This window comes from Cryptomeria japonica, chromosome 3 (genome assembly GCF_030272615.1).
Source record: "Cryptomeria japonica chromosome 3, Sugi_1.0, whole genome shotgun sequence".
NCBI lineage: Eukaryota > Viridiplantae > Streptophyta > Pinopsida > Cupressales > Cupressaceae > Cryptomeria > Cryptomeria japonica.
Genome location: NC_081407.1, coordinates 411,864,674 through 411,936,762, shown reverse-complemented (window position 1 = coordinate 411,936,762; position 72,089 = coordinate 411,864,674). Strand labels below are relative to the sequence as shown.

The 72,089-nt window shown below is 37.5% G+C and overlaps 1 protein-coding gene across 1 annotated transcript; it reads left to right on the top strand.

Moving 5' to 3' along the window:
- The first annotated feature begins 38,479 nt into the window (after window positions 1-38,479).
- Window positions 38,480-40,372, top strand: LOC131069492 (probable LRR receptor-like serine/threonine-protein kinase RKF3). Its single transcript, XM_058004951.2, has one exon. The coding sequence runs from the start codon at window positions 38,480-38,482 to the stop codon at window positions 40,370-40,372; it is 1,893 nt and encodes a 630-aa protein (XP_057860934.1).
- Window positions 40,373-72,089: the final 31,717 nt, after the last annotated feature.

Sequence of the window (72,089 nt, the reverse complement as noted above, 5' to 3'; positions counted from 1 at the left end):
TCTATGAGATCATATTCCTTACCCATAACTTGCGAAATATGGGGAGCTTGTGGAAGAATTGGTTGAGGATTAGGAAGAGAAACTGGAATAACAGGAGGAGGATTAGGCTGCCTATTATTTTTGGTGTGATAAGTATGGGCAACTGCATGATAACTCTCTCTAGTTATTTGCTTGGCATAACTATAAGGACTTATAGGTTTTCTTCCTTGCACGGTGATGATTGGTTTATTCAGAGTATGAAAGGAATCATGATCATACCCTCCTTGGACAATAAGGAGAGGTGACTTAGGAACTTGAAAGGTGGGAGAAGGATAAGCACCTTGGACTTCAAAGAGAGGCTTGTTATGCTCATTCAAGTTTATCATGTTAACCAATTTAGAAGTCTTGTTCTTGTTTAAAGATTTCGATAAAGCCACAAAGTCATCAAGAGCATCATCCAACAAAGCATGATCATATCGATTAAAAGGTTTATCTTTTGATTCAAAAGGAGACATCTCCTCATAGAGGGGATTATTGAAAACAACCATGTTACTAGATTTAGTGGAAGAGTTGATAGGAATGTACCCTTGAGAGGATCCATTCGACTTATCTTTCTCATCACACCTAAATGGCATAGTAACAAGGTTTATGAGTTTTTGGTAAAATGAAGGTTTGGCATCTTTAGGGTTCAAAAACTCATCTAAAGCTTCATCTAATTCATCTTGGCTATACTCATAATAATCATCATAAACATGAACATCTTGCAAATAAAAGTCTGACATTTTGAAATAAAGGTTGCATAAAATTTAAACACACAATGCACAGAAACACACTCTTTTTTTTAATTTTTTTTAATGAAAATGAAATGAAAACACACTAAATCTAGATCTAGATCTAACAAATGCAATGCAAGAGGAAGCAATGATAGATTCACATCGGGTTCACCAAAATGTGTAGGGGAAAAAGCGAGACTAGGTTAACATGCCCTAATCCTACCTTTTGACACACATTACAGAATACGAAAGAGCCTAGAGGTATCACACAATTGGCTACTTCTTTTTGTGAAAGAGAGAGCCACGGGCTACCTATTAGGATTTCTATTCCTTTGTTGTAATTGAAAGATAAAATGATGCAAGTTCAAGTCCTAATCCCAAAATGCATGTACAAATGAATAACAAGATTGCAGAATTGAGATTAAACAATGAACAACTGTAAATACAAGGACGAAATAAGAATGTAGATGCATACCTAGAGTCAAAATCTGATTGAAAATGTTTGGGACGGGGGCGCGGGTGCCACTGTCCTGATACAGTGCCGGAAACTGCTCCTGAAACTACTATCTTGCACTCTAGAAACTGTCAGAAATGCTGTCTGTCAGGAGGACCAGGGCACCCAGCGCCTCTGTCCCAGGGACTAGGGTGCCTAGCGCCCCTATCCTGGTAGGACTAGGGCACCCCATGCCCCTATCCAGGTCTTTTGCTCTGCAATTTGGTATGAAGTGTTGTCTTGACCTGCTTTTCCCAGATCTGTAACCTGCGCGTCGTCCGAGTCCCGAAACCTGCACTTATATCTGAAAAGGGTGTGGGTGGCTATATAGGGTTTTGCCTTAGTCAAACCCCCACTTCGATGATTTCCACCTCCACGAATAGCCAAGTTGTATTGTAAAATGTATTGTGTGTGCAGACCTTGTGTGTGTGCAAGATCCTAAAATGCAAGCAAGCAAACTAGAGCAACCTAGAAAGTAAACCCTAATTGCTTGTAAATGACGATGTAAATGCTCTAAATCAAGATGCAAAGTGATCTAAAGCATGAATAAGGATATATTGAATCTTATGCAAGGACATGAAAACAACATGAAATCATACCCAACCCCCAAGGGAGGGGTACAAGCCAATCTTCAGTTGGTAATCTCCTATTGTTCTTCAATGTCTTCCAAGCCCTAAATGGGTGAATGAAATTGATAAATGCTTGATAGAGGGATGTTGAATGTTGTTGAAGTCTTCAAATATCTACTCTTTCACTGCATATGAGGTTCCTCAAACAAAAATCGGATCCTTTCAAATGAAGAAAGAGAGCTCTTATGTATGAAACCCTAGGTCATAATTTCATCTTTTGGCCGACCTAGAGATTGAATTTCCCACCAATTTCTTGGGGTTAAGCTTTATTTTATGATTGGATTGTGCTCCTAAAATTTTGAGAAAAATGTCCAGGACCATGTGCACTCCGGGCGCCACGGTCCTGACAACTTTTCACCAAATTTCCAGGGCCATCGGATATGATGATTTTAGAGAGAATCCCAAAGTTACAGGTGATTTTGAGATGTTTTGACCCCTGAAACCAAGCCCCCAAGTTCAAAATAGGACTTAATTAGGGTTTTTGATTGAGTGATGTATAGGAGGAATAAAATGAAAAGGGCACACTTTAACGAAAGGGCCCAACTTTATGATGTAGAGGACGATGAAATAGGACCTTAGACCTAATTAATTTGATTAATTGAGTGCTAAAGGAGAAATGCAATGCAAAATGTAAAATGCACCAAGGCGGGTGCTAAACTAGGTGTGAAATTGTACCACCCTAGCAAGTGCATACAATTTACGACGCTACACCCGCGAAGAGTCGCCGCCCCCTAGCACCCAACCCAAGGTGGATCAGGTTGTCCTAGTAGAGCTGAAAGAGTCGATGGAGCCATAGACTCTTCATGTGGCCACACCGTTGACTGGTGCCATCATCCAGCATGGGACGTTGTTAGCACACTCTATTGTACTGGATGATGAGCCATTAGTTACTCCAGGTGGCGACAGAGAGCCCATCCAGCATATGTGTGTCATTTTCTTGGAGATATGCTCGGGGATAGATGATGTGGCTGGTGCAGATAGATCCACATCTCATCCATGCACGATTTGTGTGAGTAGATGTCAAGCCCGCACGACTGAGGATTTCATGCTGACAGATGAGTTGATGGAGATGGTGTTTTCCCATCAGTGACAGACACAGGTGTGTTGATTTGAATTCATAGCATTTTATTTATCAATCACTTTAAATTTGTAATTACATAAATGAATTTTCATTTATACATCAATTTAAATTGAGACAAATCTCCTCCCCTAGTTACTATAGCTGCAACTTTGATGCCTGAGGTATAAATTTTGTAACATGTTAAAATAGAATAGTACACTTCAAATTCAAAAAAAATACAAGATATACTAACTATCTTTAATGCTTGGTCCAATTTTTGGTTTGTAGGTGTTGACGAGGGACCAAATATCCCAGATTGATGACATCATGCTCTCAATGATCGATTTTGGCCTACAAGGCTATACTATATCATATTTTGTACAACCCTTTTTATGTATTCTTTTGATGGAATATGCTAGTCATTTCATTTTAGATTTTTAAAATTATGTTTAATATATTATCTGTACTAATATCTCATGTTAATTTATTTTTTTAGGGTACCCCCTCCACGTCTAGGGTTTGTCCTAAGAAAAAGAATTCCTCGAAGACACCAAAACATGGGAAGAATGTAATTGAGCACATTTTTAGTTGTACAATTGTTTGAAAATGTTAAAATCAAGTATTAGTTGGGGTTTGTAGATTGATTAGTGTTTTTTGTCTATTTTACATGTACAGTGGCCATTGAGCTATGTGGATTTGTTGAATGCACCTGATTTGCCCATGGATCAAGAGAGGGTGGAGGTATGTATCTCTACTTTATTTTCTTGATTTCATGATTATATGCATGCGTTCATGTGAACTTGTGATATATTATAATCTTATAATTTTTTCATACAGGAAATATCCATAACTGTTTCATCAATTGTGAACCCTCCTTCGTGCACTGGAGAAGCATCTTAAGATCCGGTACACTTTTGTTTGATATATTACATTAATTGTTTTTAACCTATAATACTTATCATTATATTAATTGTATTTAATCTTTGATCATTTTTTGTATAGGTAATAGCGACAGTTTCTCCATCGATGGTGAGCCATCCTCAGTCCATTGGAAAAGCATCTCAGGCACGGGTACGTCATTGTTCTCTATATTATAGCTTTTAAGTGTTTTTGATATATTTATGTTAGTACATTGTATTAATTATACATTTAATCTACAATAGACCCCTTTGTGGTACGGTCATAACGTGGATCCTTTTAAGTATGTCTTCAAGAAAATTCCTAAGAGTGATAAGGAGAGGAGAGTGAAGACATTAGCTCCTAAATTAGTCGATGAGGTAATCTACATTTCAATTGCAAATGAATTATAGTTAAATGTATAGTTATTTTGTTAATTGTGAACTATTTTCTACAAAAGAATTCTAACTTGGCTTTTGAATTGTGGTTTTGCAGCCATCTACAGAGCTACGTACTACATCGAAGAGGCTTGATTTTGATGATCCACCACAAGTTTATGATCATATAGTGTTAGTTTTGGTCATAGAATGACCAATACATGTATATATATTTTGCATTTTTATTGTATATCGTTTTGGACATGGCATATGCCACATTTTTGTAATACTTGTATTGACTTGGCAGACATGCCTTTTTTTGATATATATGAATGTTGATATTCGATCCAATAAATGTGTACTAAGTTCATTATTTTTTATTCATTGCATTTTGTGGTTGTCCTTTTATAAATTTAATTGATCATTTGCCTATATAATCAACAATATGAATATAAACAACAAAAATATATGATATAAAACATTGCAATTGTGGAATATGTTTTGATAAAATTTCTAAAATGTTGAATTAACCCTACAAAACTCCTTGTATTCAGTTCATTATTGTGTATTCATTGTATTTGGTGGCTGCCCTTTTATAAATTTAAATGAATATTTGCATATGTAATCAACAATATGAATATAAACAACAAAAATCGACAATATGAATATAAACAAGAATATGTGTTTGGTGAGAGAGCACCCTCATGCTCGCAATGGTCAAAATTTGGTTGTCGTGTGCACAAACCGATGTCACGAGCGTGTTTGGGTGGGCAGGTTTACACTAGGCATGCCCCTGTCGTGCATCCCAAAGCGTCAGAACGTCGAGAGTCATACCCTGTCGACGTGATCTCTCAAGTGCCCTGAGTCCAAAAAATTGTCAAACTTTGACAGACTGTTTCTTCCAATCCAGGACACATATGATCGATCTGTTTGAACCTGTGGGGTCGCATGAGGCTCCTGTACAATGGCCTATCTTGGTTTTTGACGACTTAGAGCCATTTTCAATTGGTAGCATTTTTTTGCCTGCTGCAAAAACCGTCAGTTGCATACAATGCAAAGTTGCAGGATTGGCTAGAATTGATTTGGTTCATCATGTGCACAAACCGACATCATGAGCGCGTTCGGGTGGGAAATTTTATGCTAGGCATGCCCCTCTCGTGCATCCCAAAAGCATCAGAACATCGAGAGTCATACCCTACCGGCACGATGTACAAGTTGCTTGACAACATTTTTGACAATGATGACAATTTTTGCTCAAATTGTATCTAGACTCAATCTATGAGCCCTTATGACCCGATAATAACTCAAATAATTATCCAGAATTATACAAGAATCAAGAATGCTCATGATTGACCTTATCACATCACATAAACTCAAAACATAGTCACAAAATATTGACACAAAAAATAGTCACAAAACATTGTCACATATTATTTAAAATTTTGCCTCTAAATATGGTCAAATCAATTCTTGCCTATTTGATTATAAAAAAAAATGTCTTACAAATCATCTCGTGAGCTTTTATACCAAATTTGGCATTACAATATGTGCGATTCAGCACATCGCCATTTTAATATATAAAATTTGGCATGTACATATGTACAAATCAACTCATTGCCATTTAAATATACAAAATTATGCCCCTAAACATGTAAAAATCAGCTCATGGGCATTTATATATACAAAAAATGAATATAGAATAATTTGTCGATGATTTATACAAAATTCTCAAAATCATTCTACTCTGAACCGTAGAATCAATCAAGTGAGCCTTTAGGATCGACTCTAACCCATATTGTGTCAAGTATTGCCTCATGGTCCGATTCACAAACTTTCCATAAAATCTTGTTGTGAGGTCTACCATGATACTTCATCAAATGAATATTTATTGCAACAACAAGGTTAGAGAAATGAAGAATATATCTGTGTGTTTCAAAGTCCTCGAACAACCAAACATCAGAATTCTTGATAGAGTATCTCCGAAGCCATGTTCCTGTCATGACAATAGACCCTATTGGGTACTCAATACCCTCTTCGTCAATGATTGTGGTTGTCAATTTTCTTTTTGGCTCAACACAACGACACAAATAGTAATCCGTTCCTTCTTCATTGTTCTCTTGTGCAACAATTGCATACACATGACTTGTATTTTATAAAGTGTTAATTAATACCAAAAATAAAGTATGATGTACAACAAAATGAACCAAAATGAATACTTGCAAAAAAATTAACTCAAAAAATCACCTAAATCCACTAGGTCGGATACATGGTCAAAATATACTGATGTCTCCATCTGGCTTAATTGTAGTGCTCTGGGAATTTGATATGTATCAATGGGAACCAACGGTCTACAAGACCATTTGTCAACCCACTCTTGTGATTCACATTCTTCCCACAAACAATACATGCATGAAGAGCAAAAACATACCATTTGTCTCGTATAAATTACCAGTGAACTTGAATTGGAACTCATAAATGACTGCATGTCACTCGATCCTGCAACTGTACAACAATCTAGAAAAATTTCAATGTTAGATTTAGTGATCAACCAAAAATATCTATGAACCATTGACATACCTATATTACCTGAACCCATCGTAGACTTACACCATCGCACAATTGTTTCTACATCTATCAACTCAACACCACCTTCGTACTTCAATTCTTCTCTAGCTAGGGCTCTTTTTACACATGCTCTTGCACCATCGTTCTCTCCCTTACCATGTCTAGCCTTAGTGAAATTCCAAAAAAATTGTACACCGCTTGTCATATGCATCCTTGTCAACCAATAAAACATCCTTGCATTCTTGAATTGTGTGGTGCAATTATCTGACCATATTAAGTGTTGGTTGTATTGTATGTTCCTTTCGCTTAAACTATCATAAAAAATTGTAAAGAATCCTTGTACAAACTCTTATGAATGAGTACGATCATCACTTATGTAGAAGTGATGCTCTCTTACAACCTTTCTATCCTCCTCTATGCTATCATCTGCATGCATGAATGCTATGTGTACAAAAATATAAACTTGTGTAGAATGATAATACATAGATTGCACTTCATTTTGAGGTTGTAGTGTATAATTTTTAGTGAAATCAATGATAGAGACAATGGTGCCAAGAGGAACTGTGTCCTTGCATAACTTGAATTGCTCATCTAACCATCGATCTCTATGTGTATGCATTATGTACTCATAAACTAGTTTCTCTTGAAACATTTTCAAATTTTCAGCTACACATATATCATTTTTCACTAGCTCACATCTCTTCAAACCTTTTCCATCTTTAACTCCATATGTTACTATCTTGTATTTTCTAAAAGAAAATAGTTTCGTACCAATTTCATGTGTGCTCTCCAAATGTACGCATCTTGGTAAACGTTGCAAACCACCACATATAGCACAAGAACCTTCCAAATAAGACATCTTATAATAAATGTAACCATCATGTCTATTACATAGCACACTTGAAATAAATTCTCTTACTGACTTAGGAGGTGCTTGTATATTGCATTTTTGTAAAACATCATTAGTGTGCAAAGTAGAACAAATATGACAAAAAATGTCATAGTGCATGGAAAATTCAATATGTATCATACAACAACATGTGGTGTGTACATGATTAATCTTAATATAAAAAAGGTTTTGTCATTTCAAAAAATCTTTGAAAAATTCTTATTTGAGGAAACTTTTGAAGGAATCTTTCATAAATTTAGTTTGAGTCATATCCAAATAGTGTTTGGCATGTGGCTCATGATTTGTAGACCCGATTTGCCTTCTAACAACATCTCTTTGGTTGGGCGAAACTCTTGTATTGTCATGCCAAAAATTTTCAATTAACGTTCTTAGTGCATCAACAACAACCTTGTATTTGCATGGTAGGCTATCCGAGAATGCCCAAAGAGAATTATTGTTAGGTTCCTCTATTTTTTCCCGCCTCTTTAATGCTTTACTTAATGTTGTTCTACTAACATTTAATGACTTACTTGTTTTTCTTATCAAATGATCTTTTTTATTTTCTTGCTCATTATGGTTGATGTAATGACACGTCGAGTAGCATTAGAAATTTAGTACGTGATTTTGAACCAATAGCTTGATATGCATCAAATAGATTTCTCACAATAGTTCTTTCACTGTTACTTTCAGATGATCTTAGGCCTAGAATTTTCATTCTCTCTAAAATTCAAATTTTTAATCATTTGAACAATTAATTGAAATCTTGCGGTTTGATTTAAGTTTTCAAAATAGTTTTTCCATATTCTTTTAACCATTCTCCTACAAGTTTGTTCATTCATTTTATTGGGCATTGGCTTCAATATATTCTCATCAATGTCAATTAGATACTTTGGTTTCCTACGAATGATTCTAGGAGGTGTTAACATTGGTGCATTATGTACATTCAATTCATCAAATAGAGAAGGTGTATGTTCATAATTTAATTGATTATTCAATGTGGTATCTTCTTCAATTGCATTAGGCTCATACGGTAAATCAAATGTGTCTCTTCAATTGCATTAGGTGCATTATGTTCATTTGGTAAATCAAATTGAGATGTTGAGGATGACATACCTTCTTCTCCCATTGTTCTTATGTCACGTAATTTCTTCATACACTACCTTTGTCTTTCCTTTTCAGCCTCTCGTTGTTTCATCATTCCTCGCTTGTTCTTTCCCATGGTTGATATCGATTGTCCTAAATAGAATCATATTACATATATATGTAAACAAAAGTTTATAAACAAACAAATAACCATAAATATGCATCTTATCATTATTTTTTTGAATCAAGATATTAAACAAGCATAATAATATTGACAAAACTAATAAGAACAACAATTCAATCATTTGAAATCATGCAAAAACAAAAAAACACTTACTTCTATGTGTAAAACAATGATAGAAGTGCAGACACAGTTGTAGTGGGGCGTTCAATGACCTCAAAACTTCTTTTGAGGCCGTTGAGGCTCTTAGGCAACTAAAACTATGTCTACATACCGCGTACATGCTATATTAATAATCACATGCGTGTTGTTAGTCCATAAACTGTTGGCAAGCCCAATGGTAATTTTTCCATTCTTTACTAATAAGTAGCACGTACGCACTCCTAAGCCTAAAAAAAGTTATGGCAGGGCAGTGAACTAATAGGCTCAGTACCCCGTACGCTCTTACAAGTAATAAGTACTATGTACGTGCTCCTACACCTTGAAAAAGTTATGGTAGGGCAATGAACTAATAGGTTCAGTACCTTGTACACGCTATTTATAGTAGAAAAAATGTGAATGAAAAGGGAGGGAGGGAGAGAGGAGGGGGGCGTAAGGGAGGGAGAGAGAGGGAGAGAGAGGGAGAGAGGGAGAGGGAGAGAGGAAGAGAGAGAGAGAGAGAGAGAGAGAGAGAGAGAGAGAGAGAGAGAGAGAGAGAGAGAGAGAGAGAGAGAGAGAGAGAGGGGGAGGGAGAGAAGGAGGGGGGGAGGGTAGGGGGAGGGAGAGAGAAGGAGGGAAGGAGGGAAGGAGGGAGAGGGAGAGAGGGAGAGAGAGAGGGGGGAGGGAGGGGGGAGAGGTAGAGAGGTAGAGAGAGAGAGAGAGAGAGGGGGGGGGAGGGAGAGGAGAGGAGGGAGGGAGGGAGAGAATAAGGGGTATGAAGGAAGGGAGAGGGAGAGAGAGGGGGGAGAGTATTGGGGAGGGATAGAGAAGGAGGGACGGAGGGAGAGGGGGAGAGGGAGAGAGAGGGAGAGAGAGAGAGAGAGGGGGGAGGGAAGGAAGGTAGAGAGAGAGAGGGGGGAGGGAGAGGAGAGGAGGGAGGGAGGGAGAGAATAAGGGGTATGAAGGAAGGGAGAGGGAGAGAGAGAGGGGGGGAGAGTACTAGGGAGGGATAGAGAAGGAGGGATGGAGGGAGAGGGGGGAGAGGGAGAGAGAGGGAGAGAGAGATAGAGGGGGGAGGGAAAGAGAGAGAGAGAGAGAGAGAGAGAGAGAGAGAGAGGAGAGAGAGAGAGAGAGAGAGAGAGAGAGAGAAGGGGTATGGAGGAAGGGAGAGGGAGATAGAGAGGGGAGAGTAGGGGGGAGGGAGAGATAAGGAGGGGGGAGAGAGAGAGGAGGGGGTGAAAGGGAGGGAGGGAGAGAGGGAGAGAAGATGGGGGAGGGAGGGAGAGAAGAAGGGGTATGGAGGAAGGGAGAGGGGAGAGAGAGACAGGGGGAGAGTAGGGGGAGGGAGAGAGGAGGGAAGGGGGAGAGAGAGAGAGAGAGAGAGAGAGAGAGAGAGAGAGAGAGAGAGAGAGAGAGATCCTAACACAATATGACCCTTAGAACACAATATGACCCCTAACAATATCTAAGGGGTCATAGGGTGTCCTAAGGGGTCACATGACACTATATTATCCCTGAGCACACCATAGGACCTATAAAGACACCAAATAGTGTCCTAAGGGGTCATCGAACACCATATGACCCTTTAGAACACCATATGGTGTTGTTATGGTCATATGGTGTTTTGAGGGGTCATATGGAATCCTTTGACCCCTTCGAAACACCATATGGTGGTGTTATGGGTCGTATGGTATCTTAAGGGGTCATATGGTGTCCTAAGGGGTCACAAGACACCATATGACCTCTTAGGAAACAATATGACCTCTAATGACACCTAAGAGGTCATATGGTGGGCTAATAAAATGATATATTATTTAAAGTTATGAATAGAACATCATACAATAGACATCAGTAGTTTAGTTTTGATATAGTTAAGTTAGACCATTGTTAGCATAAGAGAGACTCCAAGCGAACAAACAATGAGGCTTCACTAAAAAGAAATTGTAAGAGATTGACCGTAACCCTAAGAGTACTGCCTTTCTAAAACATTTGATGCTATTAAATTTGCAAGGTTATAGGACTGATCTCGATTGTGACTATAGGAATTACACACTTGATTTCTTTCATGGGTATGTATGCTTCCAAGCCTTTTGACAAGTGATGATCATCATATACTACCACTGCCATGCTTACAACAAACTTTAATTTCTTTAGGTTACAGGCATTGTGTAACAACAAGGGAACTGTCACATACCCCAACACTATCGTTCTCCAGGACATCATCTGTGTTACTCTCCCTCTTTCTCTTCCTACCAGTTATTTCCTTCTAAAAAACATATTGTAGGTACTTTGACTCATCATTTTTCTTTGTTGACACTATTTTCCACATCTACTATGCTCATTAAAAACATATTCGAGAAGAATATTGTTGCAGGTTTCCTTGTTTGTCACGGTAATGCACCCGTGGTTCAATTTTAGACCCTATTCCTTCTATTCGATATAAACACACAAATACATCAGTCAATTTTCTTAGGAGAGCATACATGATAAAAATCAAAGAGGAAGTTGTAGACAAGAAATAAATTCACTTACTTATATAGAAGTGCAGACACAGTTGCTAGTGGGGTATGGAGGGAGGGAGGGGAGAGAAGAAGAGAGAGAAGGATGGGGTATGGAGGAAGGGAGAAAGGGAGAGAGGAGAGAGAGAGGGATGGGTTATAGAGGAAGGGAGAAGGGGAGAGAGGGAGAGAGAGAGGGAGAGGGAGAGAGGGGGAGAAGAAGGAGGGGGGAGGGAGAGGAAGAGAGAGAGACCATAACACAATATGACCCTTAGAACACAATATGACCCCTAACAACATCTAAGGGGTTGTAGGGTTTCCTAAGGGGTCATATGACACTATTTTATCCCTTAGCATACCATAGGACCTATAACAATGCCAAATAGTGTCCTAAGGGGCCATAGAACACCATATGGTGTTGTTATGGGTCATATGATGTCTCAAGGGGTCATATGGCATCCTACAACCCCTTAGGACATCATATGGTATTTTTATGGTTTGTATGGTGTCTTAAGGGGTCATATGGTGTCCTAAGGGGTCACAAGACACCATATGACCTCTTAGGAAACAATATGACCTCTAATGACACCTAAGGGGTCATATGGTGGGCTAATAAAATGATATATTATTTAAAGTTATGAATAGAACATCATACAATAGAACATTAGTAGTTTAGTTTTGATATAGCTAAGTTAGACCATTGTCAGCATAAGAGAGACTCCAAGCGAACAAACAATGAGGCTTTGCTAAAAAGCAAGTGTAAGAGCTTGACCTAACCCTAAGAGTACTGCCTTTCTAAAACATATGATGCTATTAAATTTGCAAGGTTATAGGACTGATCTCTATTGTGACTATAGGAATTACACACTTGATTTCTTTCATGGGTATGTACCCTTCCAAGCCTTTTGACAATTGATGATCATCATATACTACCACTGCCATGCTTACAACAAACTTTAATTTCTTTAGGTGACATGAGTTATGTAACAATAAGGGAACTCTCGCATACCCACCACTATCGTTCTCCAAGACATCACTTGTGTTACTCTCCCTCTTTCTCTTCCTACCAGTTCTTTCCTTCTAAAAAACATATTGCAGGTACTCTAACCCATCATTTTTCTTTGTTGACACTATTTTCCACATCTTCTTTGCTCATTAAAAACACATTCGAGAAGAATATTGTTGCAGGTTTCCTTGTTTGTCATGGTAATACCCCTGTGGTTCAATTTCAAACCCTATTCCTCCTATTCAATATAAACACATAAATCCATCAGTCAATTTTCTTAGGAGAGCATACATGATAAAAATCAAAGAGGAAGTTGCAGATAAGAAATAAATTCACTTACTTATATAGAAGTGTAGACACAATTGCAGTGGGGTATGGAGGGAGGGAGGGAGAGAAGAAGAGAGAGAGGGATGGGGTATGGAGGAAGGGAGAAGGGGAGAGAGGGGGAGAGAGGACGAGAGAGAGGGATGGGGTATGGAGGAAGAGAGAAGGGGGGAGAGGGAGAGAGAAAGAGAGGCACCTTGTATGCGCTTGAGAGGGGGAGATAATGCACTTATATGTATATATATATACTTAATATATTAAAAATTATTATATACATATATATATATTATATATTATATGTATATATACATATTATATATACAATATCATATTATACACACACCCAAAATTTAAACAAACTTAGCACGTACACACTATTTATAGTAAATATAGCGCGTACGCATTGTTTATAGTAAAAATAGCGCATACGTGCTTCTTACACCATAAGTACCCTATACGCGCTTTTTATACCATAAGTACGCCATACGCGCTTTTGACTATTTAGGCTTGGAAATAGGCCTGGATGACAAAGCTATGGTTTGAAAGTTTGATTTCCCTCCATTTCTCTCATTTTTGACGTGTTTTATTTTATCAACTTGGTTTATCAAGTTTGTCATCATTAGGTTTACACTTCATCAAGTGGGTATTTCTAAAATTGCCACCATATTTTCACCCATCTTCTAAGCTTTCTAACCGTATAACTTTTTTTAAATTTGAACAACAATAACATATTATTATTGAATTTCTTTTACTGGTGTCTCCATAGTTCTCACAGACATAGGTGCACCATTTTTTTAATAACTTTTGATATACTTATCCAAATTTAAAAAACTTTATATATTATTGTAGTACACTTGATTATTTACAATTTTAAAAAAATAAATTGTATTTTTGATTTGTTTAGTGCAACTTATGCTTCGCGCATGAACATGTACCTAATTTTTAGGATGTGTTCGATTGGAAAAATCATTAAAAAAAATACTCAACAAAAAATTACAAAAAAATACACATCATCTAGTGCTCACTCTTAACTATCTTTCTGCCAAAGGATTTGTCAAAATAATAAATCTAACTATGACTTTTTTGATGCACACGTCATACACTATGTTATGTTTTTCAGAAAAAATCAGGGTCTTTTTTTTCGTGCGTGAAGGATTTGACCCCCTTAATCTTATCCAATTTTGAAAAAGTTTAGTAGTTTGGAAACTAGATTTAGAGTACTACAATATTTGTTCTTTGATTATCTTCATATCTTGAGTGGATGACTTTCAAATTTTGCCTCCAAGTTTAGGTTCACCTAATTTCAGAAAAAAAAAGTGTCCACTTATACCCCTTTCTGACCACCATCTTTGTGCACTTACCTTATTCTAGAGAGGAGGATTAGCAAAATCATATATCCAAAGTTAAACAAAAAAAGAGCTTTGAATAGAACTACCATTCTCCTTCCATTGATATTCAAAAACAAAAAATATTTTACACACAATTATTAGTTAAAAAAGAAGATTCTCACCTACATATACTCTCATTATATTGAGTTTAGGTATGCGAATTTTAATGCAATCTTTTGTAGATACATTCCATCCATTATTTTCATTACCAATTTTATTTTATATTATTTACACAAATGCTTTTTAATATAATACGTTCACACCTTCATGATGTGTAGATGATGACACATCAACAATTCTTCAATGTTACCCATATTATATTGTATTCACTTTATTTCCTTTGCTTAACACAGATTAAATTTGTATTGTCTACAATATATACCTTTTGACATAAGACAAGGCATATCTTTTCTTTTTTTTTTCAATAAAAGTGGATTATTCCACTAAACTTTTTTATTAATATTTTTTATTTTTTACACAGGATTCAAAGAGCATATCAGAGGAAAGAACCCTGGGAAGAAAACCTCTGGTCACAGCTCATAAAATAAACCTATAGTATCTGACAAATTAGTTTATGCACCCCACCCAAAACCACATACAAAATGCGGTCACAACTCATATAATATCAGTTTTGCCTAGAGCCCATATGACAATTTGCCAAAAAAATAAATAATTCATCGGATAATTTTCAAATGTAGACTCCACAGTTGCTACCAATGGAAGAAGACAAAATTTTCCAAAGCCCTGTGCCAAATCCCATGAGCCAAAAACCTTCCTGCCAAAAAAGAAAGTATCAAAAAACCTTTGGAAAAACACTATTGTATCAAATACCATGAGCTCAAATTCTCCTCTAGACAACGAATATGAATACTTGAAATGAAAGGGGAAAGCGGGAATAATTATCATCATAAAATTTTACATCAACATTACTCAAGAAAATCATATAACTATTGTTGCAAACCTTCCCATACCCTAGAAGGAATTTCCTCAAAACCCACCTCTCACTAATTAGCATTGCTATCAATGGCTAGATTTGCCAAATAATCTGCAATCTTATTAACTTCTCTGTAACAATGGGATACCAAGAAAGATTCAAACAATTCTAATTTTTGTAAAATGGGATCAAGTATATACTACAAATTCTAACAATTTGATTTCTTTTTCATAACACATTGAATAATCACCATAGAATCTCCTTCAATTATTAAGTCCTTAATTCCCAAAGAGATTGCCATATCCAATCCAAAAGACAAAGCATGAAATTCTGCATAATTATTAGTTTTAAAACCAATAGCATGACACTTAGCTCGAATAAAATTTGCATTGTGATCATAAATTACCATGCCTACCCCAGCCGGACCAGGGTTACCACGAGAGGCCCCATCAAAATTTAGTTTAAAGTGCCCCTGCGAAGGAGGTTTCCATCTAGCAGAGCATCTCTTACCTATTGCATCAATCTTTTTTAAAATTGAACCATGAGAGGGTAAAACTGACAGTAACTTCCAAACTCTAGTAACTCTACTATCCCAGTATGAAAAAGAAGTAAGATTTTCCAAATTCTCATAAATAAATGACAAAGCAACCTCAGAGATTGAAGACTCAATTTTTAATAGAACCTCAGACACAGGAGACCTTGCTTTTTTAAATATCCTGTTGTTTCTCTCTAGCCAAACATTTCAAATCACAATATATGGAGATATGATCCAAAGGCATGCATAAAAAGATGAGGCAAACATAAAGGGCCAAGATCTGAAATGAGAAATGAGATCCTTACCAATAACAAAGGATATATTTAACTTCTCAAACAACCACTGCCAACATTCATAAGCATAATCACAATGTAGGAACAGGTGTGAAGAAGATTCTAAATTTTTGTTACAAAGGACACAAGGGAAAACAGCTGTAATACCAAGCCTATCTAGTCTCATACCTGTAAGGACTCTGTCCTGAACTGCCAACCAAGCAAAGGCTCCAGCTTTAGGAAGACAAGCCGAATGCCAAAACAACTTATAAGGCCAAGATGATAAATCTTTAGCAACCATAAGAGAGTTGTAACCATCTTTAACAGTGTACTTACCAGAAATATTCTTTGTCCAAATAAGTTCATCCTCAGAATCAGAAAGAAAGACAATTCTATCCCCCAAAATCTTCTCAAAATCTAATTTCATGCTTTGATCAACATCTAAGAAATCAATTGATTTCCATCTAGCCAGCTTAAGGGGTCCACTAGTCACAATTTCAAAATAATCTGCTACAAAAACACCCCAAAGGGAGGAAAGAACAGTGATCAGAGGAGACCAATCCCTAATATTCACCAGAGGTGTGTGTCCATTCCATACTTCATCCCAAAATTTGACCTTTCTACCATTATGAACAATCCATGAGAGATGAGGCAAAATAACTGATCTACATTTACAAAGGAAATTCCAAATAGCAAAACTCGAAGGTAAATTTGAGACTTTAAAAATGTACTCTCTCGGTCCATTATTTAAATATTTGGCAAACATAATTTGTGCCCATAAGGAGCCAGGCTTGTCATGTAATTTCCAAACCAACTTAGCACCTAAGGCTAAATTTTGATTTGCCAGACTCTGAATTCCTATTCCCCCAAGTTCCTTAGGCAAACATACCTTATCCCATGCAACTAAAGGGAGTTTCTTCTTGCCATCTTTATTATTGTTCCAAAGAAAATCTCTAAGAGTATCCTGTAAACTAACAATAGCTACTTTTGGAGACTTCAAAATAGACATGAGATATATGGGAACAACATTCAAAACAGACTTGATGAGAACAATTTTACCCACCAAAGTTAACCATCTATGATTCCATGAGAGAATTATTTTAGAAATGACCAAAATAATCTTATCCCAAAAACCAATCTTATCCTATTTAACAAAGAAAGGAATCCCAAGGTAAGTACATGGAAGATTTCCAATCTCAAATCCCCAAAAATATTGCAACCTATGCTGAACCAGTTGTGATGTATTAAGGAAAAAAATCTTTGATTTATCACCATTCACTTTCTGACCAGAAAATGATGCATAATTTTGTATTATTCCTTTAATCACTTTTTCCTCTACCAACGAAGCATGGCCAAACAACAAAGTATCATCTGCAAAGAGACAATGAGAAATACTTTGGGGAATATTCTGAATCCTTATACCTTTCCAAAGCCCCCCCACTTTAGCAGCCCCAATAGCCCAACTAAAGGTTTCAGCTAGGAGAATAAACAAAAAGGGAGAAAGGGGATCTCCCTATCTCAAACCCCTAGAGGAAGTGAAAAAACCACAAGGACAACCATTAATTAAAACTGAGAATCTTGCAGAAGAAATACATGCACGAATCCATTTGACGCAGGCCTTGGAAAAACCTAACTTCTCAAGAACAGCACATAAATCCCCCCACTCTACTCTATCATAAGCCTTCATCATGTCTAGTTTAAGTATCATGGTCGGGGTTCTTTGGGTGGAAATAGAATGTAGCACCTCATGTGCTACAATTGCACCCTCTGTCATCTCCCTTCCGGGAACAAAACCACCTTTCTCCAATGAAAAGATCCTACGTAGAATTTTTGCCAACCTAAGGGAAATTGCCTTCGTAAATATCTTATACAAAGTGTTACATAAAGAAATGGGGCAGAAGTCAGCAAAAGTCTTAGTATCCTCTTTTTTAGGAATAATTACAATCATTGTAGTATTAAGTTCTTTTAAAATAGACCTATTTCTCCTAGCTTCCTCGAGAGCCAATAAAACATCATTTCCCACAAAATCCCAACATTTCTGAAAAAATTGAGTAAAACCATCTGGTCCCGGAGCTTTATCTAGATTCATGGCAAAGACAACACTCTTAACTTCTTCTAAGGAAAAGGGAGACATCAACATCTTATTGTCTTCCAAAGATACTAAAGGAGGAATATTAGATATAATATCATTGCTGAGATTTCCATTTTCCGAAGATAATAATGACTTAAAAAACCTAACTGCCTTTGAAGCAATGTCCTCGGGCTCTGTCAATAAATTTCCATTCTGACACTGAATACAAGATATTCTATTCTTACATCTTTTAATCTTAGTTGAAGAATGAAAAATTTTTGTGTTCTTGTCACCATCTAAAAGCCATAACTCTCTAGATTTCTGTCTCCAATAGATTTCCTCTCTAGCTAACACCTCCTCAAGTTGTGATTTTAGTGACTTCAATTCATCAAAAACTTGTGGCACCATACCGTGTTGAAGCACATGAGTATTAAGACACTCAATCATATCTTGAATCCTTTGTTTCTCCTAAAAAATGTTCTTAAAATGCGAGATATTCCATTCCCTAATATTCAATTTCAAATAACTTAACTTCTTGGCAATTTGAAACATAAGGGATCCAGAACAAAAAGGAGTAGAATTCCACCATTTCCTAAGCAGAGGCAAAAAGGAAGAATCCCTAAACCACATGGGCTCAAATTTAAATGGAGACTTAAAAGAAGTCTTATCCTCAATAACTGAAAGGGAAATTGGAAAATTATCAAAACCCGATACTGGTAGAATAGAGGAAAAGAATTCAAAATCTGAATCAATCCAATTCTCAGATAACAAAAACCAATCTAATCTCTTAGCAATTTGGGAAAAATCCCTTCTCATGTTTGTCCATGTGAAAACTCCATTTTGAGACTTACAATCAAAAAGGCACATATCAGAAATGAAATCCCCAAAGTCATCCATAATCCTTTTATTAGGGAAAACACCTCCTCTTTTCTCATCTAAATCAGTGATAGCATTAAAATCGCCCCCGAAGATAATACAGGAACCATGTTTTAAGGGAGAAGAAATCCTCTTTAATTCACCCCATAACTTACTCTTCCCTTGAATACTTGATGGAGCATAAATGTAAAAAAGCTAGAATTTAACCTTCGAAATCTTGCTTATAACTAAAGCCAACATCCAATTTGTAGTAGATGCCACTAACTGTACCTCAATATTATAATTATTCCAAAGTAGTGCCAAACCTCTTGAAGCACCACAAGCTAGAGAAGAAAGAAAATTCCACCTTCTCCAAGATGAAAAAACCAAATCAGCAGACTCCTTTGACAACTTTGTTTCTTACAACATAAAAATATCACACTTAATTAAGTCCATCTGGGACTTAATTAAGCGTCTCTTGTTAAGGGCATTTAAGCCCCTAACATTCCAAGAAATAATTCTCATTGTCCTCGAGGGGAGGCCAAAGCTCCCCTCTTCCCATTAATTGGAGAATTTTTGCTTTCCCCAAAGCAACCTTGCAAATTAGGTTTCACAACCCCTGATCTTGTCACAGGAGGACTAGTCACAAATCTTTTACTCTTTCTTTTTACACTTATTGGAGTTAGGCATGTTTTCTTAGGCCTACCAAGAGAGACCGAATGCCTCCCTTGCCCACCAGCAGGAGAAAGGGACAAAGTCTTTTGAATTCCAGCATCAATTTCCATTTGAGTCTTAAGATTATTTAGAGGCCTACCTCTCCTAGGAGAAACCACCGATGGTGAAAAAATTGGAGTTGTTTGGACAATTGGTAAACTCTTGCATGACTTTGGAGAAGCCAAGATAAATGGATTATCTTCAAAACCCAACTTTGTTGTAGCCAAAACCACAAAAGGATTAGCAGATGCAGAAATTGGAAGGGTCGAGTTTATACCCCCCAAATCATTCTCAATCGAACAAACAACTCTATCAGTAATACCCTCATCCATTTGATGTGCATGATTGTTAAAAATATCATTTACTTGCTGAACCAGATTCTCATTTGGCATAATAACAGGGACAACCTCTGATGGATTACTATTCCCCAAGGAAGATTCATTAGCCATATTAATTTCAACATTCAGAGGGGAATTATTAGACACCAAATTCTTAATTTCCTAAACTAAAGAAGCATCATTAGGAAAACTTATGGCAGGTATCTGTTTAATAGTTTCCCTATCAACCATTGCATTTTTATCTAAATTCACATTCTTTGAAGAATCGTAAACCTCCTTTTGAGTGCATGAAGACAAATTGTTGCCCTTACCCTTTGTGTGATTATTTGGCATCTTAGGGCAATCTATCATCAATGGATGATCTACTCCATTCATTGGGGGATTACCATCCACTATACCCCTGTTATTAGAAAATGTCTTCAGTAAAGACGAAAGTGAGACTGAACCCAAAGTGTGAACATTGGGTTTCCCGGAACTACGACACAATGAATTATTTTCAATATTAATGTGACCTGTTTCTACCAATTTATGCGAAGAGACATTTCTACATCCTTCAACCGAAGGTCCCACCGACAAACTATCTTTATTAAGGGATTTAGGGACAGAGCCAACAACCTGCTGGTTTTCCTTAAAATCCATAAGTGATGGAGCATCCAAAAGTAAAGGAGACTTAAGAAGCTCCGTATCTAATTTTTCAATTGACTGGTGCCAAATACCATCATGAGACTTGATATTACAAGTACGGGGGCAAACATTGTTAGGGTTAATAAGAACACAAATTTTTACCAGAACCTCCCCATCCACAAAGTCCATTTTAGATGTTAAAAAAGTTCCAATAGTATTTCCAATTTTCTCAAGAACATCTGGATCCATAAATTCAAAAGGAATTTTAGGTAAACCAAACCAGAAAGGAATAAGTTTCAAACTAGACCAAGAAGGAACAAAAAAGGTTTCCAAGCCGCAATTGAAATTAAATGTTTTCCAAACCAATGATGCGAAGTTCTTAATACCTCATCTCTGAAAGAAGGAGAGCCAAAGACAATAATAAAAGAATTCACAGACAATAATTGAAAATAATGCATATCCCCCCATCTTTTCTGCAATTTATGATAAAGCTTTAACAAACTAATTTGATCACCCCAAATTTCCCCAGAAATAGCATTCATATGCAAACAATTCGCTTTCTCATCGACATAGGAACCCAAAAGATGAATACAAGGGATAGGAGCCCAAACCTGTGATGAAGAAACCCCCAACAGAATAGGATCAGAAGGTATCTTACTTACCTTTTCCGGACTAGCTTCCTTGAGGTTCACATTTACCTTATTTCTCACCTTCTGTGAAGAAACGGAAACCCTAGCCGCAGTCTCCTTATTTGCCAAGCCAACAACCCTAGCAAAAGTTCGCTGATTGCCCAGATCCAAAGACCATTTCCTTGAAAAGCCTTTGAATTGCTTCTCAGAATTCCCTTGATTCACACCATTATTAAAACGCCCTTGAGTGAATCTCCTTCCATTGTCATTCTACCTCCATGCCACACTTCGTCTGTTCCCAAAGAAGCCTTGAAAGTATTTTGAAGCTGGCCGAAAAACTTTGTTATTTCTGCTCCGGTTTACCTATATCGCCATGTCCTTCCATATCTTTTCAATATAAGTCCAATAACATTTTTTTCTAATGTGTAGGAAATTGTTGTTTGCATTCTAAATAAAATTGAAATTGTTATATATAATTTCTTGACTTGATTATAAAGAAATATGTAATACTACCATATTTAAAATGTCATAGATAATACTAGTATAGATATCTTAAATACATCTATTTAAGATATCAATTGGAATTATTTTATTTACCTTAAAATTATTTTATTTAACTTTTAATTAGTTACTACAAACAAAAATATTTAAGTTATATTATATGTAAATTGTTTATTTTTTCTCTATAAAATTTTTTTATTGATAATTGACATCTAATTTTCTATATTAAATTTTTTAAACTTCTTATCACAGTTTAAAAATATAATTATAAATAAAAATATTAAATATATATTTTTTAAAAATATTGTAATTATGTAATGGTGGATTATTTTTAAATATCTTTGTTTATACATATACGTATACATATGTATATGCATATGCATATGCATATGCATATGCATATACATAAACATATACATATATATAACTTATAATTTTGATGAGGTTATATTTTTTATATGGTGTTTATTTTAAAATATTAAGTTTATAATTAATATTAATATTTTGACATATAAATGGTTGTCAAATTTAAGTTAAAAGATAAAAGTTTTTTATTAAGGAAAATCAGGTTTTAAGGGACCTGAAACCCGCTTACATAACGAGGAGATAGGCAAAAGAGAAACTAGAAAGAACAAAACAAAGAGAGAAAGGCTACAAAAGAACAACAGAAAGAACAACAACCAAGGAAAAGAACGGGACAAGGCTGGCGAGAAATTGGCAACCAAAAACCATATTACATATCAGATGAAAATCTTTATAGTCTCTTTCGTATCCTTGACCAACATCATCATCGCATTAGCTTCCTCTTTCAGGTCTTTGTTTTCCTCCATCTGTTGATTGTCTTTGGTCTTCAATCCAACTCACTAGTATTTTGCCTAGTTCTACATATGGAGGAGTGTAGAGCAGAACTAGAGGTCGGCTCATCATCAATGATCACCGTATCTTTATTCTACTTGTTCTTCTCTAGGAAAGCAACCAAATCATTCATGTTTTGAGAAGACACCTTCAACACCGCCAGACTATGCTCCATGAATTTCTTCAAAGCATTCTCAGTTTTTTGAATCCGATTGTTTATCAGACCATTATCAACCTCACCCTTTTCTTTGATAATTCTCACCACATCTTCAAGATGCTTCAAAACTCCCTTAATAATGTCTTTTTCCGGCTAGTCCGGAATTTCTTCTTCATCCTTTGCATCACTAGTATCCTCTGCATCATCCTCTTTACCTTTAATGTTGGTATCCTTAATCAAATTCTCAATTTTATAATCCAAGTCTCTCTGTTTATTCTGAATGCTAGAGATTTTATCAATCACCCATTTCTGAAAATTGAATATTTCCAAGGTAATATTTCTGGTAGCATTCAGAATGGAATCTGCATTCTCCATAACTGGAGCAGAGTCCATAGACCTAGGGTTTCCCTCCATATTGTATTTAACATCATCCCTGTTATCTGAGACATAGGGATTATCCTTCACCTCTAGCTCTTCAACATCCTCTTTTCTCTGCTCATCCCCTTCCTCGCCCTCAACCTCCTTCTCCTGCTCATTCTCCACCTCTTCTTCCACCTCCTTCCCCTATTCCTGCTTAGAACCAACATTCTCTTTCGTGTCTTCTTTAGCTTCATCACTAACCCTTAATTTCTTATGTAGAGGGAGATTAGAAGAATCTTCATCAAAATCAGAGCCATCATAACCCTCGAAAATGTGGGCATTCTCCACAAAGGGGTCATCCCTATTAGCCCTAGATTTTCCTTTTAGATGCTCATATATTAACAAAATAAGGCCTTGGTGAGCAATGGGGTAGGATTTATGTTTCTTGGCATGGTCGACCAGGCTATCGTTAAGGGAAGAGGCCAAATAGAAGGGCAATGAAATCTTCGATCCATGTTGAAAATGGTTAAGGATGACAAAGTGGTAATTGTAAACTTTTGAAAACCTTCCATCAACCGTAAGGTATTCCATTAAAACTTTCAACATTTTCTACCAGAAATATTTTACCTGGTTAGGGAGGTAGTAGGATGCATTGTCCTTCTTAGCGAGCCGAGCCTTTTCTTCTTCATTTTTAGGGAAATTCTTGGTAGCTTCCACCGAGAACTTATGGTCTCTACAGAATTTGATGCCTTCCTTCTGCAAGCTGGTAACCTCCACCACCAAATCTTCATCCAACTTCCATGTCTGGCCAAACATAGTAACATTATTATTGTTCCAGCCCTTGGCAAAACCATGTGAAACAGACTTCTTGCTCTCGTGCAGTTTCTCCATGTAATCAGTGAATCCATATTTGTGCAACCTTCGCCATATTTTCCTTTCACTTTTCTAGCTATCATAGCTGGAAGGCTCATTGCGATTAAGATTTCCCCCCATAATGTAATAGTTGTTCAAGTTGAAACCTTCAAGAAAGCACAAAATAACCAAATATTGTAGAAACAAGACGTTGGAATCAAAAAACAAGGTGATTTTCTTGTTGTTCGAAAAGTCTTTTAAGACATTCAATATAAACTAGCACTTAGTATGATTAGGCTCGTCACATCAGTGCTTATTATCACAATGCCTTAAACAGGTAATCAACTAACACTCCGCATCACTCCAATATCTATCATTGAGATCCGAACCCAGAAAGGTAATAATGAAATTAACATGTACCGTTGACTCTATCAAATAATAATTGCTCATGGACTCCACTCTTACATGATACTTCTTCGATATACTTAGCATCCTCTACTAAAATGACCCCCTCATTGGCTAATAAATTAGCTACCCTGTTACCTTCCCTAAAGGTATGGGTAATAATCACACTATCATAGGTATCTAACAATTTTTTAGCATTATCAATGATATTATGAATGTTCCAAGAAGGGGAACTAATACCTTTAATAGCTTGAATAATATTGAGAGAGTCCCCCTCTAGCCATATTCTTTTAAAATTAAAACTCCGAGCAAGCTGGAGACATTTTAACATTGCCAGAGCTTCTGCCACATGGTTGTTTTGAACTCCAAAGGGAGAGGCAATTGCATCAACACAAAAGCCATAAGAGTTTCTAATGACTCCTCCCCCTCCAACCTTCCCAGGATTAGCTTTAGTTGCACCATCAAAGTTCACCTTAACCCAATCATGAAGAGGAAACATCCACACAACATTATCTCTCCCGCTCTTCATATCAGATTTGCAGATCTTGTGTATCAACTTCCATTCAGTTAGGACGCTTTTCTCATTATCAGTCATGTTAATATAACTACACTGCCTATTATTTTTGTGAATGGTATTGATGTTTTCTTTAATAGCCCTACAAATCTTTTCAAAAACCACCTGAGAAGAAAACTTAGCCTCTCTGAAAATTCTATTGTTTCTCTCCTTCTAGATATGCCAACAGGTCATAGGAAGGACAAAGGACTAGAGGGTCTTAATCATAGGAAGCTTGGTAGGGAAAATCCATTGCCAGATGACTTCCTTAAAACTATTGTGCATTACCCAATCAACTTTCCATTGCATGCATACTTTACTCCAGATTTCCCAGGTAAAAGAACAATGAATAAACAAATGATCCACAGATTCAACCTCTTTCTGACATAAATCACACCTATTAGGAATCATGAATCCTCTTCGAGTCAGGTTATCAATGGTAAGAATCTTGTTGTGAGTTGCAAGCCAAAAAAACATGTTAACTTTAGGAATGAGGAATCTATTCCAAATTTTAGTTCATATTGGGTTGCAAGCCTAAGTAACAATTTTTTTATAAGAAGAGGCAACAATAAAATTAACCCTAGGATTAATCTTCGATAGGAACATGTCATTAGAATCTTTACTGATAGAAAATGATAACAAATCATGCTGGAGCAACGAGAATCCAGCATAAACTGCATCAAGTTTGACCCATTTATTCTCCTTCCAATAATTACAAACCATAGAACCATACCTCCTTTTACATTCTTCAATGAATTGGCTGCAATCTTGGTTAAAAAGAGGCTCATCTTTAATCCAGACATCCTCCCAAAATCTAGTTTTATCACCTTTGCCAAGGACCCAACCAACTCCAGCTTTAGCAACTTTTATAGATTTGATCATACTATTCCATATAAAAAGATCCAACGGCGATATCTTCATAATAGAGAAGAGAATGAATTGGCTGATTATGTATGTATTTATCAAACCACACCCTATTCCAATCTTTCTTAATACCATATGCCCTCCAAATTTGTTTAGTTAACAAGGCTTTATTGAAAGGTTTGAGAGCTTTAATACCTAACCCCCCATTGCTTTTAGGAGTATAGACTTTATCTTAAGAAACCAAAGCAATCCTTTTCTTATCTTCTACACCAGACCAAAGAAATCTTTTCTGAATTCTTTCTAAAGCTTCAACAAATTTGACCGGTATACTAAACAAGCTAAGAGCATAAACAGGCAGATTCTGAAGAGTAGCTTGAAGAAGATAAAGCTTACCAGCCTGAGATAGCATAGATCCTTTCCAACCTACCAATTTTTTGTTGAGTTTATTAATTAAAGAATTCCGGAAGGAGTTTGGAGGAGCCAAACCAATAGGGAGACCCAAATAAGTAGAGGGGAGCAGCTCCACCTTACAACCAATTATGTTAGCAATCCTCTGCTAACTAAATAATGGGGTATTGATGAAGTAAATAGCAGATTTATCCCAATTAACCTGTTGTCCTGTAGCAAGGGAATAAGATATAAGAGCACCTTTGAAGGCAACAACTTCACTAACAGAAGAATATCCCAACAAAATTGTATCATCAACAAATTGTTGATGTGTGCAAAAGACATTAGTAGAAGAGGGTTGCAACCCTTTGATATTTTTATTCATTTTCAACTTTTGAATCAGTCTGCTCAAATATTCCACCAAGATGGTGAAAAGAATAGGCAAAATAGGGTCTCCTTGCCTAAGACCCCTAGAAGATTTTAAAAATCTGGACGAAGATCCATTAATAAGAATAGAAAAATTTGGTGTAGATATCAATTCTCTAGTAATTTTAATAACCTTCTCATCAAATCCAAAGGCCTCGCTGACCTTGAAAAGAAACTGCCATTCCACTCTATCATAGGCTTTTACCAGATCCAACTGTATAAGAAATCCCTCTTTGTTTGCAGCATTAAGAGAGTGGATATTCTCATGCACAAGAATAATAGAATCCAAAATCTGCCTGCCTGGGACAAATCCTTTTTGCTCCTTAGAGATAACAAAGGGGAGAACAACTAGCAATATAGAAGTCAGAACTTTTGAAATAATCTTGTAAAAAGAATTACAAAGACTTATTGACCTAAACTTTCCCATAGAATCAACTCCAGCCACCTTAGGAATTAGAGCAATAAAAGTAGAGTTGATTTCTTTAAGAACTCTTCTGGGTCCAAAGAATTCTTTGACAACATTGGTTGTGTCTTCCCCAACAATATGCCAATATTCTTGAAAGAAAAACATAGGAAAACCATCCGGGCCTGGAGCCTCATCCCCTTGAAAGGAGAAAACAAATTTTTAATTTCATCAGCTGTAGGGATAGCATATAATATCTTATTCTGATGAGGTCCAATGATCTTAGGAATGTTATCAACCAGGTCTTGTTGCTTAACAATGTCAATTTCCTTACTACCTGTCAGAAGGTTAGAGAAGAACCTAACAGCTTCATCACCCATGTCATCATCTTTGAGAAGAATTTTGTCATCAACAATTAATCTGGAAATTCTGCTAGCATCTTTATGCTTCATAGATGTCATATGAAAGAATTTTGTGTTTCTATCACCTGTTTCTAACCAAATAGCCCTAGATCTCTGCCTCCAATAGATTTATTCTCTTGATTTTGTGTTGTGTAATTTGGTTAGAACCTCATCTTCTTTAGCCTTGGGGAACATCTTATAACCATCTTTGTGAATAAAGTTTTGAATTTATTCTAATTCCTCCTTCAACTTTCTCTTGGATTCAAAAATATCTCCAAAAACCTTTTTGTTCCAAATCTTAATGTTATCTTTGGTGTTTCTTAATTTTTTAGTAACTTTGAACATGGTAGATCCATCCACAGTAATATTCTACCATTTGGCAATGGAAGTTTCCAAGGATGGGTGTGAAATCCACATTTTTTCAAACCGGAATGGAAAACAATGTTTTTCCTTAATTGAATCAGCAACAAAAGAAATGGGATAATGATTTGATCCTATTCTGTTAATAATAGACAAAGAGAATCTATACTTAAGGACCTAGTCAAGAGTGATAAGGGATCTATCTAGCCTTACTTGAACAAGATCTCCTCCATCCCTTCGGTTAGACCAAGTGTAGGAAGCTCCAAAAAGATCAACATCAATAAGGGCATTGGCATTGATGAAGTCCATAAGATCAATCCTGCTATCCAGTTGAGCTTGAGTTCCTCCAAATTTGTCAATTTCTTGCAAAGGGGTGTTGAAATCTCCCATCAACAGCCAACTGTCTTGAGAAAAAAAACCCCTTTTCTGTTGGATTTGTTCCAAAACTTACTCCTAGTAGCTTTAGAATTTGGAGCATAAATGTTGGTAACTACCCATTCCTATCCTTCAGCAATGCATTTAACTCTTATAGAAATGACATTACCATCTTCATTAATCAGATCTCCATCAATAATTTTCTTACTCCAAAATATGGCCACCCCACCTGACGCCCCATTCGAACTACTACCACAAACACCCCCTTGTTTAAAGAAGTTTAATTTTTCAAATTTTTCCTTACTCATTTTAGTTTCTTGAACCAGGATGATGTTCGGCTTATGATCTCTGATAAAATTCCTTAATACATCCTATTTATGGAGACCATTTAGGCCTCATATGTTCCAGGAAATTACCTTCATTTGGAAACCAGGGAGCAGGATTCCTGAATGGTTCGTTGCCTTCCATCAGCTATGTTTTGTTTACTCTCCTAGTCTTTGTGCCACTTCATGGTTTTATGTCCCTGCGGGGATTTGGAAAGACCAATATCCGCCTTAGACCTGGTTCTAGTTTTAACCCCTTTAGAACAACCTGTCTTCTTGTTTTTCTTTTTTCCCTCTCCTATTATCTCTTCATCATCTCCATCTTTATATGCAGATTTCTTATTATTCCAAGGTTCTCCTATTCTCCAAGAAGAGGTGGGCGATTCAGTTCCAACACTTTGAAATAGAGAGTTAATGTTAACCTGAGGCGATTTGAACTTGGTCTTTTTTTCAAAGATAACATCTGGACCTTCAAAGTCCTTTGGACACACTTTATTACTTTCCTTTTCTGTATCTTTTAGAGCCTCATGTTGTGATTCATTTATGTCGCCAATCTCACCATCTTCAAGAATTTCTTCTATGCTTACATTCTCTTCCTCCTGAATCTGTAAAATTTCAAATCCATTGACTGTTTTGACTTCAAATACATTATCTTCATCCTTTCTAACTTCCTTCTGAAGAGTATCCTTGGAAGGACTAGCTTTCCTATCATCCTTTGTTATATCTTTTGGGTTACTAGGAAGTCCACTTCCTCCTTCCGCTCTACCCTCCTCATTTTTGTTAATCTTCTCTTTCCAGATCCGTTTAACATGATTGTTATGCTTCTGAGCATTCTTGGGGTTACTTGGGCAAGCCTTTGCCCAATGTCCATCTTTCTTACAAGAGAAACACACAAAAGGGAGGGACTCAAACTCTATAGCTTGTTCCCACTTCCCTAGTTTGGAATTTGTTTCAATAGAGCTAGGAAGTTCCATATTCTATGAAATATTAACACATATCCTTGCATACACCAACCTCTTTTGTGCTGCTGTCATATAATCTATAGCCACAAGCTCCCCGAAGGAGTTAGCAATGCTTGAGAAAACATCCTCCAGCCAGAATTCAAGCGGCAAACCAGGCAACCGCACCTAGACCATAGCAGATTCAAAAAAGGAGTCATTGAGCTCCATATTTGGAGACCATTTTCTTAAGGATAAAGAAGATTTCCCAAACATCCAGGGTCCTCCACCAAGAGCCATTTCCAAATCTTCCCCACAAGAGAAGGAAAAGACAAAGAAACCCCTTGACAAGGCTGAGACATCAACCTGTCCTTTCAACCTCCATTTTCTCTTAACAAAAGACCTAACGACTTCAATATTAGGTCTTGGTCCAACAAATTTTCCCACTAGAGAAAAAGCCATTAGAGAAATACTGTGGTCTATAACCACATCTAGTACTGTAATAGCTAATCTGCCTATTTTTCTATCAGAAATATCTTACATAGAGGGAATTTAGACGATTTACCAGTGGGTTTGTTTTCAAATAAGCTATTCCAGGGTTTGAGAACCTTCACCACATCCGTCTTTTCCAACTCAATGTTCAAGATCTCGGGACCCAACTTTGAAGAATCTTCATTATTTGTAAGGACAAGAGGAGGGTCCCGATGCCATGGGTCCCCATCCTTTCAACCATCTTCATCATCCACCGTAGATCCCAAAGAGACAAGTTGTCCTTGAGCTGCAGAGGCAACAAAACCAGAAGAGCCAGCCATGTTGTTCCCTCCATTCGTAGAATTCAAATTTCCCTCCAACTGCGCTATTCCCTCCATTCATCTAAAGTTGCCTCTTGTCTATGGAGACATTAGTTTCTAGTTAAAAGATAAAAGTTAATATTAACACACTCACATCATTTCACTCCACCCCTTGTTGCCATTGTAGAATGCCTCTCGACATTAATTGCATGAATTTCAATGTTGTATTTCAAAATTGTATAAAAATTCTTAAATTTAACTATATGCATATGCATATACATAAACATATACATAGACATAACTTATAATTTTGATGAGGTTATATTTTTTTTATATGGTGTTTATTTTAAAATATTAAGTTTTTAATTAATATTAATATTTTGACATATAAATGGTTGTCAAATTTAAGTTAAAAGATAAAAGTTAATATTAACACACTCACATCATTTCGCTCCACCCCTTGCTGCCATTGTAGAATGCCTCTCGACATTAATTGCATGAATTTCAATGTTGTATTTCAAAATTGCATAAAAAATGTTAAATTTAACTATATGCATATGCATATGCATAAACATATACATATACATAACTTATAATTTTGATGAGGTTATATTTTTTTTATATGGTGTTTATTTTAAAATATTAAATTTATAATTAATATTAATATTTTGACATATAAATGGTTGTCAAATTTAAGTTAAAAGATAAAAGTTAATATTAACACACTCACATCATTTCACTCCACCCCTTGCTGCCATTGTAGAATGCCTCTCGACATTAATTACATGAATTTCAATGTTGTATTTCAAAATTGTATAAAAAATGTTAAATTTAACTAATATATCTTCCACATACATCAAATTATATTCTATAATTTAGGGAGTCATCTATTCTTCATACAAAACAACCCCTGATTAAAACACAAAATCTACAAATCACAACAGATTTTTACACAATTTCTATTAGTTCAATCCTCTTAATTTGTCTTTTCAATGCTCTAAAAATAAAAAATCATTTAAAAACAATTATGTTATACGAATTTGTATTTTTGATCAAATACTGTTTAATATAAAAAATAATTGTTACCCTAATATGTTGACTTAAATATTATTTTTCTATATATTGACTTATCTATCATTTTTCTATGTACATACCCTTCCACCTCCTTTTTGATGCAAGAAAGCATTGTATAAAGTGAATAGGATATACATAAATGTTTTGTAAAATTTAATCGACAGTTCGAATCCATATTTAACCTGATGCTTTTTCTGATATGTGGATCGCCGCCATTATTAGGGTTTTCCCACTGCGCAGATGATCTCACGTTTGGGGGGTTGATGAGCTCATGCTTTCGTAACTATCCACCCACGCTGGCTTCTAAGAGATTGTTTGAATGGTGGCAGATTTGAACTTACAACACCCTTTTCATATCACCAGAAACGGCGATAAAGGTTATAACGTGGGCGAATTCAGGAAAGACTAGGGAGGTTCCCGGTACACACAGATTCCCAGTATTTTGGGACTCTGCCATTTAGATCAATATATAGCATGAGTGAAGAAGAAATTTAAATCCTCATGAGAGATTTCTACAATTCATGACATGATAATGTCGTTTTTAGATTAATTGTATTCAGTTTTTTGAATCAACGTTTCTGATCATATTCCGTGGTTCATCATTAGAATGATATAAAACCAAATCAAACGAAAAATTAATAAGTCTAAGCTTTTTGAACTCTAAGATAAATCTTAAAAAGATGTTTCAGAGTCTCCCATTGTCTATAGAATGGGTGATGATGATAGACAATTACTAAGATAATTTGGTACTAATAGGAAAGTCCTAGTAGACAATGTACAAGGCAAAGTGAGCTACTTTGGTTCAAGAATAGCTAACCAAATAGTCAAGAACTCACACTACCAAGAAGCCAATGAGAATCAAAGAGTACATATGTGATTCAATTTAAGTACCATGTAAAGATGTAGAGATAGTTGGGCATATCCATTGTAAGATATACAATTGTGAAATAGAGTGTCTAGGTACCATTTCCACCCTTTCACTAAGGTTTGATGCAATGAACGTCTAATATGCGTAGCATATTAGGTGGAACTAGATTAATAAAATTTTGCTAAGTCTCCAAATCTTAGTTAGAGAGTCTATATTTCAATTTAGCCTCAAGCCAATGGAGAAAATAACTAGTAGTTTTATAGAAATCCATGGAGCATTGGCAAGTGGTTGATCTTAATAAGAAATAATAAGATACCATCAAATGAATCTCTAATTGATAGACAACCCTTTACATTAAGTTTCATTTTCGTAACATAAGAGCCAAGTTTTGATAGCCTCCCAATATATCCATATACTTTTAATAATAAGAGTCCTGAAATTTGAATGGTTTCCTTGATTATAAGAATGCACTATGGATACCAAGACCCTTCCAAGACTAGTTCCTATTAGGTATTTCAATAAAAATGTGCACGTCTAATCAAAATCTTCTAGGCTTCATTTCCTTCAAGAGCTTTAATTATCAATTTAGTGCAACATTTATCCTGATCAAAACTAGCCTCCAAAATGATGAGGGAGACAACATAAATCCCAAGGTAGATGATGGAAACCTTTAGTAGTATTAATAGAGGCCCATAGAAAGTCATTTAAAGTTTTTCAACCTTCAGGTAGTAAGCTTTAGAAGGAACCCAATATAAAGAGCACTAAAAATGTATACCAACTAGAATTTTGGATCACAAAGTTAAAATTTCGCTACAAAGAAATGGTTCACCAATCTAAAAGGCTAATTTATTATCGATTATGGTAATAACCACTTTCCCACAAGGAGGAAGGAGATGCTTGGAAGAAAAAAGGAATTATAAGGAACCTAAAAGATTTCCTTGTATTTAGTCCATTTTAGCCATAAGAGTCTAGCCATGTTGATTTGTTTAGAATACAGTAACAACATTGAGTTTTTTTTTTATATCGAATACTCAACCTAGAAGCCTTACAAAAGACATAAATTGTAGGGCCTATCTTATATTATTTTTTTATTGTAGGAGAACTAACAAAGTGTCATTTGCAAAGTGACCATCAATAAGTTGTGTTATGGAATTGAGCAATAAAATGCCTTCAACCAAGTTATGTGACAAAACAATAGCCAAGAGATTGTAAAAGACTTCTATAGAAATCACATTGACAATCGGGGCCGAATAGAAACCTTGAAAACTAGACTAAAAAATTCCAAATGAAGATTATTGGCCATTAATAATTTAATGCATACAAAAGAATAAGAAAAGATACTTTTTACTAAACACACAAATAGGGGACCAAATACTAAAGATTGAGGCATAACACTAATAAATGACCTCTCAATTCAATTATAAGCTAAGTTAGCAAACTCAATCTTAATAAACATAGCTTGATATTGAGAATATCTAGCCCATTCTATTCCTTCATAAATTTTGATGATATTATCAAGAAAATACATAAATTTTATCGATCTAATTTGTTCAAGATGGACAATTAAAGGAAGAAGATGGCGAATATTTAGAGAAAGTGCTTTACCAATGATTTTGTGGGACATTAAGGAACCTAGTAATCAATATCTAGTTGCAAATGTTCTATGGGTTAGTAAAATTAAGTATGAACTTCATATTCTATTTAGTCATAAGGAATTAGAAAGAAAAACTTCAACATAAAATTTATGAAGATCTTCATCAACCAATTTATAGAGATATTTCATAAAATTCATAGGAGAAATCATCACAACCAAGGGCCTTAAGTATCATTCACAATAGAAAGGAAAACTTATCATAGTTCATATTTGGTGAAAAGTTGATCACTGAAGAATTTCTAAGATTAAGAGACTTGAAAAGGAACAACACTCAAGCACTTTCTTAAAGTAGTATTTTGTTTAAAAGTGGCTTGCTAATCTTTCAAGACCTATTCATAGTGATGAATGAGAGCATAAAGAAAATTAGGCAATTTTGTCACAAGATGTTGATCTTATCTAAGTTTTTATGGCTTGAGAAGTGTGATGGGAGAATAAAGCCTAGAAAAATGCCTTGGAAAAGTTTTCACTAATATTGTGCTAACTTGAAGCTTGCATTTAATTTGTGCTCCTTTAACTTAGTATGATTTTCATCAATGTTATTTTTACGTTGAAACTTAAAAACTCGTAGCTACAAGATAGGAGCAAAGCTTAGTAAGCCTCCAAAGTGGTTGTGGATTGGAGGAGGCCTCCAATGGTGGCCTCATATAAGAAAAAATGAAATCTAGCTAGCTAATGGCCATAAATATGGATGAATTTGGCTTGCATTGGATGACCCAATCCACCAATTTTCCAACATTATGATGTGAAGGTCATGGATCTAGCTTCTACACATGTTAGAAAATGAAAATGTGGGATGATGAGTTAATAGAGATGAGTTAAGGAAAGAATATTAATGTTTATCCTTATGAGTAATGCCATGTCCCTTTTTGAAGATTAGGAGTCAGGTTATCCCATGCTAGATAGTTGTTGGAGGCAAGGAATATGACCAACTAGTTGATGCATGCTAGAGGGTCATCAAAGGTTGGGGGATCAAATTTCTTTTTGATGCATTCTAGGGATTCATTGGAAGTCGGTGATTAGACATCCTACCTAATGCATGTTAAGGATTCATAATGAGTTGAGGATCAAACCTACTTCCTATTGCATGCCAAGGAGTCATTGGATGTTGAGATTAGATAGACTACTTGAAACATGCCAAAAATTTATTGCTGGTTAGGGATTGAAACTACTGCTAGATGCATACTGAGGTATTAGCAAAGATCAAGGGTTGAGAATATTACTCGAACAATGTTAGAATGAACTTAGCAACTTGACAAAATATGGATTGAGGATGAGAACTATCACCTCACCTATGCTAGAAGTAAAAATGTAAGAGAAACTTAAAACCTATGATAGAGAAGTTTGTAAGACCTATAAGGTGGATGTTTGATGCAACACATGGAAGTTCAAATTAAGGCCTTGGTTCCATTTTAGGACTTGGTCGACTAGTTCTAGGTATTTGTGTTTTAAGGAGTAAATAATATTAGGAATGTTTTTTATTTTTATCATCCATATTATGTTATTGTATCTTTTGGGCACTTGTATTCAATGATCTTTTATGGATAAAAACCCATAAGAGATTGTAATTAGTGAATGAAAACTGATTGTTTGCTAGGATTAGAGGAGAAAAACCCTTTGGTTCTTGAGAGAACTCTTGCTTAAGGAGTGCATTGGAAATTTTATAGGAAATCAATGAGTTATTGTCTATATTGTTAGTCAATGTGTTATGTTGTTGTGCAATGATTGTCATAGCAGTCCCTTCATGTAGAGATCATATCATAATAAATACAAGTTGCTATTGTATTTTGAATCATTATACAAGTTTATTTGTGTTGCTTGAGTGTAATTAATTATTATAATTTGAATATAATTTGGTGAGTACTATAGTTTTTGTTTCAAAGTTGTTATTGCATTAAAATACTAGAAAATGACATTATAGTAGTATTAGAGCACCTTTCCTATTAGACTATGATTGGGTGGTGTAGGTTCATGTGCTAATAAGTGACAGGGAAATCAGGTGCTTGCGAAAGGAGAAGAGAAAAATAAGTTATGGGCTCAATGACATTTAGAGAATTTTTTTAAAATGAGATAAGCTAGAATACTTTAATAAATAACTGGTGACATATCATGCCAAATTTATGAACTTGTTCCATCCATCTCTCAAGACATATGACTATTATTGAGTATTTTGAGTTTCAAAGAACCTACCCTACCAAGAGCTCAATGGTGATCAAAGAAAATATTTATACACACACATATGCATATATGGATATACTCTCTCTCTCTCTCTCTCTCTCTCTCTCACACACACACACACACACATTCTCAACAACATGATTTTTTTAAAAAAAACTGGACAAGGTCAACCAATAAACACACATGAACAAAGAGAACACATTATATTTCTAATAAAAAACATTTAGAGATGAAGACTAAAATCAATGACATAAATGCAAGTTGAAATGATAAGACTAGCTAGCATTTGCAATTGCACTACTCTTACTTCCTTATTTACATTCCATAATTAACATTTATTATTTCAATATTCTGATATCTATACCCACAAAGATCTTTTATTAATCTTTTATTAATTTATATTTGTGTTTGTATCTTATTAAATTAGCCTAAATTAAGAGTTTATTTTACTTTATACATATTTAACATCCACGCATGCTTAGTGTGAATAGGACGTACACCCGAGAGTTGGAATCCTTACTTTTTACAAAAGCAGCTGCCACCATCCATCTTTGACCTTCACCCTGTTTCTGATAATGTGGACCGCCGCCATTCTTGGGGTTTTCCCACCCGCGTGCAGATGATCTCACCTTTGTGGGGTTGATGACCTCATGCTTTCGTAACTATCCACCCACGCTCACTTGCGAAGATATTGTTTGATTTTAACTTAGAACGACCCTTTCATATCAGCGGACACGGATATAAAGGTTATAACGTGGGCGAATTCAGGAAAGAGTAGGAAGGTTCACAAAGATTCACACTATTTTGGGACTGCCATTTAAATCAATAAATAGAGAAGAAATTTAAATCTTAGAAAGAATTTTCAACTTAAATGCATGAATCCATATAACATTGACAAGTGTTGATTCTAACAAGAAAGAATAAGGTGCCACCAAATAGATCCTTAGTCGATAGAAACTCCCTTAGATTTAAGTCAGTTCTATTCCATAAGAGCCAAGTTTTGATGGCCTCCCAAGATATCCATAACAAGAGTGCCCTAAATTTGAAAGGTTTCCAGAATGTTATGGATACCTAGACCCTTCCAAGCTTGGTGCCTATTAGGTACCTTAGTAAAAATGTATTGTCTAATCAAAATATTCCATGCTTCATTTCTTAAAAGGTCTTTGATTATCCATTTGATACGATTTTAATCCTTAAAGTTGGATTTGAATGAAACCCAACCTTCAAAATTATGAGGGAGAAAACATAAATGCCAAGGTACATAATGTAAGTCATTAACTAAGATCCATTGAAAGCCCTTTAAAATATTTCAACCTTTGGATATTAAGCTTTAAAAGTAACCCAATACAAAGGACACTAAAAATGTGTAGCAACTTAAATTTTGGATCCAATCTGAAATTTCTGTACAAAAGAAAGGGGCTTACTAATCCAAAAGACTAATTTCTTATGAATTATGGTAATAACCACTTGCCACAAGGAGGAATGAGAGGTTTACTAATCCAAAAGACTTAGAATGTGTAAAGCACTTGGGAAATTATGAAATAACAACCATTAATGTGAATAACATACCATGTACCTAGACACCAAGGATAAGGTTTGAAACATGGTGGCAAGAACATCAATACGACAACTTAACCATCACACTATGCTAGTCACTCTTAATTAGAGAAGCTTTGATCAATTTAATTAGAATGAATCGAATTAGGACACATTTTTAACCTAAACCAACTTATGATTAGAAAAGTTCAAATTTAAAATATTGAAAATCTAGTCTAAAGAGACACAATTTTGAACTTTCGCCTTTCAACTTTTACCTTGAAGTCATTAAATCATTCAATGCACAACTTAAAATTAATAATGAGAATATAAATAATTCAAATGACATTTAATGCAATAAATTCATCATATTCATAGTTTATTTTTTACTTGGGATGTAGGTGTTCTAAAGATAGTATTCATCAAATAAAAGTCCTTTTAATATCAGAGGAAGTTGTTACGAATCTGACCCTTAACGTGAATGCAATCCAAGACTTTATTGTCATTATATTATTGTTTAGTATAAATTTATTAAGCAAAAAATATTTTAGGTCAGAGACAGAATTAACTATGTTCCGAATTGATTTTTTAATAATAAAATTTCAATTAAGTAAATTTAGATCAACTTCGTCCTTATCGAAAATCAATATTGTTATCGAAAATCAATATTGTCAACTAGGCTTTTGATTTTTTGACGTGGGAAGGAAGGAAGGAATCTCAGAATGCAACCAATCCCACCTGCTTTGTCATTTAGCCTAACTAACCGTGTTTGGCTTTATCATGTTCTTCATCTTACAGCTGTCATGTCTTAAACCCAGTCAACGGGCGTTTTCCCTACACATTACTTTTTTAATTGTCAAAAAAGTTTCCCAACAACTTATTGGTAAGAACTGTTCGATCGTTGAAGAATATAGTGTTTAGGTCGACTGATAAAAAGGAAGAAACATTCATTTCAGATCTGAAAAGACGATGGAGCGGACGGGGATGATTGTGAGAGCGCTAATTTTGTTTGCAGGTGTCCTGGGAGCTACGGCAGGAGTATGCCCGCTGAATATCACAGGGGAACTGGATGCATATCCAGGGATGTATCAGCGATGCTTTGTAGACGAATCTCATTGCTGTGAAGGCATCGCCGACCTGATCAAAAGCCTGCAATACTCCTGGATGCACAACACTCGTTCTTTCCTCTTACCCGACAACAAAACGGCCCAATCCTGCGTCGATGAATTCAGCGAGCAGCTCATAGGTCGCGGGATCGACTCCAAACTCCTCGCAACTTGCAGGCTTGGGGTCGATAGCTTCCCTAGCGACTCTTCCTCCTGCAACAATATTACGGATTTTCACAGCTTCGAGAAGACGATCAACGTGTCCGCCCTGCGGCAAAACTGTAACGCAGGGGGGTCGGGTAATTTCGAGTGCAGGGACTGTGTGAGAGCCATGGGCAAGGCGCTGTATTCGTTGAATCAAATCCCCCTGGAGGGCAAGTCCAAGTGCCCCGAATTTGTGCTAATTTACGTCGGCGGCGGCATCAACTGCTACGACGCCGTCGGCCCTGATGCCGCTTTTTGTATTCTTAGCGTTAGCAATTTGTCTGCAGTGGCAACCGGCTTGGGTCCTCTGCCTCAAATGCAGGACAGAGCGGCTGACAGCGCAGTTAACAAGACGCTTATCATGACGCTTGTTCCTTCCCTGGCAGTGCTCATCCTTATCTTGGCCGCCGTTTTTGGGTACCTGCGAAGGCTGCGCAGCGAGAAGGAAAGCCAACAGAGGAAGCTGATCCGGAGATATGAGATCCTCGGTGAGAGCACCGGTTTGATTTTCTTCAACATGCCGGAGATAAAAGAAGCCACGGGGAATTTCTCGGAGTCGAATCTGATCGGGGAGGGGAGCTTCGGTATGGTGTACAGAGGCACTCTGGCAGACGGAAGGCGAATAGCTGTGAAGAGATTTAAGGACTTGAGGCAGAGAGCGGAGGAGGAGTTCAGCCACGAGGTCCAGATCATCAGTAGCGCTAAGCACCGGAACTTGTTACCTCTGAAAGGCTACTGCGTTGGGATCATCGCCCAAGTGCCAGAGCAGGTTCTGGTCTACGACTTCATGGAGAACGGAAGCCTGGCGGATTATTTGTTTAGCTCTACCCGGCCGTGCCTGACGTGGCCGCAACGGTTCAAGATCTTGGTGGGAATAGCGAGGGGTCTGGCATACCTGCACGAAGATGCGAAGCCGGCGATTCTTCACAGGGATGTGAAGGCGGCGAACGTTCTGCTGGACGAGGAGCTCAGCCCTCTCGTGGCGGATTTCGGTATGGCCAAGTTCAAGACGGCGGGCAAGACGCACTACACCACGCGCACCGTGGGCACGATGGGCTACGTGGCTCCCGAGTACGCGCTCTACGGTTACCTTCACGACAAGAGTGACGTCTTTAGCTTTGGTATCATTGTGCTCGAGCTCTTGACGGGTCGTCGGGCTTTCGACCCGAGCGCTAATCGGCTTGAGCACGTCCTCGTTTCCGACTGGGTGGTGGACATGAGTCAGAATGGGAAATCGGCAGAAATAATAGACGGGAGGATTCGGCAGTCTTGTAACAAGCAGAGTATGGAGAAGGTGTTGTTGCTGGCACTGCAGTGCGCCCACCCGAGAGTTGGGTGCAGGCCTTCCATCGGGGAGGCGTTGTTGATTCTAGAAGGCATGGAGAGCCCTTCGCCAAACATGGTTTCTGCACTGCAGAGCATGGAGGTGGACCTCGTATCCTCGTTGAATAACAGAGGTGACTTTACGTGGCTCATGTCTTCTGACACTGCCCAAGGCCTCTTTTCGTCCAATTCTAGCTCTTCCTCAAGCTTCCGCGAGTTCTCAGTGTGAACAGTTCCGAGAAAGGCTCCACTGTATTGCTGGGGCAAAGGCTCGAGCCTGTAATCGTACGCGAGTGGGTTTGGAAGCTTTGAAACGACTCTGTTTCATCTGTAGATTTAAAATCAGGCACAAAACACAAATTCAATTTAATATACAATTTTTTTTCATTTATTCAATCTGTTCTATAAAGAAATTTCTAAAACCTCTAAAACATGAAAGTTGCTATCTATAAAAAGTTTAGAAGTTTAAAATTTTATTTTACTCGAAACGTTTGATTTTTCAATACTCAATTTGATAATAGATTATTCTATTCTTTCAACTATATTTTTATTGTTCACAAAACAAATCTTTTTTCATTATATGGTATCAGAGTATTTTAAGTGACTTCATTAACAACAATCGAAGTTCATCCTAATAATGTTGTTTCCACTTCCTTAGATCGTCTCAACTTGAAACTGCATTTTTGAGATTAAGAGAGTTTCACGTACAATTTGGAAGATAGTTCTTGAGTAGGAACCAATATTTAAGTTATTTGTCGAAGCTCTAACCAAGATGTCTACATTGATATGTTTGATGAGATTGATGACGAATGATTCAATTGAGAGTGCTACAACTGTTCATTCCTTTAGTTTGCAACACTTCTTTTTATAAAGGAAAGGGTCAACAATAATTTAACTCTTTGAATTGAATCGTTTAAAAGTAGCACATATGTTTAAATTTTGAAGTGATTTAAATTAATGTAATGAAGATTTTTTTTTAGTGTATTTATGTTTGTATTTTTTTAAATGAAAAATTATTTGAATATATATATATTTTAAATTTGATACAATAATTTAGTTGTAGGTAAAATGATTATGTCTGTGATTAAATGCATCTCTCTTTACTTTATAGTAAATTTCATATTTTCATATTATCTTTACAATGATATTTTAGTATATGCATTAATTTATTTCAATTTATTTCATTTTTTTCGTATTTTTTATTTTTTTGATAAAAATGAATATTTAGAGTGTTGTTTACAAAAAACACAAAACTATTTCCATGACCCTCGACTTTTTGTTTTAATTATTTATCTAAGATAAAAATTAATTATATATTATCTTGAAATGAAATCTCTCCTCTAATACATCATATCTTAAATTATTTTTCTAATAAATAGTATTTTATCTTAAAGAAAACAAATAACTTTCTATTTTTCTCTTAAATATCCACTTTTAGTGAAAATTACAATGAATATATATGAGAGTAATTAATTTATTTTTTCAAAAACTACACTTTTAAATTTAGATTAGGGTAACTTAATATTTTTAAGAGGAATATTGAGGCTTACATATGATATCAATTTTTTAAAAATAAATTCCGATGTAATCCTACATAATCATCTAGTAGGCACCTTTTTTTGTAAGGGCTAAACACTTTTAATTCGAAGCTATGAAATGGTGAGATCACAAATGGAGGACCTTATCCCTAATATAGACATTCAACATTCACACCCCAATGAGGTTTGAATCTTGTGACAAGAACAAAAACATCACAACTTAGCCATCACACTATGCCAATACCAGCTATTTGGCAAACACTTTTAACTAGAAAGACTTTGATCAATTTTATCTAGAATGAATCTAGTTAGAACACATTTTTTAACCTAAACTAACTTTTAGTTAGAAAAGCTTAAGTCTAATTTAAAGAGTAACACGATTTTGAACATTCACCTTTGAAATTTTACCATGAAGTCATTGAAGTATTCAATACACAACTTAAAATTAATATTGAAAATACAAATAATTTAAATACATTCACCTTTGAAATTTTACCATGAAGTCATTGAAGTATTCAATACACAACTTAAAATTAATATTGAAAATACAAATAATTTAAATAACATTTAATGCAATGAACTCATTGTATTCATTATTTTTTTTAACTTGCGATGTGGGTTCTCTAAAAATAGTGCTACAAATAAAGGTTCTTATTTATCACATAAAGATGTTACAAATCATGACTCTTAACATTAATTTAATCAAATAATTAATTATTATACTAGCACCTACACCAAAAGGGGTGCAAGGGTTATGTTGATAGTAATCCATATAGATGAACTATTTGAGATGAAGAGGTTGTTGTCACATTCACTATTAGAAATGTGAATATAGTTGGTTGATCGATTTTCTAACTCTTTCTCTCTAATTAAATTTTATTTTAAGAAAAAAATTCATAAAAATACGATTAATGTTTACACCCATTTTTTGTTTAATATTATATTAATATAATCAAAATGATTTTAACAGTCTTCTATATTTGCAAATTTAAGATCATATTTGTTTGTTCCTTCTAGCAAGCATATATTCTATAGAAATAATTAGGTTGTATTAGGTACACTATATTAAGAAATAAAAAAAAGAAGTAAAGTGATTTTACCGAATTCTCTTATGTTAGAATTTTCGAGTTTTCCTTACAAATATAAATAATCAACTTATCATTATTTTTTTCATTTATATGAATAATCTTATATTACTCTCCAATATTGAAGTAATCTATGGGAATCTATCAATGTCATTAGTGGATCCAAACACGACCTACAATATAATATCGATGTTGTTGAATCTATCCCTTCAATATATTTGAATCACATTTTGGAGAAATGGTGTTTGGCATGAGATTATTGATGATCTCCTTGTGTTGATTTTCTTCATTTGACATACATATATTGATCCAAATGCTCAATTATAGTGAACACTTATGAGAAATAATTTTATGTACAATTACCAATAATAATCATTTTTTTTTAAAAAAGGGCAAGCACATGGTGCAAGGAGACTGTGCGAGTAGGAGATCTCGAAGGGAAGACCTAAAGCAAAGTGGAGGAAGAAAAATTCCTGAGCAACAACCACAACAAGGAAGGAATAGAGACACAATCCACAGTGGATCTATGAAAATAGCAGGTGGGTGCATAAATGACTCAATCATAGCCAGGAAGAGCATAGATCCGATAAGCAAGATGAATGACAGGGGAAAGATAGGTTTGAAAAACCTAGATTAAATTAGGGTTGGAATTTTTTTTAAAAAAAGACCATACATGGAAAAAAGGGTTGGCGTCTCAAATCAAAATCGATATTAGGGTAGACAAAAGAGGTTACCATGGTTGTAGCTGTAGAGGTGAGCACCTCCAAGGAACATCCTAAATGGTAATAGGCAACTAGAGCAACATGAATATGGAAGGAATTCTCATATTTTCGAGTTTTTGAGCAACATAGATTTAAAGAAATCTAGGAATGGGTGGTCTAGGCAAACAAAAATCCCAAAGGAAATATATTTGACAAATGGTAGAGTAAAGACAATACAATACCAGGATCATAGACATGGGCGCACAATAGAAAACCATGGAAAGGGAAAGGGATAATGGTCAAGGATGAAGGGCCATCACCAATATCTGGACCAACTTGGTAAGTCATCCAGTCCTTTTTTGATAAGTCACTATATTTCAATTGATGAAAATAAAATTATTAATGCAAGGAGGGGATTAAAATATTTGGGTATGTTTATCAAATGGGGGGAGGCTCTAAGGAGGTTGGAATCATAGAAACCTAGTGTCACCAAAAATGTCCTGAATCCCACACTCAATGGATATTATCTAGTACAATTCCCCAACCTATCAGAAAAAGAGAAATCCCTAAATAGCAGCCCACATTACTTAGAAAATATAGGGATGCATCTAATTGATTGGTACCCTCACTTTAATCCATGGGGACATAAAGTGGGGGATGTGTTGGTATGGATCTGATTACACAACATCCCAATAGACTATTGGGGAGAAGAGATTCTTAGAGAAATTGGCAGGGGATTGGGAACCTTTATATCTGTAGACAAAATTCTAGAGGGTAAGGTTTGGGGAGATTATGCTAGAATGTGTATAGGATTATGCTAGAAAGAGAAGATATTGTAGATAGGAAATGTGGAAATCATCAAAGCAATAACAAATTGGACTAGCTCAATCACGAAAACTAAATTGCAATGACCAATCCTAATTACACTCAATGAAAACATGAAAACAAGACATTCAAAATGAAAACTAAGCAAACCAAATGTAGATGTCTCCTTCATGTGGCTCCATTGTCCTTCTTTCTCCTTCAAATAGCTTTGTTTTGTGGATCTCACCTTCAAGTGCATGAGTATAATGTGAAAGCAAGATTGACAAGACGAGACGACAGCATAAGGGTACTAGAAGCGTGATTGATTTGACCAGGGCCATGATTGAAGAAATTCATCCAATTTATAGATAAATTGGAGAAACGACAAGATTAGCATGAAATTGATATTAAAGGCAATTGATTTCAAAAATGGCACAATTGAGTGGAAAGAAGAAGGTTATGACACCTTCTATGTCATGAATTATGACATATTGCCAATGCAAAGGTTAGAGGACTAGAAGCTTATGACATCTTGTTATGCCAATAATATGATGCATGAGAAATTCATACTTCCACCGAAGCACAAAAATAGGGAGAGACTAGAGAGAAATTAATTAGGTGGAAATTGAAATTAGGAAATTAGAAAATGAGGAAATTGATGAAATTAGAAAATTAGAAATTAGGAGAAATTAGTGTAGACGTATAAAAATGACCATATTCCTAAATGAATATTTTATGTTCATTTCTCTATTTGATTAAATCCAATTTAATTAAATTACCCACATTCCTCTATTTAATTAAGTAAATTACTCAAATTAAATTCACTATACCCATTTAATGAATAAATCATTTTATTCAATAAAACCCCCCTATCCACTTTTAATTAAATTCAAATTTAATTAAATAGTTATCCTAAAATTGAATAAATCTAATTTATTTAATTTCCCCAAATTACAGCCAAATTGAATTAAAATTCTTTATTTCAATTAAATCCTATTATCCCTCCATCCACTTGCAAAATCCCAAACCCCTTTCTAATCCCTTCTAGAATCTTCTAATCACTTCTAATTAACCTAACCCCTCCTATAAACTTTGTCACATCCCTAAGCAAAAGGAAGTCACTTCTCAAAACCTCAAAGTCTTTGATAACCATTAAAGGCTTTCAACCTTCAACCACTTAATTCCTCAAAGTCTTTGATAACCATTAAAGGCTTTCAACCTTCAACCACTTAATCCCCCAAAGTCTCCAATAACCATTAATGGTTAACTCAAACCCTCTTACATGGTTAAAACATTTGTTTTGACTCAACCTTTACCCAACCCAAAGGTCTCATCAGGCCTTTAATGCTTTGACTATGATTATCTCTTAATCATTTGCACAAAGGTTTATCCTTGGATTAACTCTTAATCCAGTGGGTAATCCTAACTTAAGCTTGACCCTTATCTCTAGATGACCATAAGGTCTTCTCAGGCATTTAATGTCTCCAACCCCTTCTCTCAACCCAATCTTATGTTGACACTTGTCACCATTTCATTGGTGCAAATTGCAAACATGGATCCCCAACTTTCAAACTCATCCCTTGATTAACTCTTTCAATCCTGACCATCCATTGCCCTATTTTTGCTATAAATAGAGCTCTCATTCCTCCATTTTTACATATAGAGAATCCTCCAAATTTGTAGTATCACACTTATGCTCAAATACATTCAAGCTTTCTCATATCATTTTATGCTCATCATTTAGCCTCTCTTTATAATAGAAATTAGTCTAAATATGCATGTTTAGAATACTTTCTTTATCATATAGCTCAATCATAGACTAAATATATCATGTTAGGATAGTATTCATACTAACCTTGTCATCTTATCATCTAGTTTATTGCATTTCTAGAATCATACATAGCTTAACATACCTTTCATTCTAAAATCTATCAAAACATCCCTCGTTCTTGCATTTGCCATCCCTAAACCATTTTGCTCAGTGATCTGAGAGCAAAAACATTGGTTTGAGGGACATTGTGAGATAGAGAACCATGGGACCCACCTTGGGAAGCTGAGTAATACTTCATTACTCCATAGCTTGCACCAAGAAGTCCTGTGTGTGTGTGTGGATTAGTATTTAGCAATATTTTCACATATTGAGTTTTATCAGCCCACTTTTCTCGCATACATTTCTGGCGCCCACCGTGAGGCACGACCCCAAATATCAAATCGGTATTTGAAACTAATCACTTTTGCAAGTCCGCGGGGAACAAGAATCAGCGCGTGAGAAACATTCCCTAGCGCATCTGGTTAACAGTCTAGCGCATTTCGCTTACTGTTTAGCACGTGGGGTCTATACTCTAGCGCGTGAAGACCTTTCCTCAGCGCATGGATCCCTCTAATATTTTCCTGTAGGTCTCAGCGCAGAAGAAAACCAGAGCAGTGCCTTCGGTGCACAGAGTAGCACATCCAGTAAACAGCATAGCGCATCTGGCCCACTATTTAGCACGTGAAGTCCATCATCTAGCGCGTGAAGTAAATAAATTAGCACGTCAAATCACTAATTTTTGGAAGAGAACCAGAGTAGCACCTTCGACGCACAGAGTAGCGCATCCAGAAAACAGTGTAGCGCGTTGATCCTTAATTTTAGCGCATCAAGAATATATTGTAGCGCATACAGTCTGTTTTGTAGCGCATCACAGACAGAAGACTAAAATTAAAATTGTAACCGGAATAAAATTTAGACTTGTAGAAGTCCACCAACCTCCAGATTTCTCTAACTATTTTTATTGGAATTTTGCAGGGCCCTGACAATTTCTTGTAGGTGGAGCTGGATTTTATTTGTAGATTTACAAATAGTTTTAGATTCTGGCTAACTTAGTTAAGTTAGTTAAAATTTAGAGTCATTTTAATTCTTGTTGGATAAAATTGGACTCACCTTACTTTGGGCTGTAAAATGAACCACAACAAACAATCTTTATTTTTGTAAGAAAGGGGTAAAAAGAATATCACCATCCTTTGGTGTCTAAAAGGATTCACTTTATTTTTGCAAAGTAAAAGAACCTCATTTTTATTTTGCACAAAACAAAGAGGGAAATTTTTCCCCTATCAATTTTCATTTTGCTGACCAAAACATCGAATTTACTTGGTTGACCAAATTTCTTTTCATAGATCAGAAAATCATTGCCTTGAAAGGATAAAATAAACACCATGTTTTCGTAGAGCAACATCTCCATATAGATTTTAGCAAATCACTGAATTGAAAGGCTAAAAAGAACCAACTTGATTGCTTTGTCTCGAAAGTGGAAGGCATATGCTCTCCCCTTAACTGGGTGATCAAAGATCCAGACCACTCTTACAGCTTTCTTTACCTCAAGCAATAAAACCTTTAGCAGGTCTGCCTTCCCGAGGAGTTGGAATCAACTCTTAAAGCCGTTTATGGCCGGTGTGAAGGGAATGACCTAAGTGGGGAACGACTTTAACGCCAAGAATTCCAACCCACTATAATCAAATGTGGAAAGTGGCGAAAGTCCTTTTCAACGGTTGCGCGTAGCGATTAGCCTTCCCCCAGTATCCTTGAGATACGTAAAGCCTTTGTTCTAAAGGTTGGGAAGCCTCCTGAGGGAGTTTATCACTGATGGCCGAACGGGAAGCCTGATTACGAACCCTAGAAATAGAAGCTTTGAGCCGAGTCAGTAACCAGACATTTATAACATCATAGTGCAAGGGTGGGGAAGAATCCGCCCCCAAGATTACTCACCATATATCTCCCAAGATGACTACTCAACTGTGAAGCGATTCACTTTGAGTTAATTTCTGGCAAAAGGCAAAAAAATGGGTGCCCTCTAGGGGGTGACACGGTTGTTTGAGCTGACGGAGTATCGAGACTAGTGGGCTATGATGTTATTTATGACCTTTGACTAAAGAGTCTTTCTAAAGTGTATTACTTGTATCAAAACTTGTTAAAACATTGGGGATTTGAACACATCCTCGCAGAACATACACTTTTTGTTAGATTAGGCAAAATGGTTGTACTTTTTATGCCGTGTTTGCATTTATTACTTCAGAAAATCATCCATAAAACTTGAAAAATTTGCAACAAAAATTCAAAATTCACAAAAACCAAACCAAAGAAAAAAATTCAGGGCAATTTAGCGCATAAGAGAAACCTCTTAGTGCGTGGAGTATTTTTGTTAGCGCATCTAAACCACTAGTTAGCGCGTTGGTTCAAAACAGTAGCGTTTCATCTTAAGGCAAAATAGTGTAAAATTCTTTAGCGCATCAGAAAAATAGTCTAGCGCGTGGAAGCAACAGCTTAGCGCATGGCATCCAAACATTAGCACATAAAGTCCAACAGTTAGCGCGTCACAGACCCAGGATAGCGCATAGCTTTTTCAACAGCTAGAAAAACAATTTTAACAGTCCAAAAACTTTAGCGCGTGTCTGGGGGCAGCCTAACACGTGTGGTTATTATTTTAGCGCATAGAGGAATTTCAGTAGTGCATGTAGACTCTGTTCTAGCGCGTGATCCAAAACAGAAAAATAGAGGGCAAAACCGAGAAATTTTTTGAAATTTTCAAAAACATTTTTAGAAGCATTTTTCATCAACATCATTTTTTTATCAAACCAGAGTGACAAAAACAAACCACTAAAACTATTTCTTGAGCAAAATTTGTGTCAAAACGAACGTTGTCAGAATCCTAAATGAATCGCGCAATAGAGGATGTCTCTCCTATCATAATTCGGAAATCTCATCATCAGTATCAATAAAATCCTTTACCATCTTACGGATTTTTATCTCAAAACACTTGTTTAAAATTTTCAAATTGTCAAATGAAGTTTCCAGATCTGGAGGCTTTTATCCATATCATTTGACACGCTTTGTCGTGAAGGGACATCTAAACCTTCACTTGGATAGAGTAAGATTTGAAACTTTCAAAAACAAGAATCAACTAAATCCAAATAAATCAAAGGAAACCATTGATCACTCATGCATGACTAATCCCCTTATTCTGAGAAGAAAGAACCTCTATCGTAACATCACGTTGAAGAAACAACAACCTAGTTTTTCCAAATTCATCAAGAGAAATAAGTTTTTATATATCAATCGTCAACTCTTCAAATCTCATCGGGTATTCCTTCATCACGTCAAATAGTATATCCAAAACAAAACCAATGAATTTGACAAAGAACCCTTGAAGACAAGAGCCTACTGTCAAAAATCAGCTTTTAATCAAATCATAAACCGCGGAGGAAAGATCAATCCATCATTCTTGCTCGATGAGTGCATCACATATAACACATCTCGACCAGAACCACCAACCCCCGAGCAACACATCGAAGAGGATTTTGTCCCTTTCATCACTGAGAGTTTCAACTAAAATGTCTGTTACTCGCTCTCAATGAGACAAACAAAGTGAGGCACACACTGAGTCTAGTATGAACCGAAGATTATCAAATCCTTTTGAGGTTCCACCTTTAGAAGAACCTGAAATTACTGAAGCACTTCTTCGGGAATGTCAGGAAAACCCTTCATTCCAAATGATTGTAGAAAAGCTCATGGAAAATGACAAAGAAAAATATCTGCTCATGCTTACGAGTAAAGGCGTTAAACTTCCCAAAGATTTAGATCCCAACATCTTTAAAAATGGATCTCGATAATATGCATATCAAGAACAACAAAGAGAAGAAGAAACCCATAACTTTGAACAACATATACCTGAACAACACATTCCAGAACAATGCATACCAGAAATGCGTATACCTGAGCTAGAAACACTAGAGTAAAATATACAATTTACCACACCTTTTCAGCTGAAAACCAATACAAGGGAAGAATTGTTCCCTTGACAAGACAATATACCTTTGGTAGCCCTTACTCAACAAATGCAAATATTGCAAAGGAAAATACAGGATATGCAACAAGGGACAACAATACAGTACTCTTTAAACGAAATCTGTCCTTATCCATTTGATAGAAGATTGAACATGGCGCCTTTTCCTCCAAACTCAGACATTCCCAAATTTGATAAATATGATGGCAAAAGTGATCCCCGAGATCATGTTCGAGAATTTTGCACACTGAGCCTTGAATTTGCTCATGATGACACCTATTTGATGAGGTTATTCCTTAGAAGCTTGGGAGGGCAAACCATGGAATGGTTATCCAAAATTTTGCCGCCTGTCAGATCATTTGATGAATTGGTTAACAAATTCATAACCCACTATTCCTACAACATCCAACATGCCATAGCCATGCTAGATGTTTGCAACACCAAACAAAAGAACAACGAAACATTCATGGTGTTCCTTCAACACTGGCGATGCATGGTATCAGGATATCCTCGAGATATTCCTGAAAAGGAGAAAATGGAAATCTTCATCAATAACTTGAATGGTGAAATGAGCTACAGACTAAAACTTCAATGCATACCATCTTTCACTAAATTGATTGAAAATGGCATTCAAGTAGAAGAAGCATGTGTCAAAAAGGGAACACTCAAATTCTACAAGGAAGGAACAAACTCATCAAACTACAATAATCAGAACAACACCAACCTTGACAAATCTCGATTTTGGACTCGAAACAAAAACGAAGGCAACAATGAATCGTATGATCCCAAATCTAAGCAACCAGTGCTTGCATTATCCGGAAATCCTCAAAATACGAAAAATCCTAAAAATGCTACTCCCAGTGCTAACACATATGCACCAAACACTGATCAAGGACAACTCAACACAAACAACACCAACGATACTCAAAGCAAAAACATGAATCCGGGACCTAACAACAATTCATGCAACAACATGAACAATTTCCAAAAGCGTATCTTCACACCACTGGGACAATCATTAGAATCTGCATTCAGAGAACTTTTGGCAAACAAGATTATTTCTTTGCCTCCAATCAGCAACTATGAACCCCCAATCAAACCACCTTGGTGGAATGATTCACACTATTGTGATTTCCATCGCAACAAGGGTCATAGAACAAACGAGTGCATGAGATTGAAACACATAGTACAGGACATGATTGATCGAGGTGACTTAACGGTGGATGGTCTCAAGACAAATGGTTATCACGGAGCCTTCAAAAATCTTCCCCCAAATTACAACAAAGATGGAGCATCAACTTCAGATGATACACGCGGAGCTCGTATCAATCACATCTACAACAACATGATCAACCACATATCAGCTGAAGATCATCAAGTCAATGTCATCACCATTCGAGATCGGCATGATCATGAATCTGTCAATGTAACAACCCGAACTCAGAAATATGTCTTGAAGGGACATACTGCACCTACAACTACCACACCAAAAATCCAATATGACTTGGTTAGCCAACTACGCAAGACTCCAACTTAGATATCTATCCTGGAATTATTGAAACTATCACCAAAGCACAAAGACATATTGGAGCAAGCGCTATTGGAAACAAATGTACCTCAAAATCTGGATACAGACAAATTTCAAGCCATGGTCGCCCATATGACAGGACCTCATAACCTCACCTTCTCAGAGCATGACAATACTTCCTTGAGTCATCCGCATAATACTCCTCTCCATATTGAAGTCATTGTTTGCAAACACCGAGTAAAAAGAGTCTTAATAGATGGAGGTGCTGGACTTAATATATGTACTTTAAAGCTTATCCGTGCATTAGGCTTCTTAGAAGAATCTATTGATCCTTGCAAGAAGATTACCATAAAAGCATATGATGATGAGGAAAGGTCCTCTAGAGGAATAGTGATATTACCTATTCAAGTAGGACCAGTACAAAAGGATACTATATGTCAAGTCTTAGACATAGATCTAACCTACAATATCTTGTTAGGACGCCCTTGAATACATGAAATGCAAGCAGTACCTTCTACGTATCACTAGTGTGTCAAGTTTCCTTATGATGGACAAGAAATCTCCACATCAGCTAATCATAATCCATTTCAACATTGCAACGCAATGGGGGCAGCCCAAGACAGTTTGGTTCCTCATAATAGAGAAAAGCAGTGATCCTTGACATCAGATCTACAAACAGCAAAACCCAACTCCTTATGGGGAGACTTCAAGCAGAAGATGCAAATCAAAGACTAGGGCATGAGAGAATACTCTTTGGAGCCTTTATGTTTGGCCAAGTTGCCAACATCACCTAGATCGCATGGTTTGCCTACTACATCAACACATCTGGCCACTTAGCCCATCACTAAATTTGATGGTACCTTCATCCAATTAGGTACTCTAGCACATGAATCAGAGGACAAGGACATTCTTAACTGGTTATACAAAGATGAGGAAGAAGATCATAGAGCAACCGCTCTGGACATTGTTCTACCAACACACCTGTATGGAAAAGGCTACTTAATCATGAAGCAAATGAGATATGGCGGTAAAGGACCTATTAGGAAACGCAAAGAAAGAGTCACTAAACCTATAGATCTTCCTTCACAACCTAATAGAAACAAAGCGGTATTGGGTTCTAAACTCACATTCCTATTGAAACAGCCACCACACACAACTACAAAACCTCAATGGAAGGTAAAGAAGAAGCACAAAGAAGAATCCTGGCAGGAAGCACTCTTTGAATCAACAGACACAATCCACAAGGCACGAGAACGTCAAGATCAGAAGTTGCATCAGGGAAAGCTTCTAAGTCATAGAAGGCCCTATCTGCAGCAGTAGCTCATATTCAAACACCAATGTCTCAAGAACAAATCATGTCATCTCTAGATACCGTTATTCCTCCCCGAGGAAGTACAGTCTATGAACAAATCCAGAAAGTAGAAGACGGATCTGATACAGAATCAACAAAAACCATCAAAATGGTATCCATCATCAAAGATTTCTTTTCACCATACAACATACCTATTTACAACACAGATAGAATCTGGGATGATGCCTATGAGACAGATTCCAATGAATATGAATGGAGTACCTGCTCCAATGCTACTACAAATATCCTGGACGATACTAATTCTATATCCCTTTCTCAAGAAGAACATAACGCAGAAGATAGACCTCTTGAATTTGGACCGCAGAATATTTATGATGCCACGAAAAGCGAACAGAAACATTATGAGCAAGTATATGTAGAGGATAATACCATCGAAGACCTCGACGAAATCCTGGACTTCTTTAAAACCAAGAACAATCACGATGAAAACTTTGTCCTAACACTCACAGTAGTCGAACTTGATCCACCCAACGATTCCTTACCGCTTGTCTTTCCTAACATCATCGACTGGGATGAACCTGAAACACATGATATACCAATTTTCCCAGATGATGAATCTATTATCCATTACCTATGTACCGTAAATCCGGAAACAAACTCTACCAGTGAACAAAATAATGATGTCTACAAACCAGGGAGTGCCAAGTCTCTCAGTCGCAAAAATGAACTAAGTAAAGGATCTGATGCTGAAAACCAGTCAATGGCAGCTCTAGATCACAAAAAAGTAAAAATAAAGGACGCATCTGAGGGTGAAAACCTTTCTAAAGCACCTAATGATGGGAGACTTGACACTCTTCCTGAACACTTTCATGAGCGATCACCCATTTTGATTGAGCCCACTCAATCAATCAACATTGGTACCATAGAAGCAGCCAAAAACACACCTTACAGAATCTCTGACAGAGGAAGAAAGATCGGCATTCATCATCTTCTTTAAAGGACAACAAATCAACTTTGCTTGGTCATATGCTGATATGCCCGGAGTAGATCCACACTAAATCATGCATCACTTGTCCATTTCTACAGGAGTTAAGCCAGTCAAGCAAAAGCTACGAAAGATGAATCCACATGTGGCAGTCATGGTCAAAACTAAACTAAAGAAACTATTAGATGTCGGATTCATCCGACCCATTGACTATGCAGAATGGATTTCCAACATCGTTCCAGTATCAAAACCAAATGGTAGTATCAGAATCTGCACTGACTTCAGAGACGTCAACAAAGCTTGTCCAAAGGACGACTTTCCTCTACCCAGTATCGACATAATTGTAGATCTCACAGCAGGCCATGCAATGCTCTCACTAATGGACGGTTTCTCAGGCTATAATCAAATCAAAATAGCCCCAGAAGATCAAGATAAAACCGCGTTCACCTGTCCTTGGGGAACGTACTGTTGGAATGTTATGCCTTTTGGCTTAAAGAATGTAGGGGCCACTTATCAAAGAGCAATGACAACAATCTTCCATGACATGATGCACACATTTATGGAAGACTATGTGGATGATTTACTAGCTAAATCCTTCACCAGAGCAGAACATCTCAGCTTCCTAACAAAGATCTTTGATCGATTGGAGAAATTCCAAGTCAGGCTCAACCCTAAGAAATGTGTCTTCGGGGTTACATCAGGCAAGTTACTAGGCTACATACTCTCAACTAAAGGTATTGAAGTAGATCCAGCAAAGGTACAAGCCATTATGGATATGCCACCACCACAGAATATCAGTCAACTCAGATCTCTACAAGGACGACTTCAATCAATCAGACGATTCATCGCTCAGCTAGGAGATAAAAGTCTACCATTTAACCATTTACTACACAAAAATGTACCATTCAAATGGGAGGCCAAGTGTGCGGAATCTTTTTACCAAATCAAACAGTACCTGATGAATCCACTAGTTCTAGTACCACTAGTCGCAGGAAAGCCACTTATCCTATATATCTCAACAACAAATATATCACTGGGGGCACTATTGGCACAAGAAGATCAACAAGGAAAGGAGCGAGCCATATATTACATCAGTCGGACATTGAATGACTATGAACTCAACTATACATTCATTGAAAAGGCTTGCCTAATAGTGGTCTTCACATCTCAGAAGTTTCGACATTATATGCTAGCACATACCATTAAGCTAGTAGCAAAAATTGATCCTCTCAAATATCTACTTAGCAAGGCAACTCTTACAGGCCGATTGGCTAAATGGGTCATGATTCTCAGTGAATTTGACATCCAATACACATAAAGACGAGCCATCAAGGGACAAGCAATTGCAGATCAGTTGGCTGAAGCACCGCTACCAGGAAAACAAACCATGGAGGTGGAATTTCCAGACAGGGATGTTCTTGCTCTTTCTACCAAACAATGGACCCTATACTTTGACGGATCCTATACACAACATGGTTCAGGTGCTGGCATTTTGTTCATCACTCCTGAAGGACACACTATACCAAGATCATATAGGCTTATGTTTCCCTGGACCAATAATGTGGCTAAATATGAGGCATTGGTTATAGGCATCAAAATGGCCGTAGAATGGAAAATCATAGAGTTAAAGGTCTATGGGGACTCACAACTGGTTGTCCATCAAATCAACAACAACTATCAGACAAAGGATGATAAGCTACTACCCTACAAATGAATGGTGGATGACTTCAAACAGTATTTTGTGCACATCACCTTCGAGCAAATACCAAGGTTGAACAACAAAGCAGTCGATGCAATGGCTACAATCGCTTCATTACTACAAATTCCAGAGCAACAGAGTCGTTATGAGTTCCTGGTAGAGCAACTGTTCTCCCTCGCCTATGACCACTCTAATTCCCATGCTATCTATGCCTTGACTGGTTTAGATTCTCCGTTATATGGACCGATATACAACTACCTCAAGCACAATATCTTACCAATTGACCAATCCCGTAACCAAAAACGTAACTTTATCTGACAAGCTGCTCGTTACACCCTTACCACTGATACTTTGTATCGTCGAGGTCTCGATGGTACTCTTCTTCGTTGCCTCGATCGTAATGATTCTGATTCTGCTTTACACGAGCTTCACGAAGGTATTTGTGGCACACATTCAAGTGGTACTACTCTTGCTAAAAAGCTTCTACGAATGGGATACTACTGGCCTACAATGGAGAAAGACTCATATCATTTCGCCAAGAAATGTCCTAAATGCCAGATCTCTCAAAGTCTCTTTGAAAGGTTTAATCCCAGATGAAGAGTATCGAGTTAACCGACTGCAAGAACTTGAACTATTAGATGAAAGATGCCAACATGCTTATACTCATCTTAAAGCATATCAACAACGTATGTGCAGGAGCTACAATCACAAGGTCATTCCCCGCAACTTCAAGGTTGGTGACCTAGTCCTCAAAGAAAATCCAAGAAATCAGCAAGATCGATAAAAGAAAGGGAAATTTGAACCTAACTGGTTGGGTCCCTATGTTATCATATCAGTCTATGGATCAGGTGCCTATCAGCTAACAAATTCTGAAGGAGATGTGCTCGACGAACGAACTAACAACATCCATCTAAAGAGGTACTACACTTAAGTGGCCTAGTGCACGGAAAAAGCTAAAATAAGAAAAAAAATCAAAAAATCCAGAAAAAGAAAAAACATAAAGTACAAATAAAAACAAATGGTGAAAACCTGGTAAACAGGCGCTCTTGTGAAAGAATGGCTCCTCCGTCTATATCAATCCCATTTTATCCATACAAACACTATCGGCCATCGCCCAACACTTAGCAAAAATCCATTCAGGACATACTTAGCATAGTCACTATCCTGATTTATCTATATATATCCTCTTACCACATCCCACCATGGCTTGGAAATCACTGTACATGATCATATCAAGAGGTACACTCAGCTAGGGGCATTTAACTTGTTCAAAAACTTGCAAACATTCGAGACATTACAACTATTGCAAAACTCAGACGCATAACATCCAACAAACAAAACTACGCTTCATCACAAAAACCAAAACAAAACAATTCACAAAAATACCAAGGATGGATGATTTTCTGAAGTACTAAATGTGGCATTCTTGCATAAAAATCTTAACTATTTTTGCATTTTGAACTTTTTCAAATTTGGATTTTCTTTCTTATCTCACGAAATGCTTCAAAGCTAGAGATCAAGGGGAACTTCCAATATTTTCTTAGTCTTCTGTCTGGGAGGCGATCACTTATACTGTGTGAATACATGCCTCAAGACGTGATACGTCGAATATCACTGAAGGCCTGATTCCACTTCACACATACAAATGATTTAATCTTGTATGTTTACGCAATACGCACTCAGGTCGTCCTGGTTCAATTATACCTTGACGCTTATGCTATCTTGCAAAATCAAAAATCATGTAAATTTTTCTCAGGTCATTATGGTTCAATTATACCATTATACTTGTATAAATTTTCAACATATCCTAAACAAATCAATGCTCAATGATGATATCTACAAAGAAATCAAACGAATGGCTATATCGGATGGCAAATACAGAATGAGGGATGCTCCAAAAACATTAGTTGCATATCATTTTACAATTAGTTGCATATCATTTAAACATGTTTTCATATCATTTTAACATCATTGCATATCATTTAACATGTTTGCATATCATTTTAACATCATTGCATATCATTTTACATTTAGTTGCAAATCAAATCATCTATGTCATTTTAAGATACATCACACCGCATCTCCAATCATACATCTTATTTTCAAGATACATCTCACAGCATATAAAAACATACATCCTGCATCATACATTATATCATCTATTTAAAGCATTGCATCACATAAACAAAATAACCCAAATAAATGTATCCACATAAACACCCCACATGATCAACAAAAATGGTGCCATAGATATATATATCTCAAAAATGATCCAAATGTACAAAATGTGTCAAACACTGTGTCCAGTACAAAGAATCCAATGCTCAAAAATACAATGGAGACCATGTCTCTCAAGTATGACTATCCCCTGATGGAGATGGTCTCACTCCAGATGTCCCTGCTCCTGGATCTCCAGGAGGGTCCTGTCTCGGTGGCCCCGTAACACCTCGGCTCTCAGATCGCAACCCAGTATCTCGAGATCAACTAGATCTCGACTGTGCAAAACTCTGTACTTGGTGATGCCTGGGTACTGCAGCCTCATAGTGCCGCCTATAATACTTTGCCTCCTGGGCTCTCAACGCCAGCTCTCTCAGGGTGTCTCTCATCGGACCACACACCGCTGCTCTCTGTATACTCGACACCACCTCCTCCGCTCATCCCCTCCGCTCTATCTCAGTGTCCCGCTTAGTGGTTAACTGAGAAATCTACCACTGATGGGTCAAAATCTGTGCCTGCAGTTGCTGAACAGTCACCTGTAGGGTCCGAATCTGAGCATCCTCAATGTGACCCGGGATCCGAACCCGTAGTGGTACCTGTGCTGGAGGAACCCCTCCCACTCGGCCTGTCCTCGGTGCTGGAGGTGGGAGTACATCCGTCCTCCTCCTCTGCGCTGGTCGCATAGCCTCCTCTGTAACACCCACTGCACGATAGCCAATCCACCTCTCCCCTATCTATCCTCACCTGTCTCACTGCTCTTTCCACACCTCTATCCCCTCTCCTCCCTCTATCTCCCCGCCTCCCTCTGGCTCCTCTCCCTCGTCCTCCTCCTCCATCCTCCCCATCATCTCTTTCGTCTCCCCCATCTCCCTCCTCCTCATCCGAATCAAAGGCTGGCCTCATCTCCTCAGGATCAGATATCCTGGCCACCGCCCGCGCAGCAAACAATCGAGCAAACTCATCCGTCATGCCCACATCCTGAATCTCAGGGGCATAATCCCATATCTGCCCTGCTAACCCCACAAACTCCTCCACCACCACTGCACTATCAATGGTCGACCCCCAATCAGCCACATCCTGCCACCGCCATGCATATAGACATGCTCCTTGTGGAATACCCTACTGGCACCCGAACTGCCTCAAAACTCGGGTCACCACAAGCCTCTCAATCACAAACGGAGTCCTCCCGATTAGATGTCTGGTCATGAAAACAAAGGGCATCTCCAGCCCATCCTCAGCCCACACCTCACATCCTGTATACGGTCGCCATGTGACCGTATCAATGTCATCAAGTACCCTCCTCCAGTGCTCTAGTTTGCCCAGCTTGCGCTGGACAACTAGACCCCTGTATCCATAGGCATATGCTGCTCCTACGGGCCTATTCCTGTCTGCTAGTGGCCTCGCTGCTGGAATATGCTTCTAGCACCATACCTGTAATAAAGTCACGCTAGTTGACAAATTGCCGTAACTGAGGTATACTACCTCATGTAGACCCTTGTATAAATGGGCCAACATAGCTGACCCCCATGAAAACCTCCATCCCTGTGTAACCATCTCCTCCAACACCAGCCCCCATCCCACCGAGAATCCCTTTGACTTGCGATCAGGACAAAGGAATCCACCAATGAACCCTGCTAGAATGGATGGCAGCGGTGCATAATCTAGGTCCAAAAACTCCTGCCATGGAATCTCATAGCCGCAGACTATATCATCCTGGAAAATGCGGCGCAGTGCCTCGGTCCCACCCTCCTCCGACTGCTCATATGGTAGTAGTGCCCCTACTACAGGGATGCGCAGAATCTGGTAACAGTCCTCTGGTGTGACTGTCATCTCTCCAGTGGCAAAATGAAAGGTGTTCGTATCACTGTGCCACCTCTCCGCAAGTGCTGTCAATAGCCCCCGGTTCATAGTGAACCGAGACATATCTAAGAGGAAAGTCAACTCACATCTCTCGATAATATCGAGATCAGCTTGCGACAACCGCGGTATCAATGTCCACGGTCTGGGAAATCTCTCCCACGACTGCACCACACCCAATCGCTCCTATCAACAAGCAAAATAAATCCAATATCAGTTTCCACATCAAAACAAAGATATCAAAATCAAACTCACATCACCAACATGAAACAATTTGCTCATCTATATCAAAGTTCAAAATCCTATCATTTCATATCAACTTGTAAAACAACTCAAGTTCTCAAAAACCATATCAAAACTTGTAACACAACTCAAGTCTCCACAAATCACATAAACTTGTAAAACAACTCAAGTTTCCCACACATATCAGCTTGTAAAACAACTCAAGTTTCCAACCCATATCAGCTTGTAACACAAATCAGGCTTCACACATTGAACTTGAAATAGAACACGTAAATAAATCATATTTTGATCAACACAACACATTGATATCTATACATCACTTGGAATATCGCAAATCAAAACAAGTTATACCGATGCTCATATTGGACAAATCTATAAAATCATGACAGATAGGCACGACAAATTTACAAATCGGCTCATCTCGCAAAAATTTTCCAGATGCGCTAAAACAGACTCCCGCTGCACTAAAACTCTCCCACGCGCTAGGCTGTTTTTCCTACGTGCTAATCTATTTACCCTATGCGCTAGATTGACTCTACGCGCTAAATCTTTCCCCCCATGTGCCACCTAACCTACCCTATGCGCTAAACCCTACCCATGCGTTAATCTACACTTTCTAGGCGCTACCTGTTTGACCCTATGCGCTAGGTTAACCCTACGCGCTAAACCCCCTTACCTATGCAAACCCCTGCGATCCCTATGCGCTAGGACTACCCTACGCGCTAACTTGTTGACTTGACGCGCTACTCGACGGTTGCCATGCGCTATTCTACACATATGCGCTAACCTATATTTCCTATGCGCTATCCTATCTATTTCAGACGTGACCCCTAATATTTGACTAGATGCGCTACTTTAAACTTCGTATGCGCTAATCTATGCCCTAGACACACTAAACCGTTAAACCCGAACTTTGAAAATAAAAAAAAATGACTAAAAACGACAAAATGAAAAGTCAAAAAGGGGTAAAAAATGTTGACTTATTGGTGGTCCATGCGCTACAGGTCTCCGGTACCTCTGAACACGCTCAAAACGATGTCTATGATATGGAATAGACATTTTCTTTGCAAACCAAATTCTCTTTCTCCAAAGTCAACAAAGCCCAAATGAATCTAATTCAAGCCCTTTTCCCCTTTTATAGGAGGAAAATGAAATTAGGGTTAGCCGAATGGACCTGTAATATGGTCGCGGTCTCCCCTATACCATAACATTTGTAACTTATCGGGAGATGAATCAATTTGCACACATTTCACATACCCAAAATCATACGCAACTTATCAAATTAAATCAAAAAATTTTGAAATATTGATTCATCTCCCGAGGGGGCATCACACATCAAATCAAATCTGGGGCACGACTTGTAAATTGAAAAAGCGACACAAAAATTGCATTTGATCATAAATCACAAAAACACATCATTTTCTTTGAAATAACATGTGCACACACATCACTTCAAAGAGGGGCAAAATGTAGATGTATAAAAATGACCATATTCTTAAATGAATATTTTATGTTCATTTCTCTATTTGATTAAATCCAATTTAATTAAATTACCCACATTCTTCTATTTAATTAAGTAAATTACTCAAATTAAATTTGATGCCTTCCTAAATGGACAAGGTTAGCAAATGACAAACAACACACAAAAAACCAAAAGATCGTTAGTGTTAGTCAATCAAAAACTAATCTAAAAAGACATACCAAGAGAGACACTAAAAACATGCTAATATATCTAACTAAAGAAACAAAGATAATGAGACATCTCCAAATGCCTCTTAGCATGGTCTTGGCTCCTTTCTCCCTTGTTCCTCTCCTCTCCAAGTTTCAAAATAATGTAACTCTCAGCAGCTTTTTGCACTATGGATGCTTATGGAGGATTGAGATTGTAGTATTGTGCTCCAAATGTGAAATGAAAAGCTAATACTATGCTATTGATGCTAAAATGATTTATTTTATCAAAAAAATAAGATATTAGATAATTATGCTAAAATGCTCTCTAAAAATGCCTATAGCTTAAATGCATACAAGTTTTTAGGATCTGGATTATGAAGAAATGAGCTCTATTTATAGGAAAAATGGAGCAATGGATGGTTGAGATTGAGCAATCTCAACAAGGGTCAGGATTGAATGATTTCAAATCCATGTGAGGGCTTTCAACTCAATCTCAGGATGACAAGTGTCAATGTGAGATAGGTTGAGAGGAGAGAGAATAAGCATTAAATGCTTGACATGATTTTGGAAGTTAAAGTCAAAGTTAATTGAATGAATAAACTCTTTATTCAAAGAATAAAGCTTTTATCCAATGGATAAACTCTTGTGCAAATGTGAAATGGATGAATATGGTCAAAACAATAAATGTTTGAGGGGACAAGTTTGAAATAACCATAAATGGTTATGTAAGAGCCATAAATGGTCATGTAAGAGCCATTAGTGGTCTTGGAAGACTTTGGGGGTTAATTTGTTGAACACACAAAGCATTAAATGCTTTTCAAAGACTTTGGAGTCTTTGAGAAGTGACTCCATTTTGCTTAGGAATGTGACAATAATTAGGGGATGGATTAGGCTAATTAGGAAGGGGTTAGAAGAATCTAGAAGAGGATTAGATTTTTGCAAGTGGATTTGGTGGGTGAGGGAAAATAGGATTTTATTAAAAATAAATTAATTTATTTCAATAAATGTGTGCAAGTTGCATTTGTAGGAAAATGCAAGTGGGATGGGGATAATGATTTAAATAAATGTTTTATTTAATTTATTTAAAAGAGGAAAAGGGGATTTTATTAAATAAATAGATTTTATTTATTTAATTGATTTGTATTTGGTTTAATGAATTAATTAAAATAAATTGAATAATTTATTTAATTAATAGAAGAATGTTTGGAGATGAATTAATTAAATATTAATTTAATTAATTGATGGCTAGTGGATTTTTAATCAAATACATATGAAATATTCATTTAATTAAAATGGATAGATTTGTGTGACTACATTTGCCTATCTTTGAGACGGTGCGGTTTATCGCGTCGTTTCAAATAAAGAAAAAAAACTAATGTGAAGAAAATGCCCCATAAAATGTTAATTTAATGGGTGATATGCCCCCTCGAGAGATGGGCCAATTTTTTTTGAAAAATTGGGCGATCTCTCGAAAAAGAATGAAAATTGGCGAGGTGGTAGAAGAGAAGGAGTTAGCAACGTGGGTGAAAAATAGAAGAAAATGGGGGAAGAATGGAAAAATGGGGGGCTCAGGAAGTTCACGTGGACCACGGCGATGAGCGGGGAGAAGTTACGGTGACGGCAAAAGGTATAAATGGGGTGAAATGGGCGAAAACAGGATCATTTGTAACCGCGACCATTTGAAAACCAGAGCTCTGATAGGGACATTTGGAGGAGCGAGTAGCAGTCAGGATGCCGATTCTGATCACCGAGCATAGATTCGAGTGAGTCCGTCGGTTCCAGCACCCAGATGACTACGGACCATCAGTACGCAAATTCAAAAACTTAATTTTTAGGCATTTTTGATAGGTTTTTAGCTGAGTCCAAGTCAAGTCGGAGCAAGAGCGCTGGAACTTCGATTTTGGCATTTTTGCTCCATGAATCAGCGCTACTGCGCCGCAATGGCGCTATTAAGCCATTGTTTGAGCACTTTTGCTCGGTAGTAGTGCTATTGTAGGCAAGTTTTAGCGCTATTGATTAAGTAGCGCTATTGTGGGCTTAATTGAGCGCTATTGATTCCAAGTAGTGCTATTGTGTAGTTATTTTAGCGCTTTTGCAGTTTAAGCGCTTTTGTATAGCTGATTGAGCACTTTTGTATAGGGTTGTAGCGCTATTGTTGGGAAACTAGTGCTGTTGTTTGTATAATAACGCTTTTGTCTTAGGATAAAAAGATGGCCGAGTTTGAATGAAGAAAAAAAATCTCCCGATGCCAATGATTGATGGATGGCAAGATGAAATGGGAGTTGTTTTGAACCATAGCAGCCTGATGAGACTTAGGTCATTTATTAGAATAAATGCCCGTTGAAGTCTAGGTGGCCATGATTGCTTACCTGTTGAGACCCGAAGATACTTGATCAAAGTATCTATTGATAGTCTAGGTTTAAACTTAAGAAAGTTTGAAAACAAAACAACTGATGGTGATTGATGAATGTCTGTGTGCAGGAGGATCTACGCGTGTTGCAGTTACGCGAGCGCCATCCTGCGACACAGGGGTTGTGGGATCCATTGACACAGGCGGAGATTGATTGCATTGCCGCAACTGGTCTATACGAGGTGATGCACATGCCCGTGATTCATATGAATCACGGATTGATCATAGCACTGGCAGAGCGGTGGCACAATGAGACGTGCACCTTTCATTTGGCACAGGGGGAGATGACCATGACCTTGGAGGATGTGTGACGCATCCTTCGGATTCCGATTCGAGGGGAGTTGGTCACATATGACAAATTCTGGGGGACGCTTTCGGTGCAGAGGATTTTTGATGAGGATGTTTTCATTGATGATGGCTTGATTGCGTGGGAGGATATAGCGGCACTATATGAGCCACTTCCAGCAGTTTTGTCAGGGATCGTGGGAGGACTGCTGTGTCCAGACAAGCGGTCACATGGGTTAGCGGTGGGATGGGGACAGGTTATCGAGATGATGATGACCGAGGGGACCCGATTTGCATGGGGGTTGTGTGTGTTGGCGCACATGTATCAGGAGTTGCATGAGGTGGTTTACTGGGGGAGGGGTTCCTTGGCAGTGGGCATGACGCTGCTACATATTTGGGCTTGGGAGCACCTACCAGTGACTCGACCGGTGAGTCTTAGATTCCGTGCAGTGGATCAGCCATACATGTTTATGTATAGTGGCATGATGAGTCAGCCCCACCTGGGGAAGTTAGAGTGGTGGCGATGGGCATTGGATGACCTGGATGCAGTGATATGGCGGCCATACTTGGAGTGTGAGCCATGGGATGATGACGCAGAGGCACTGCCGTATGTCTTCATGATCCGATTCCTCATTGGGAGGACCTCATACCATGTAGAGAGACAAGTGCCCGAGAGAGTGATGAGGTAGTTCGGATGGCAGCAGGGACTGCCTAGTGAATCTGGAGAGTATGCGCGGGTGATTCGAGAGAGGTATGCATGGGGTCCAGTGCTACCCTATGATCAGGCACTGGCAGAGTTTCAGACACTGCAAGCGAGGCCATGGGACCTACGACCGAGGGTCATTGATGCAGGGGTGACAGATGAGTATACGTAGTACCGGGTAGCACACCCGATCCCACGGATATCGGATCCAGCAGAGCCGATCCCAGCATTTGAGGATGAGAGGGGACGGGGCCGGAGGAGGGCAAGAGGTCAAGGAGGAGGAGGAGGAGGAGGAGGTGGAGGAGGTGGTGGAGATGGAGGAGGAGATGGAGGAGGTGGAGGTGGAGGATTGGGGATGCGGAGTCAGCGGAGAGGGAGAGGTGGACTGCCTCTATAGATATCCCAAGGACCATTGATACCAAGAGGAGTTCAGCTGAGTGGGAGGGGGATGGAGAGAGAGATCCCAATGGACAGAGGAGAGGGGACTACTGGAGAGGGTGGTGTAGGGGAGGCAGCTATGGATACCGAGGGGGGAGCTACTGGAGATCTGTGGGATCACATGATAGTACGCTTGCAAACCCAGATAGAGGATTTGGAGGCGGAGGTGGCAGCTAGGGATGTGCAACTATTTGCACGAGAGTCAGAGTTGACAGTGGTGCTGCGGGAGATGGATACTGCAGTGGAGAGATTGGCGGAGCTGCAGGAGAGAGTCCGGGTTGGAGTAGGAGCACAGGGGCCTACAGGGGAGGTTATGAGGCAGTTTGGATGAGCACATGCTGAGATAGAGTACTGGCGAGGTTTATATGAGCAGGTGGTGCCAGTGAGTCAGCGAGCTCTCAGTTATACTCAAATGCGGCAGACCAGATCAGAGCGATCACAAAGGATGCAGAGCAGTGGGGGAGTGATGGGTCCTTTGAGGTGGGAGAGATCAAGAGATGCAGGAGGGAGTGGTGGTTCGATGAGGCCTCCACGGAGAGATGGAGCAGGGGGTGCAGGCACTAGTGGTGGAGCAAGTGGGGGTGTTGGGACAGCATCGGGCCAGAGTGGCATTTGAGAGAGCATTCATGCATATATGTATTTGTATCATTGTTTATTTTTTGGACTGTATCTTTGGATGGCTCTTGGTAGCCGATTTTGTAGACTTCATGGTACTCTGATATATGAGATGAGATATATGAGGAGATCCCATATTTTGATGATATGCATTTGATTTATATGGATGTTGATGCAGGATGATGAGTTTATTGTTTTTTAGATGGATATGTGTATATGTATGCATTTGATGAGATGTTTCCTATATGCATGGTTTTATGATGATTTATGATGTTGGATACTAACATATGAATGCAGGTTTATATATGATTTGTTTTGATTTGTTGATGCAATGCTTTATGTATGTAATGCCATGATGATGATGTATGCTTGTGTTGACTTATGAACAGGATTTTGGTGTTTCCTATTGCAATATAATGATGAGATGATTTATGTGATGATGTTAATGCAATGGTCGAATGAATGATGTTTATGGATGAATATGCATCTAGATGTTTGTTAGATAAATGCAATATGGATAAACAAAATGTAAAGTACAAATGCTTTATATGATAATGCCTAAATGAATGCGTATGTAAAATGGATATATATATAAAAATGGTATGAACCAATGTTTAATAAACAAGTGGATTTATGATTCTAAATGTTTTGAATATGATTTAAGTACAAATGATAATATGATGATATTATAACTTATGGGTTTAATAACTGCACCTTAATGCAATTAAAAAGATGATAATGAATGCAATGTGAATGAATCCTAAAATGAACATAATAAGATACTTAGTAATGAATGAATGCACTTCCTTAACTATAATAAGAAATGATAAAGGATGATGAAATGATGATGGATAATTGTCACTAAATGAATGCCTAAGAAAGGACTTAATATAATCAAAGACAATTTGATCTCATGAATGAATCTAATTATTTATGATTGATGCAATGATGCAAATGATTAATGAAAACTAAATGTCAAGAAAATGAACTATATGCAATGTTAAGTTAAAAATGATATGAATGTACTTAATGCAAGATGCAACTAAATGTGATGGTGATATGACCATGAGGAATGCAAGGTTTGTAAGACTTTGCATGATGCATTGATGATGTATCAGAGTACTCGATCGTGATTATATCCAAGACCAGCTTAATTTTCACATTTCGCATATAAAGCCTATATATGAATGCGTGAATGGATGGGTGATATGCAATGGAATGCAATATATAAACAGATGAGATGAAGTGATGATCCATAGTGCTCTATTTTCATCATTGAGCTTTAAAATGTTGGAAGAGAATACAAGCATCTTGACATAATCATTCAAGATGACCTGAGTATTTCTTTCATGGATTTTATATAGCAAGTTAATACAAACGACTTGATATAAGGGTCAAGCCGACCAGAGTATTGCTTGCGGAACATACAAGGATTATCTTTGTTCATGCATGACTTGGATCGTCGTCCTTGATCTTAAGCTGATCATATCCTGAGACAAGTGCATACCGTACTAAGAGATAAAAACCTTTATCCAGATTTGATGAGGGGGAAGGAACCAAAGGAAGAGCATTGTTCCTGCAAACAAACAATATATACATAAAGAATAAAGAATAAGGATCCTTGGTAATGGTTCATGCCCATATGGTCGAGGTATACGCTGTAGTCAGCAAGCCGTAATGATCTATGACCGCATTTTGCATAAGATCGCGTAGCATGGTGAACTTCCCACGTAGACACCATTAGTACATGCCCCAGAACTTCATCGGAAATAATGCGCAAATGATACAAAACAATGCTGAAAGATCCCGATACAGATAAACGAATGATTGTACTCACAAATCAACCAAGTATTTGATAGCTTAACATAATTTTCTTGTCAAAGAAAATGTCACTTTTTGTCTTTGTTTTGGTAAGGAAGGATGCATCCTTGTTGAAGACAGTTTTGAGTGTTGATGTTGATTGTGTGGTCGATTGATAAGTGGTCATTTTGTGGAGTATATCACAATATTTGTTTGGTATCTGTGCGGATGAGTATGTACAAAGTGTTGTCATATTTTTGTTGGATTTTTCAATGGTGTTGTTGATGTTTTTGGATTTTGAATTGTTTTGAATGTTTTTGGATTTTTAATGAGATATTTTTGAATTTTTTTTTTTTTTTGGATTTTTTGATAATTGCTTGAATGAAGAACTTAATGAATCACAAGACAATATAGAATCCACTTCCATCAATAGGTTAAGGGCATTGCCCCCAGTTTAGACATGACTATGAAAAAGCAGGATTGCCAGACGCATGGAGTATTTTCATTATTGCAGATGAATGACAAGCCATGGTTTCAGATGGATGGATGTGTGTATGAATGTGATCGCAACGAGCCTGAAAGATACTAGAGCCCTTGCCTTTACGAGTGGTGCCTGTTTGCCAGGTTTTCACCATTGCACTTACCCAAGGTGCCACCAGAGTGGTTTGTTCACCGTTTGGATGCATGATTTTTCTTTACTTTTTTGAATGTTTTTGTATTTTCTTCAAGACATTTTTCTGAATGTTTTTGATATTTTTTGGTATGCAGGGGAGCCTGATGCTCTGTACAGCTTAGGTATAAAACCATTTTAGGTGCATGTTGTTGATTGGATCGGCAAGCGGTTCTCCTTCGGATGTAGCCAACTGATATGCCCCAGACCCGAACACAGCAGTGACAACATATGGGCCCAGCTAGTTTGATTCAAACTTGCCTTGATGTTCTCTATGTGGTTGGTTGTGAGGATTCTCTCGGAGAACAAGATCACCTACCTCAAATGTATGAGGTCTAACTCGGTGATTGTAGCTTCTGCTCATGCGCTGTTGATAGGCTTTGAGATGATTGTACGCAGCTTGTCGCTTCTCATCAAGTAACTCTAAGTCTTGAAGACGGGATACTCTGTAGGCTTTGTCATCTATTAGATTATGCAAGGAAACCTGTAGTGATGGTATCTCAACCTCAATAGGCAAGATAGCTTCTGCACCATAGACCAATGAATAAGGAGTTGCACCTGTAGGGGTCCGAATGCTAGTTCGATACGCCCATAACGCTGGATTTAGTTGAACATGCCAATCACGGCCGACATCATTGACTGTCTTCTTTAGGATCCTTAATATGTTTTTATTGGATGCTTCAGCTTGACCATTTCCTTGTGGGTAATAGGGAGTGGAAAAGCGGTGTTGGATATGAAATTTCTCACAAAGTTTGCGAACATCCTGATTTTTTAAAGGAAGACCGTTATCTGTGATGATGGACATGGGTACACCATATCGGCAGATGATGTAGTTGAGGATGAATGAGGCAATCTGCTTTTCGGTGACTTGGGTAAGTGGAACAACTTCGATCCACTTTGTGAAATATTCGGTGGTGGTAATAATGAATTTGTGGCCGTTGGATGAAGAGGGATGGATCTTACCCACAAGGTCAAGGCCCCATTGATAGAAAGGCCATGGTGTTGTGATTGGTTGCAGTTCCTGGGCCAGTGCATGTATCAGGTTGCCATGAACTTGACATTTCTTGCATTTTCTGACAAAGTAGTAGGAATCTTTTTCCAGAGAAGGCCAATAGTATCAATTGCGCAGGAGTTTCTTGGCGAGTGATGGACCACTTGAATGAGTCCCGCAAATGCCTTCATGGACTTCTTCCAAAGCCTTTTTTATCTCATCTTGTTCCAGACATCAAAGGAGAGTACCATCAAGACTGCGTCGGTATAGGGTTTCGGCAATAATGGTATATCGAGCAGTTTGGCGAATGAAGGTTTTACGTTGGTTATTTGATTGGTTGGGAGGAAGGGTGTGATCGCAAAGATAGGTGTAGAATTTACCGTACCATGGGGATTCAGAACCGACAAGGTGACACATCATTTCGGATTCGGGGATATCATAAGCGGGAATCCAAAGCTGTTCTACCAAGAACTCGTAGCGTGTTGAATTCTATGGAAGATCTAGGAGAGATGTGATGGTAGCCATAGCATCAGCAGCTCGATTCTGATCTCTTGGTATCTGCTCAAAGGTGATAGTAGTAAATGATGTCTTTAGAGTGTCCACCATTTGCTTATATGGCGTGAGTTTATCATCCTTTGTCTGATATTCATCTGTTGCTTGTCGAATGACCAGTTGTGAGTTGCCATATACTTGTAGTTCTTGTAATTTCCATTGTACGGCTAACCTGAGTCCCGTGATCAAGGCCTCATACTCTGTGATGTTGTTGGTACATGGAAATGTGAGCCTGTAAGACTTCGGGATGTTGTCACCTTGGGGCGTGATAAACAGAATGCCTACCCCCGAGCCATGCCTAGTGTATGAACCATCAAAGTATAGTTTCCATGGTTGTGCTGTTGTGATCATGAATATCTCTTCATCTGGAAAATTGGAAATGAGAGGATGATCACCTATGAGAGGTGGATCGGCCAACTGATCTGCAATAACTTGACCTTTGATAGCTTTATGGTCTACATACTCGATGTCAAATTCACTTAGAATCATTACCCATTTGGCCAAGCGACCTGTCAATGCTGCTTTGCTGAGTAAATACTTGAGTGGATCAATCTTTGCAATGAGTTGTACTTTGTGTGTTAACAAATAGTGCCTCAGTTTAGTGGCTGCTAAGATTACTGCTAGGCAAGCTCGCTCAATGGGTGTGTAATTAAGTTCATAGCCCACCAGTGTGCGAGAGATGTAGTAAACAGCACACTCTTTTCCTTTTGTATTATGTTGTGCCAATAGTACACCCAATGTTGTACTTGTTGCTGAGATATAGAGTAACAACGGTCTACTTGGGTCTGGTGGCATCAGCAATGGTGGATTCATGAGATAGTCTTTAAGCATCTGAAATGCTTGCTGGCATTTGGTATCCCATTGAAAGCAGATGTTCTTGTGTAGTAGGTGTGTGAATGGGTGACACTTATCAGCCAATTGTGCAATGAATCTTCGGATGGATTGAAGCCGTCCTTGTAATGTCCTTAGCTGACTGATATTCTTTGGAGGTGGCATGTCCATGATTGCCTTAACCTTTGCTAGATCGACCTCAATACCTTTGCTTGAGACAATGTATCCTAGAAGCTTCCCAGAGGTTACCCCAAAGACACATTTCTTTGGGTTGAGTCAAACATGGTATTGTTCTAGTCTATCAAAGATTTTATCTAAGATGTGGAGATGCCCTTCTCTGGTGAGTGACTTTGCTAGTAAGTCATCAACATAATCTTCCATCATAGTATGCATCATGTCATGGAAGATGGTGGTCATTGCTCTTTGATAGGTCACTCATGCATTCTTTAGACCAAAAGGCATTACATTCCAGCAATATGTGCCCCATGGACATGTGAAGGCTATCTTATGTTGATCTTCTGGTGCGATCTTTATTTGATTGTATCTTGAAAAGCCATCCATAAGTGAAAGCATGGCATGTCCTGCTGTCAGATCCACTATGATGTCGATATTTGGAAGGGGGAAGTCATCCTTAGGACAGGCCTTATTCAGATCTCTGAAGTCAGTACAAATGCGGATGCCCCCTTTTGGTTTGCCGATAGGCACAATATTGGAGATCCATTCTGCATAATCAAATGGCCTAATGAAACCAACATCTAGGAGTTTCTTGAGTTCTGTTTTGACTAGCACTGCAATCTGGGGATGCATCTTACGAAGTTTCTACTTGACAGGTTTAGCTCCTTCTACAACGGTGAGGTGATGCATGACTAAATCCGGATCAAGCCCAGGCATGTCTGCATATGACCATGCAAAGTTGATCTGACACTTCTGGAAGAACTCTATAAATTTAGACTGTTCCTCTGGAGCGAGAAGAGATGCCAGATGTACGATATGAGGATTGTCAGGAGTTCCCACATTGTATTCTTTGGTTTCCTTGATGAGAATCGTTGATCGTTCCTGTTGTGTACTACCAGGGAGAATGTCAAACCCTTCATCCTCAGGCGCCTCAGAGAGGTTTTCACCCTTGGATACGCTCTTTCTTTTTACTTTTGTTGGATCAAACAGTGCCACAGTGTGGTTTTCACTAGAAGATCCA

Excerpts from the sequence above, each read along its gene's own strand:
- LOC131069492 (XM_058004951.2), top strand. The coding sequence starts at position 38,480 with ATGGAGCGGACGGGGATGATTGTGAGAGCGCTAATTTTGTTTGCAGGT.